Genomic DNA, 58,121 nt, shown 5'->3' with positions numbered 1-58,121 from the left:
ACAATGTAAAATACTGAACAAATGCTTTCTATTGTACCTTTATGAAATCTTAATAATTTTTAAACTCACCTTTTGCAAGCTGTTGGTGGGTTATTTGTCATGTAACATATTGTTATCATGTTTAGTTTTAAAGCTTAATATTAGTGTGACTACTAAGATCTCCTCGGTTAAGTCCGAGTTTGAAATTAGAATGACACATTTTTTCCTGTTTCTGAAATTTGGCTCCTGAAAAATAACCCTCATATATTCTCACTCTGATCCAAATATTTTCACACGTGGTATATATTACAATCCCATTTCCAAAAAAGTTGGGACACTGTGCAAAAGGTAAATACAAACAAAATGCAATGATGTGCAAATCATTTAAGCCCTATATTTAATTCAAAATTGTAGAAAGACAACAAAACCATTTTGAATTTGATACCAACATGTTCCGAAAAACAGGGGCAACAAAGCTCATATAAAATGGAGTGGAAGTGGAAAAGTGTCCTGTGGTCCAACAAATCAACATCTGAAATTCTTTTTGGAAATCATGGACACCGTGTCCTCTGGGCTAAAGACCATTCAGCTTGTTATCAGTGTACAGTTCAAAAGCCAGTATTCATGATGGTATGAGGTGCATCAGTGCACATGGCATGGGTGATGTGCACATCTGTGAAGGCACCATTAATGCTGAACGATATATACATGTTTTGGCAACATATGCTGCCATCCAGACGAAGTCTTTTTCAAGGAAGGCCATGATTATTTCAGCAAGACAACGTAAAACCACTTTCTGCATGTATTACAACAGCGATGCTCCGTAGTAAAAAAGTCTGGGTGCTAAACTGACCTGCCTGCAGTCCAGACCTGTCACCGCTGATAACATTTGGCACATTATGAAATGAAAAATGACAAAGACCACCCTGAACTGTTGAGCAGCTGAAATCCTATCTCAAACTGAATGGGAAAACATTTCACTTTCAAAAGTACAGCAATTGGTCTCCTCAGTCCCCAAACTCTTACAGAGTATTGTTAAAAGAAGCAGTGATGAAACACAGTAGTAAACATGCCCCCGTCCCAACTTTTTGGCAACGTGTTGTTGGCATCAAATTCAAAATGGGCATATATTATTCAAAAACAATACAATTCTTCAGTTTCAACAATTGATATGTTGTCTTTGTAGTATTTTCCTCTAAAATATGGTTTATATGATTTGCACATCACTGCATTCTATTTTTATTTACATTCTGCAGAGCGTCCCAACTTCTTTGGAAATGGGGTTGTATATATTTCCATAAGAAAAGTGTAAGATCTCATCTTTTCTTTTACAGCTCTATTCTATATTATAGAACTCTCTCAGCATTCTTTCAGTGCAAAAGGAGAACTCATGTTTGTCTCATTCATAACTAGAACGTCTTAGTGAAATACAGATGTTAATCTCCTCTTTTCTCCTTTAGGAGAAACAATCCAGAAATCAGTGATCCTTCATTAATATAATGAGATTTGCTTCATTTCTCTGAGACAGTCTTAAGATTTTTTTTCCTCTGGTTATTATTTGCAATAATACAGGCACCACAGACTTCTTAAGAGAGGTTTCTTGAGATTGTTTCAAAGAAATAAAGCAGATCTTAATGTTGTATTACTGAAGGATCACCGATTTCTGAATTCTTTCTCCTAAGCTCCCTCAAAAGAAAAGAGGAGATTAACATCAGCATTTCATTGTAAGATGTTCTGATGATGAATGAGAAAAGCATGAGTTCTCCCTCTACACTGATAGACTGCTGAAAGAGTACTGTGATATGCAATAGAGCTATAGATAATGATGAGATCTTACACTTTTCAAATGGAAATATCATTCAATATCAAGACCAGGGTGAGATGAGTCAGACACAAATGAGTTAATCCATATGTTTGACAATATTTTGATTGAAGCGAGAAAATCATAGGGTTATTTCTTAGGAGCCAAATTTTAGGAGAAAATGGCTTAAATGAGTAATATGTAAGATGATACAACCTGTGGAAGTGGCAACATTTTACTAGAAAATTGTGGCGTCCACCTCTATCGTAAGGAACAAGGTAATACACAGTCCCTCCTCCTCCCTCTTTACGTCTCCCCCTAATTACCAGTCTAGAAGAAACATTGCGAGCTCAGCATCAAACTTTATCCCTTTACTCTCCAAGAGCTGTCTTCAACAGTGGAAACCAATTCCATGGTTAACCCCAGAACAGGCAGTGGTGGTGATAATGGTCACTTGCCAAGAGCTTTAGCCATTGTTGTGTTTACTGTTTCTTTCATTGACCTGTCCTTACATGGCCTAACCAGGGGCAGAACCTTCAACATAATTGACAAGAGGTTGGTGCTACTTCGAGGGCTAATTCCTCTGGGTAACGTGTGCTTGATGTATAATCAAATTCCTTCAGAGTTTATCTCGTCATTGAAGTCGATGATCAGGTAGGCTTACCAAAACTTCATCTAAAACATAGATTCAGGCTACATCTTTGCCATGTTTGTCATGTGTAAACACATTCTAGTATTTTAAGGATGACCTCCACTTCAAAAGCTTTTAAACTTGGAACATGTGTAGGTCTTATTGCCAGTAAGTGTGATCATTTTAAAGGCTTTCCTTAGAGACTCAGCTCTTACAGTCCAAGACAAGCATGAGGCTGTCAGTGTAAGGACATAAAATTGTCAAGAACACCACTTGGTCTCGAGAGGATAAGAGAATTCTTAAGATGTTTTTTTGTTTTTTTGATTAATAATTTACCTTAACTTTTTTTTTAAGAATTAGAGAAAGACATACACTGGGGTCCAAAAGTCTGAGAGCACACAATTAAAATACTATTATTTTGCATTTCTTGCTAGTATAATATAAAGATTTTTGATTATTAGGACAATCACCTGAGTGAAAAATATAATCTTTGAAATATGAACATAAATTTAGAATTTCTTAGTATTTGCTGGTATGTGTGGCTGGGCCTGAGGTGGAGTGAGTGAGGTTCAGTTTCATTTCTCTGACTCAACAATTGCTACATGCAGACAGTACACACCTTTATTTTAATATAATAAGTGTGATAATATGTTTTATCAAGAATATGAGTGAGTGATCTGGCTTTTATACCATGATGGGCTAGTGAAAGATAAAACAAAAAAATAGGTCGTTTAATGGTGGCAAATAGAACGTTTTTCGGGGGTGCTAATGGGGATGCTGAATTCAGGGGGAATTTCAGCACCCTCTAGCAGCCCCTTGGGCTGTTTTTAGGTTTAGTCAGTTGAGTTAAGTGTCTGTCACAAAGCTAAGGTAACCCTTCCTGCTCACGGGTTGCTCTGTATGAGCCTTTTCTGCCGGTGTAAATAAAGAGAACTTTTTGTAGTAGAATCACAGTCGGTCTTCCTTCTCCAAGACGCTCAGTACTAATCATTATTGACAAAAGACACTGAATCCCCCACATGCTGCACCAACAACCAACGTCTTCATTAGGCCTATTAAACTAAGCTCTCACTGTGAGACTCTGTGTTTGGCTTTAGGTCCTGTTGTGCTGTGAATGAAAAGTCAGGATTAACTGTTATTAACACACAGAAATAACCAAAATCGTGACTGTAATCTATTGTCCATATGCCTGAGTGACGCGCATGTACGCCAAGAGTTCGGCGCAACACCGACAGAATACTTCGTAACGTGATGTTACAACCCTAGGGGTCATCATGATGTGTTCTTTGCAGTTGCTTTTTATGTACTGAAGTGTTGTGGTGGCTCCGGTCCAGCAGGGGGCTCTTCCTATAAAGGCTGGATTACAACCAGGTGGAAGCGTGAGGTGAGAGAGTTACACGCTGTTGCTTCCCGGTTCTCTTGACCACCAACTGAGAAACGCTTATGCTTCAATAAAGTAACTAGTAGTTTACAAGGTGTTAAGGTTTTCAATGTGGTATGTAAAACCTATGTTTCAAATGGTGTTGAAACTTTAATATATGCTCCAGCTCATATGGTGTGAATGTTACCTTTGAAGTTTGCATATTCTCCATCAAGTCCGTGAGGCCTAGACACTGCAGTATTTTCCTCAGTTTAGGGAGGGAGAACATTTTTGTTTCTCTGTTTTCTCCTGGTTATTGCTTTAGTTAAGGAGTAAAATGTGATGTATTTTCTTTTCTTTTAAGTTTAAGGTAAAATGTCATGTATTTTCTTTTCTTTTTGTTGGTTAGGTTTAGTTAGTTGTTAAAACTTAGTTAGCTTTATTATATTTATTTCTCCTACCCTCCTTTCTTGTTAGGTTGTTTTGGTTCAGTTTTCTCATCTATGTTTCAACTTCAATAAATCTTGATCAATGTGAAGCTGGATGTTGTATGCGTGGTTGAGGGAATAGGAAGGGCACATGTGACTCTCCCTCTTTCCTTTTATGTTATGGCCTAACCCTAGACTGGGTCATAATTTATAAACCTAACCAACAAAAAGAAAAGAAAATACATCAAATTTAACCTAACTCCTTAACTAAAGCAATAACCAGGAGAAAACAGAGAAACAAAAATGTCCTCCCTCCCTAAACTGAGGAAAATACTGCAGTGTCTAGGCCTCACAGACTTTGATGGAGAATATTCAAACTTCAAAGGTAACATTATGAGCACCATATGAGCTGGAGCATATATTAAAGTTTCAACACCATTTGAAACATAGGTTTCACATACTAGTTACTCTAATGAAGCATAAGCGTTTCTCAAGTTGGTGGTCAGGGAACCGGGAAGCAACAGCGTGTAACCCTCTCTCGCCTCACGCTCCCACCTGGTTGTAATCCAGCCTTTATAGGTTGAGCCCCCTGCTGGACCGGAGCTGCCACGACACTGCAATACATAAAAAGAAACAAAGAAAGAAAGAAAACTGCAAAGAACACAACATCATGACCCCTAGGGTCATAACACCCCCACACCTAAAGAAACAAAGTTTGTTTTCCTATTGCCTAGACAACGCATCAGTGACTACATTTTCACTACCTTTCTTGTGCTGAACATAAAGATTAAAATCTTGTACCATCAGGAACCACCTCATCAATCTTTGGTTAGTATTTCGCATTCTAGATAAAAAACACTAGAGGGTTGTGGTCTGTATAGACCACTACTGGCGAAACACTGGATCCCAAATAAACTTCAAAGTGCTGTAAGGCAAATAAGAGAGCTAATGCTTCTTTTTCAGTGGCGCTATACATGATCTGATGCTTGATAAATTTCTTTGAAAAGTAACAAACTGGATGGTCAACACCTTGAGAATCTTCTTGAAGGAGGACAGCTCCAGCCCTGGATGCACTGGCATCAACTTCCAGCTTGAAAGGCAGTGTGTAGTCAGGAGCCACTAGAACAGGGGTACTACAAAGGAGAGTCTTTACAGCATTAAAATCATCATTACATTCATTAGTCCACAGCATAGTTTTGCCTTTTTTCAAAAGATTTGTCAAAGGGGCAACCACAACTGCAAAATTCTTACAAAACCCTCTATAATAGCCTGCCATTCCTAGAAAACATCGGAGGTCACGTTTAGTGGTAGGCACAGGAAAATTAACTATGGCTTGCACCTTGGCCTCAAGAGGGCGCACTTCACCTTGGCCTACCTTCTTACCAGGATAGGAGACTCTAGCTTTACCAACTCACATTTTGCAAGATTGAGTGTAAGGGAAGCTTTCAGAAAGCGCTCAAACACATTTCGGAGGATGTCAAGTGTTCAGTCCAAGTCTGAGAATACACCACAACATCATCTAAATATGCTTCACAGTTGTCTATGTTAGCTAAAACTTTCCACATAAGACGCTGGAAGGTGGCGGGTGCATTTCGTAATCCAAAAGCCATTACTGAATATTGTAGAAAATGATCAGGCGTAACAAACACAGACCCTTCCGCAGCAGTAGGGGTTAAGGGAACTTGCCAATACCCCTTCAGCAAGTCAAGCTTGGTTACAAATTTTGCAGAACTCACTCGATCAATACAGTCTTACATTCGGAGCAAGGGAAAAGAGTCAGGTCTTGTAACAGAATTCATCTTCGATCTTTGGTATTGGGTACTGTTCCAGCTTTGACACTCGATTCACTGTGAGTTTATAGTCCCCACAGATTCTTACAGGTTTAAGAACAAGGACTATTGGAGCAGCTCACTCTGAGAACTTAACTGTTTCTATCATTTTTTCTCTTCAGCTGCTGGTTAGCTGGTCTTCAAAAGAGTAAGTATTTGTTTTTACAATAAAAAAATCATTCCAGTTTACTGTGATTATTTATTTATATGTTAGTTATTAGTAATATTTATGTATGTATTTATTTAGACAAGGCTCATTGATGTGCAAGGGTGGCGAAGGCTCTCCTGCCTGTCCAGCCAGAATGCTATGTTATTTAATTTTTTTTTTCTAGCAATGTGCCAACCCATTCTAAAAGTTCTAGTTACACTCCTGACACTAGGCCTGTCAGAATTGTAACATAAGTGCCTGATCGCAATCATTTGAGATGATCAGAATTATTCACAATTCATCATATCATTTGTGTACGAACACAATGTGTGCTGGATGAGTTTTCATTAGTTGGCTTGAACCAAATAAATGTCAGTAAAATAAATCACTTTTTTCTTCTAACATTTTTTGTATTGACTTAGAATTCTGTGTGCTGTAACACATTTAGGGGGAATGTTTGCCTGTTAATTTGATAGTACAGCTAATGCAAATTTTTGCAGATCAAGTGTTTTTTGCTCACATTTTTACAGTCTCACAAAAATATGAGCGTTGGTTGGTTCTGCAACTGTTCTGCAACACTTGTTACGCACACTATGGCATAACTTTTTCTGTTATGAAAAAAATGTGTTTTTCATTTTGGCTTTTGATTTCAGTTTAGTTTTAGTTAGATTAAAGAGTGCATTATTAGAACAGGCAGGAGAGTTCTGAACTGACAGTAGGGCTACTGTGGTACAAATCACACAAATGTTTAATGATGCTCCCAGGATGATTGTTTCACAACACATAGCACATCTAGCCCAGCTGCAAATGTGGCTGCAGTCCAGTCCTACTGCAGATCTACCTAAACATGGTTGTGGACCAAGCACACCCCTTCATGGTAATGGTATTTCCTGATGGCAGTGGCCCTTTTTAGCAGCAGAATGCCCTGCCCAGGGTTATTACAGTGCACTAAAACTATTGCTGAAACAAAAACTAGCAGTGAAAAAGTGTTCATTTGCAACAAAGCTGAAAGTGATGACAGCTCAATTCATGCTATAATATCCACTGCAAAACTAACTAAAACTAAAAAGAATTACTCAAAATAAAAGTTTAGTTTTAGTTTTTTCAGTGTGTTAATGAGAGTTTAGAAGTGCAACTCTTCTGAGCTTGGCTGTCTTTCAGGAAAGCTGGTGTTGAGTGTCGAGCTCATGCTACTGTTGTGTTAATTTTATTCTACATTTATCCTGCTATCACAGCACCCATCATAAAACTAAACCTGAAACTAAATAAAAACCAAACTAAAACTAATACTTTTCAGTAAATAAAAACAAAGTTAAAAATAATAATGCACTATTCAAACTAACTAAACCTCAAATCAAAAGCCAAAATGAAAAACACATTTTTTATAACAGAAAAAAACTATGCCATAGTGTGCATAACAATTGCTGCAGAACAGTTGCAGAACTGTAAAACTGTAAAAATGTGAGCAAAAAACACTTGATCTGCAAAAATTTGCATTAGCTGTACTATCAAATTAACAGGCAAACATTCCCCCTAAATGTGTTACAGCACACAGAATTTAAAGTCAATACAAGAAATGTTAGAAGAAAGAAGTGATTTATTTTACTGACATTTATTTGGCTCAAGCCAACTAATGAAAACTCATCCAGCTCACACTGTGCTTATATACAAATGATATGATGAACTGTGAAATCTAACTACTGTGCATAATTCCAATCATCTCAAATAATTGCGATCAGGCACTTATGTTACAATTCTGACAGGCCTAGTGTCAGGAGTGTAGCTAGAACTTTTAGAATGGGTTGGCACATTGCTAGACAAAAAAGAAAAAAAATAAATAACATAGCCTTGCTGTAGCATTTTATTTTCTACACGAATTTAATATTACCTTAATTCAGTTATTGCCGAAAGTGAACCGAAAGATAAAACTGCTTTGATGTAACGTGTTTTAATCATTTATGGGGAAATGTGTTTGAATCAAGTACATTAAAGGCATCACTTTTTTCAGTGCACAACATTAACATTAAGAAAAAACATTTCATATACAGGCCGTAGAAGTTAGTATTTTAGGCTGCTCTCTCTACACGTTACACATGACAGCTTAGATAGCTCAGCACTGTATAAGGGAACCCACAAAACACGCATGTATTCAACTGTAAAAAGGAATTAGCATGATAAACGGTTACAGCTGACTAATTTTTGATAACGCATCTTACCATTGAAGCCTACTTCATAATGTACCTCACAGAGCAGCACTGTTGAAGGATCCAGTGCACATTCAATTATGTGTTTATTGAGTAAATTGGCGTATCACAGCAAGATATCATTGTCATCAGACTTTTAACGACACTGATGTTGGATTTCCACCAAGTGTAACTGATGCTTAATAATTATGGTTGGCTGGCTCACTTACATAACACCTCTGCCTAATGTGGAAGGTTTTTTTCCCCAGTTTTGCCTCCCAATTTGATCATGTCCAACTCCATCCACCTCAATCTCACAATACTGCCAGCACAGGTAGGGTAATGGCTAGCGCAAGCTTCATCTGAGTCACACGAAGGTCTACCACATCTTTTTACACTATCATTGGAGGAGAACACTAACTGCTTAATCTATGTAATCAGCTAATAGTTGCCCATGCTGGCTAGCATCACGCTGAGTGATGGGGAAAAGAGCAAGGACCACCCTGCCCACACACAAAGAGAGAGAGAGAGAGAGAGAGAGAGAGAGAGAGAGAGAGAGAGAGAGAGAGGGGACTGTAGCACCACTGCGGATCAAACTTGCAATTTCCTGATGATAAGCACAATACTTGACTGTATCACTGAGGAGGTCTAAAGATGACTTTTCTTTCTCTCTCTCTCTCACACACACACACACACACACACAGTTTCTCAAGTTATAGTTCTTAGGAAAGTTTCCTTGAAAAACATCAGTCAGAGTTTATGAGGTCAGACAGGAAGTGGAGGATATCTGACATCTGTCATGTGAGTCTGTGTTAGTCTGTGTGCTTCTGTGGGGACAAAAAGAACCTGTGATGCTTAGGGGACATGTGACAGGACTTTTTTATTTACACAGAGGGCAGGTTTATTTGAAAGTCTGAAAGTTTTCTTTTCAGGGAACAAGACTGAGGTGAAGCTCAGGTTTAGGTGTCCTTGTGGTGCTGCTGAGTGATAGTAATACATGATAATAAACCCCTTAAGGACAGTAAAACAAGTGTGTGTGTGTGTGTGTTGCTTTTATCTCTCATCAGAGCACACACACTTCAGCATCTGTGTGTGCATGAGAAAGAGAGAGATATAAAGCATATTCAGTCCACTGAAGTGTGTTCTGAGCCTTCACTGCAGAGGAACACTGCACCGAAAAGGTGAGCAAACACAACTTTTACAGAAACACATATCGCAAACGTTTAATGTGTCATATGTGAGTGGCACATGAAATCAGCATTAAAGTGAACATCTAAAGTTCACTCTGATAACAAACTTTATTTTTGCAAGTTTTGTTCTAAAAATATTAGAGTAAATATGAATTGTAACAACTGATTTATTTAATGTTTTAACTTTAAAAAGTAAGAGTAACACTTTACAGTGTGTTGACTAACTAATATTAAGTAATGCATTTGTTGACAAACAACACATGAAGCACTACATTAATAATGGTTAGCTTTATTATTTATGCGCTACATTAATAATGGTGAGCTAATATTAACTGCAATGTTGTTTTCACATTTTGTTGATGTTAACTAATTAACTAATGTTATTTTAATGAATACTTGTGTTACTTGTTTACTTAAACGTTATAAATAGTGTACCATATGCAGTGTTCACGTTAGAAATGCACTACTTGATGTTAGTCAACACTGTCCTGTTAATAGCTCCTTCAGGTTTAACAATTTCTGCCTTTCCATTAGACAAGACACCACCACAAAATAAAGTTAGCTAACTGTTGTTAATCTCATATTTACAAATACATTAGTTCCTGTTAGACAATACTTAATATGAAAACAATATTAACTGATGCAGTTAATGTGAGCTAACCACTACTAATGTAGAACTTCATGTGTTGTTCATGCTAACCAATGCTTTTACTTAACATTAGTTAATCAACATTCTGTAAAGTGTTTCAAAAGTGAGTTTTGAGTTCACATAGTAAGTAAACAGAACCTGCATTTCATGGATACATTTCAAGCAATTGCTGCTAATTTAATGTTTTAACAATGTTTGAAGGCAACCTGCATGCCTTTGTTATCTTACTACATCCAAAAACTCACAACTGGGTCTTGTATGTGTAAAAAAACAAATCAAGTTGACATCAACTAAATTGGCCGAATTTTAAAATGGTACTTAAAGGAGAATACTATTCTGCTTGCATTTCTGAAGAATTGAATGAGTTGTAAGCAGTGTTATTCAGAGAGATTTGGTGTGAAATGTATGGTTGTAGAGACTCAGACTCAGCGTATTCATAACCATTTCATGCAATAACTTTCTGTGAGGAAGCTTTTAGAGGTGGATGTCTGGTTTCTATCACCATGACTGAACAATTCTGACTTGAAAAGTTTCTCTAGAATGAAGCATTTCACATCACATCACTCTGAATGACTCTGTTTATGTCTCAATGGTTTTAAAATGTGAAAAAATGGTGGTGGAATTCCCCTTTAAAGAATTAGTGCTAAAAGAATGTAAATATTCAAATTAACATTAAGTCAGCCAATCATTAAAACAGTCAATTAATTCAAACAAAAAAGAATGAATTGTGTTTGGTCATGAGACATGTACCCAGAAAGTCACATCTGTTGTATTAAAGTAGGATAAATCCCACATTACTAAACTATTTTGAAAGTTTTTGATTTATTCTATGTTCTATGTCAATGTTGACATTATGTATATTCTATACATAATGTCAACATTGAAATTTCATCTGTTACCAATGGCAGCTGGAGTGATTTGCACAAGAGACAAGATTTTATTGGCTTTTGTAGGCCCTGATCATCAAATTCTAGGCCCCTGGGCACAAATGCGTTGTGGGCTATTTTTAGTGGTGTGGGTATTTTTTTATAAAGTAATAGATATAACACTAGAAAGGGAAAGTTCATGAACATACTTTAAGTTGGCTTGAAAAAGATTGCAGTGCTAGCTTAAATTTACTGCCTCCTTAAAACCACTGTTACCTTACATTCATTGATACCTTTAATACACTGCTACTTTTAATGCACTGGTATCCTAAATCTTCTGTTACCTTAAATCCACTGCTAAGTTAAATTCTCTGGTACCTTATATACACTACTACCTTAAATCTTCCACTACCTTTAATTCAGCAACCTTAAAGCCACTGCTACCTTAAATGTACTGGTACCTTAAATCCACTGATACCTTAAAACATTTGAATGTTACATCTGCTAATACCTAAAGTTAACAGATATCTTGAATTCACTGCTACCTTAAAATTTCTGCTACTTTAAATCACTGATTAACCTTCTGTTATCTTAAATTCACTGTTACCTTAAGTTTCCTGCTACCTTAAATCACTTGAACCTTAAATCCACTGCTACCTAAAATTCACTGTTAACTTAAATACACTGCCACCTTAAATTTGCTTATACCTAAAATATACAGATACCTTGAATCCACAGCTACTTTAAATTTCCTGCTACCTTAAACCACTTGAATTACAACCGCTTGTTATGCTTTGGATTAGGCTGTGTGAGAGATGTGCATTGTGACATCACCTGTGGCAGTTAGTTTGAAGTCTGAATATTCTGCCATTCATTTCCAATGGGAAATTTTTTTTGTCTTTGAATGATCGTTTTATGACAACTGTCTGACCAAAAAGCACAAGTGACCTATTCACGTATATGAGGAACGTTTATGCAAAATTTGGTGATTGTACATCAAAAACTGTAGACCCTGAAAAGTTTACAAAATTTTATTGTAGAATAATAAGAAGATTACAAAGAACATTAAGTTGGCTTTTCCAAATCACTTGATAATAGATAATAAGATTACCCAGAACAGTATTTTGGCTTTTCCAAGCCAACTTTGTTACACGAAAGCTATGTGGAACATTTCATTTCAGTCTGTAAGTCTAACAGTTAGGTGTTCTACCAAATAATCCACACCTCTTACACATCTGCATTGTGCTAATCAGAAAAATTATGACCAAATATGTTACCTTTTTCCTGGCTTTCCTTTTAGCACATTTAGTCACAACGTCATCAATGTCTCTGATAAGCTCAGATTCAATAGCCATTAGTGACAACGTACTGGTGTGTTTGCTTTGTGATTAATTTTGGCATTAGGTTTTATCCTTGTCATCTGTAAGAATGATTGATTTCCTTCACAGTTTGTTACAAAATGTCAGTGTCAAAAAATTTCATAGGGTTAAAAAGACATGAGAACAGTTGACTGCAGTCCATGTTTCAGCAGTAACTGCAGCAGCTGTTGGGGAGACTTATCCTGCTCAGTCTGCACAAAATATCTGAACTGGATTATCCACCAGCAAAGTGCTGATCTAAATCAGACTTATAAGCAGAGTGCCTCAGCTCATTAAGAACATCAGTCATCTTTCATATCCATGTTAAGTAAAACCCAAAACTTATTATTAATATTCTTGTATGTATCCATTTTGTGATCTAAACAGCTGAATAACTTGTCAGTCATAACATTGAATGTCTCTACCTTGAATCTTTAACACCCTTTTAGGGTTACTTTATGCTGTGTTGATTCATCTGGAGTGGCTGGCATACAAAATGTTCAAATGGGTCATGAAGGGATGCAACATATTAACGTAATGATTTAAGAAGAATATATCAGTATTTTGTAGTGAATTGCCTGTCACTTTAAATTGGCTTAAGACACAGTCCCAAAATCAAAAAATAAATGACATCTCCAGAGTGTCCAGTTTTGCACTGGCAAGGCTTTCTCCTGATTCTCAGTCGACTCAAAGCCAATAAAGTGTTTAACTATTTCCGCCTCTTAGCTGACAAATCTAAAAATTAAGGTAAGCTGATCAGTGTGACATATCAGGAGTAGAGACTACTATAACCAAAAATATTTTGCCTTTTGTAACTCTGCAGCTATTACAACCTTCACTTTCTCACCCATCTGTTGAATTAAAGATATGATGTGCTGCCCCTGCATTTTTGTGCTACTTATTTATTTGCTTGGCTAGGAAAGGACTGAAGTGAGAGATAAGTTCCAAAATGCTGAGAAAGTTTTCATTGTGTGATGAACCAAGGACTGTGCAAGCTTACTAGTTGATTTTATCCCATAAAGACAGTATCAAACCATGTAGACTGTGAGCTGCTGGAGGTTGCAGGCTGCAAGAACTGCTGTTAATGGTACTGCTTGCATTGATAATGCTAGCTAGTGGTGTTGTGTTAGCCTGCACATGGATAGTATCTGCTTCATTTGGTTGTTGTGCGAAAAACTTTTTTATTGATGGCAATAGCAGTGTCTCCCTGTCCTCTTTTTCTTTTTTATTTTTTGCTCAGTGCTTTCACCCACGTCTTTTACTCTGTATTTCCAGTTTTGGCTAACAGTTAGCAAGCGCATTTACTCAATGTTTACTCAAAGTTTGTTTTCCAGTTAGCACAAAATATCTGAACTGGATTATCCACCAGCAAAGTGCTGATCTAAATCAGACTTATAAGCAGAGGGCTGTCACCCAAAATTGTAACATGAATAAATATTATTAATCATATTTATGTTGCTTGCATGGGCCCCCTTAGTGGCTTAGGCCCCTAAGCACGCACCCAAAGATCCCATAAAATAATCCAGGCTTGGGCTTTTGGCTCCACTTATTTGCCTGTTAAGTGTGTCTTTCCCTTTTGTTTAACTTACCATTTCTTTTCTATCTTCCCATCGGATGTATGATCATATTTTTTGTTTTGATTTATAGTTTAGTCTTGTTATCATTAGCTGTGCATTCTCTAGTGCTATGTGTGGTTCTCAACAGTGACCACAAGTAAACCAACTCTAGAGAGATAAAGTGGAACCGCATAAGTTAAATTACCACTAGTGAATCAAGTTCAATGAACTTTAGAGATTCCAGATGGAAATGGCCTTATTTTGAAAGAAAGCCGTTTAGTTGTTTGGAAATCATTTTCATAGTTCAGTTCAAGTTCACTAAAAATAAATTATTCTGTGACCTATTCAATTTTGCCACACATTTCTATTCAATCAAATTGAGTAGATTCAGTATGCACAGAGTTTGTAACTTCAACATAAAGTTCAATTGTTGATGGAACAAAATAAAAACATTTCAGTGCAATTTATTTGGAATTGAATTTCATGATTTTTCAATAAAAATGTGCTTTCATTAAATTTTGTCCATTTTATATAAACTAGTTATTTTATACTGGTTTAGATACTCAGACTATGAATAATCAGGGATTAGATACTTAGACCGTGATTAATCAAGGTTTAGATTTTCAGACTGTGATTTATCCAGATCTGCTAAGACTGTGATTAACCCAGGTTTAGATACTTTGTCTGTGACTAATCCAGGTTTAGATATTCAGGCTGTGACTAATCCAGGTTTAGATACTCAGACTGTGATTAATCCAGAATTAGATACTAAGGCAGTGATTAATCCAGGTTTAGATACTCAAACTGTGATTAATCCAGGTTTAGATACTCAGACATTGATTAATTCAGGTTTAAATACTCAAATTTTGATGAATCTAGGTTTAGATACTTAGACTGATTAATCCAGGTTTCAATACTCAGACTGTGATTAATCTAGGTTTAGGTACTCAGACTGCGATTAAACCAGATTTAGATAGTCAGGCTGTAATTAGTCATGTGAAATGTATCGATGAGTCATTTGGCTTCTTTTAAAAAAAGAAAAAACAAGAAAAAATGAGCCAATTACAAACATAGCTTGCATTAGTCATTGTTATTATTTAGCCTCTAATTGTACAGTATGTCAAAACGTTTTTCCTCTTTTTTTCATCTAAATTTAAATTTGATTTGTTATATGTTATGAAAGTTGTTATTGAACATTTGTTTATTATTCTCTCCACTTTTATTTTTAATCCAATTACAATGGGTTAATTACAATCACAATTACAAATTGAGTTTCAGCTGGTAACATCCTGTTTTTGAAAGCAAGTCTTGGTTGAAGGTCATGGAAAGACAGATGCTTAGCATTAACCGGTTACAGTTTCTTTTTGCATCTGCTGTGCTGCTAATTCAGAACCAGAGAACGCTGAAGAAAACTACACACAGCGACGGCTAACAGGCTATATACTACAGCAGGGGTTGTTAACCTTTTCCACCCTAAGGCCCACCTGTGTATAATTACAAAGCATAGCTGCCCACAGGAAAAATAAAATCAGCTTTTTAAAAAATAAAACTTTGTTTTTCTTTTCTTAAATGCTGACACTGAAAACCTGAATATTAGGGCCTGAAAAAACGATCAGACTGGCCATTCTAGTTGCCAGTAGGTTTGCAAAATTTGGAGTTATATTAAAAAACATAAAATATGTTACAAAAAAAACATGGTTGTAGTGGGAAAAAAGGAAAAAAGAAATGTACAAGGTAGATGTGGATTGTAATTTGGAGCTGCAGTCCATCGTGTTTTCACTGAAAATACTCCACTGCCTTTCCCAGAAAAGTAATTGTTTGGTCTCGAGATGTGTCTAGTTTTGAGGGTTTTTGTGATTAATTTGAAATAAACCTCACTCCACTCACCAAGCTTTTGTATTAGCATCATTGCAATTAACAATAATGATAAATCTTACTTGATATCTGCTTTTTTGTCACAGTTTAGCAATTTGAGTTTAACCACTCAGGTCACTGATGCTCGACGAAATATACGTTCCATGATCCATGAGTTGCAATCAAACGCTATTATTTTATGTCTCATCTACTGTTTTTAACAGCAGCTTGTGCTCAGTGTCTAAAGATTCAGTGCTTAACATAGTCGAGATGCTGACTGTACGGCACCAGCACGCTGCTAGAAGAGAAGGAAAGTGAGCTGATAAATTCCCTTGTTTGATCACAGAGCATGTTTCCATCAGCAGTAAACTGAACAGGGTATGGTTCGAAATGGACCGAGACCCACAGGTTTCTACTGGACCGGTTCAGCTGTTTGCTGCAGACCTGAATAGTCACTAAAAAGCCACTACTGCAACGTTTTTATTTGTACATCCCTATTTATATTTATATTGGTTATACTGTGAAAAGGTTTAATTCTTAGATTTTAAGTATTAAGTTAATATTTTTTTGTCCAACACCAGTCATTCTATTTGGTGCTTTTAAAATCTTTAACATTTAAATGAGTGTTTTTGAAGCTCAGTTAGTTGGAACAGAGCCTGTACTGCAGTGGGTGGAACCTTTAGCTTGCTAACTAACATTACTAGGCGTTAGCATAGCCCAGTAGGCTACAGGTCAAAACACCACAGGACAGGTTTGATTTCGGCTTTCTGTCACTTTCAACACCAGTCACTTGACTCTGCTCTCTCAAAAGTGAGTTTTTATTGGCTACACTTGTAACAGCAGAGCAGACAGTATGTACTGTAATGTTTGGATCTGTAGGCCACTAGATATGTTTTTTGGTTTTCTATTCCTCTAACACCAGCTGCTCCACTTTGCTTCCTCAGAATTCAGTCATTACTATCTAAACTTGCATCTGTGTAGATGAACATTTAACATAGCGTTTAATATTTAGCAGTTGTTGCTAGAACAATGGTTTGATATTTATTGAACACTGTGCACTGCTTTCATTTAGTTTACAACCATGTTTTACAGTTTGGGCAAGATGCTGCAGCACAAAATACCAACATAAAAGTAGAACCAATCAGCAAATAGCTATGTGTTCCGGTATCCCACTGAATCGGTTCTGCGGCCCTAAGCATGAGTAGCTGTGTTGAGAAAACTGTGTTGAGCTCATTTGTAAGCATTCCGTGTGGACCATGTCCATGTGCAAATGCCACTAGGACAGCTACTCTCTGTGCTCAGAAGCATTCGGTCCTATGCAGAAACAGTCCTGACTTCCCTGGCACCCTAAGCAAGATTCTACAAACAGGCCTACATGACCTTGAGCAATGTAAACAATTTGCCATTGCCACACAGTCACACCTGACATCCCTGGGCTCCCACTACAATCCTCCTTCATTTAAAACAGTTTGTTCCATCTGTCAGTCTAAGAATAAGTAGACCTGTACAAAACAGAATGATGTACAACCAAACAATATTTATCAATCAATATTTACTCCTTCTGCGATGGACTTGCGACCTGTCTAGGATGTATCCTGCCTTCTGCCCAGTGGCTGCTGGGATAGGCTCCAGCACACCCCCGCGATCCAGAATTATAAGCGGTTTCAGCTTGGCTGAATACTTTTTGGATTTTATTGACTGAGAGATGTGCATCCATATCACCCAGTATGCCAAGCTAATCACCATTAAATTTTAAATTCAATATTTAATCAATAATTAATGTCAATCCATTGCTTTCCATTTTGCATTAGTCCAGAGCGTTAACTAAACCTTGACTGAGAGTTTAGATAATCATTGTAGGTTCTGCACTTGTACATTTGCATCATAACATGTCAGGAGCCAGAAACTGGTCTGCAGAGGAGATAAAGTTTAATTTTAAAATGCTTAAAAAATAGTTAGCAGGACGGATGGCTGGCTGTAGAGTTCTCAGTAACAAGCTGTTCAGACAAATGAAGAAGCAAATGAGCAATAGTGAGTTTACACAAACCATAGGGCAAATCAAAAACAAATCAATTTTGGTGCTTTGTAGAACCTTTTTTAAAAAGGTTCTATATAGAACCATATACAACACATTCTCCATCAATCTGAAGAACCATTTCACTATGCAAAGAAACCTTTAAGCATCAAAATAGTTCTTTTGAGTGTTCATGCTTCTATATATAACCTAAGAGTGTAGGTTGTTTGTTGCCAGTCCTACTTAAAAACTGGAGCTGGGATAAATCATTTTAATCCTGGTCACATCTTCTGTGCTTACACAGTCAAAAATGTACAGTGTTCTTTCACATGGCATTTTAGTTTAAATATCATGACTGATAATGCAGTAGCTGATAACTTTCTAAGAAACGCTTCCTGTTTGTTGCTGTTATCTACTGGCTTTCAACTCTCAATTTCAGCATCTTTCTGAGCGCTGCAACACTCATACTATAGACAGTGAATAGATTTTACAAATGCTTTAAAATGTGAGAAGTTCAGAGCACACAAAACTGAGTTCAAAGCTTACTTTTTATCTCTATTTTGCAGATGACAGAGCTATGTATCATCTTCTTCTTCTTGACTAAACTTGTCATGACCTCTACATACAAAGATTCCACAGGTGAGGTTTGTCTGAGGTATTTGAACTAATTACTTGCATGTTAGGAGTTATGCAACCATATATACACTCACCAAGCACTTTATTAGGAACACCTATACTCATTCATGCACAGAGTTGGCATGTAACTGAATACAAGTATTGGAAATATGTATTCAGAATACAGAAATGAAGTATCTGAATTCTGTCCAAGTTACATTTTGTAAAGGCAGTATGTAGAACACAGTTACTTTTACATTTTTTAGCATACTTTTAGAGTATATACCCAGTGAATAAAAAATGCCATATTTCAGAGCAACACCATCAGTGATTGTTTATTAATTATTTTAAAATAAGCACAAAGCATGTAAAAACTTACTCTAAAGAAGAAGAGTAGACTGATAAATAACTGCGATGAGCCAGGTATTAATCTGAGTGTTTGTAAGCTCTTTTGAGGGATGATTGAACTGAGAGAAGTGGACATATTCTTGAGCGATAAGCTGAAAATCACAGCTACTCACTTCATACACTATTGTTATTGGGATGTGGCAAATTTTGACTAAGGTCATGAAAGGGCAGGGGGATTATGGAAGGAGCAGTGGACTATAGCAGCCAAAATTATGCATTCATATGAATAATTAAATTTTTCATGAAACACATTACCGGAAGAATTACATAAACATAACTGCCAGGAACAACAAGAAATACTCTTTTATTAATATGTATTACCCATCAGGATAACCATAGCATGACTGTTGGTGCCAGACGGGATGGTTTGAGTATTTCTATAACTGCTGATCTCCTGGGATTTTCACACACAACAGTCTCTAGAGTTTACTCAGAATGGTGCAATAAAGGAAAAACATCCAGTGAGCGACAGTACTGCGGACGGTAACACCTCGTTTGATGAGAGAGATCAGTGGAGAATGGCCAGACTGACTCGAGTGGAAAAGCAGAAAGACTATAAGCATGCTGTACAATTATGGTGAGCAGAAAAGCATCTCAAAATAGGCTACAGCAGACCCAACCCATGGACCCAACCTGCCTTGCATCAACAGTCCAGCACACTTTGGGCCAGTTAATACTAATCAATCATTGCTTGCCACAGCCTATTTGAGTATTATTGCTGACCACGTGCATCCCTTCATGGCCACAAAAATGCATCATGTCAAAGACAAAAATGGTTTTCATGAACATGAGTTTTTCAGTGTTTTTTCTTCCTAGTCACCAGATCTGAATCCAGTAATAACAATAGCTATCTAAACTAACACTAGCATTATGTAATGTTGAGCCTGAGCCTGTGCAAGTAAAACCAAAGTTAGCTTTGGGAGTGAAGCAACAAAACTTTTGCCTCCTGCCATATTTTTGTGTTTCTCTGCTGCACTTTGATGACTTTATTAGATTTTCCATCTCAACACCCAGAAAACCACACCAAAGAAGAAACGTAAATTTTCACTTTATTGTCTTTTATGCCAGTCTGTCTTTACCCAGTTTCTAATCACGTAGCCACATGGAATAGCACATTATAACCATGACTGGGGGTGGAGCTGCATTGAAATGACTGATAATAATCACTACAATCAAAATCAACAGCTATTTTAAAATGTATATATATTTGAGAATAGGCTATTTAACATCAACACGTACTATCTTCCTTTGCCTGGTACAAAAACTGCCCTGCAGGTCAGTGGGGGCAGTGCTCAAATACGTGGGGCATTCCAGTAAAGATGTAAGCATTAGATGAAAGAATGGCTACTGAATAAATTAAAATCACTAAATAAATTAAATGGTATGTGTTCTCAGACCTGTCAGAGTTTACATTATCATTGATTTTGTTGCTGACATTCAAATTAGATATTAAACCCTTTTTATATGTGTAGAAATATTTCAGCTTCTACATTACAACTTGGTTTGGCTTGATTCAAGTTTGTCTTTGTGTACATATAAGCTTACACAAAGTCACCGGCAGACCCAAAGGTTTATTCTACACTTCTATAACCTAAGAAGAGCTCAACCAGTTTGCACTGAAGGCCCTCTAGTTACTGAACAATAAGCCTTAGTATGTAATAAACTGGGATTTTAAGGGGTTAATGAGGCCAAATTTGTTTATCCTCAAAGCAAAAAAGATGAAAATTTGCCTCGCTGATAAAAACAAATGTAAACCGTTGTTTAAACTCACTTCTCACTTTTCAGGGTAATTTTGAATTTGCAGTAGACAAAATAGGATTCCCTTGTCTCTAAAAATCCCAGTTTAATTAGTGACTCTTATAATGACAGTAACTGCACAAATCTCTTGACTCATTTTAAGAAATGAGATGCTGTGGGTAGAGCTGCTGTTTTTTTTTTTTTCCAGTTCAGTGTTACAAACATCCAGAAAGAGACAACATCAGTGTCATACAAGGAGAAGCACTGCACTGTCCGTGTGCAAATAATGACTGCAGCCAAGAAACAAATCACACAATGATATCTTGGTTCAAAAATGGAAGTGACGGAATCCAGAAGATCACAACAGACGAGAGTGCACGAGTCCATCATCATGGCCCAGATCTGTATATCCTGCCTCTGACCGTGAATGACACAGGCCTTTACATTACACGCTGGTCATTATTCACAGTTTATATGTGCATACAAAATGTTTAGCCCGCATGTACACACCTGTGGGTCATTCCACGCCAACACACCTGGGCCCTATCCAGTCAAGTTTATTTTGATTGATGAAACCATGTAAACTTTCAAATTTGTGCTCCAATTACATTTTAAGTTATACATTGTTAAAGTTTGTCCCTTCAGATTCTAAACTGCAGCCTAAATATTAAGTTTAGCTTTTACCGAATGACTGAACCAAGCAGAGATTTTTACCTGGAAACAAACACTAAAATTATATTTTATTTTGTAGTAATACATGCCTTTAGAGGAGGGTGCCTTTTTTTTGGTCTAATTGTGCAACATTTTATCTTTGAATTTTTTGCCAAATTTAGATATTGTGAAATATTCCTACATTTCTATCAAATCTGTGATTTATTCATTTCTGAATGCAACAATGAAAGGTAGACCATAAGTCTAAATGGATTCACAACTTAAATCCATTGTGTAGGCCCTTTTTGGCCAGTTTACAGTATTTCTTTGTAGTTTTTTTTAATGAGTGACTAAGACGTCCAATATAAAGGAGTGGTTAAATTGTAAAAAGAAAGCTGTGTCTCCGCAGTGCTGTATGTTGTAAGTGTGGTGTGTCTTGCAGGTGGGAGACAGAGGAGAACTGTAATGAATTTGAAACATACATTGAGGTTTCTGAGGAGTTCCACACTGATCAGCTATATTCAAACTCATCAGAGGAGCCAGCCAATGTGTGGATTTCATGCCCAGTGTGTGAAAACCAAGACAAAACTCTTATCTGGTACAAGGTAGATTAAAGAGAAAAGCTGTTTCTGCCTCACTTTAACATTTGGTTCTATTTATTGCTTTGGAACTATGTTTTCTGATATTCTGTCACAAACATAACTTTGTAATGTCTATACTGATCAGTTTATAGACTGTATCACATACAGTGGGATCCAAAAGTCTAAGAGCACTGGGGAAAATGCTTCTATTTTGCATTTATTTTAAATATATAACCTTGTTTTCATTGCAAATGACATCATCAACATGACAATCTGAGTGAACAGTAGAATCTTTAAATTTTAATATAAATTTCAGCATTTTTGTTTGTCCCTTCTTTGCTTTAATGACAGTGTGCACTTAAGCTGGCACAACTCTGATTGCTAACAATGACAAAATCCTCTGATCAGTAGATGAAATTCACTTGACTTGAATCAGCTTTGGTTCACAGGAACAAAAAAGCCTTAACACGGTCAAAGCTTGCACTAGAGGGTGTGTTGTAGGGTACTGCATCTCATTTTCTGCTCTGGGATTTTTTTTCTCCATTGCAGGGGCACTTCATCATGTTTTTCACTTGGAAGGGCATCTAAGAGGGCACTTCATGATTTTTTTTTTTGTAACAGAAAGGCACATGTAGGGAATGTCAAGTTTATCCTGCTATGAGGGCACCTATATGACCCCATATCACATGTTCTCCCCTGGAGGGGCATAATCATGAATGTGCACTTATTGAAGGGCAGAGTTTATTACAGTGTATGCTAGGTTGGTATGCTAAGCATGTGTTTGAGCACACTGTAGTATGAGTATGCAGAAAAATAGTTCTGCAAAAATACTTGATTGTACTATATTTGAGAATATATTAATTATATATGAGGAATATACTAGGAATATATAAATTGATATACTGATTATGTGAAATAAGAGCACATGGATAGTACTACAAAACAATTTTAGAACACTTTTAACATACATTTAGATAATTTAGATATAACATAACTTATATAACTGTTTAAGCACTACTTAAGTATACCTTTCCAAATAGGAGTCATGTTATAATTTTCAGGTAGTGTAAAATGTATTACATTGAATAACAACACATTACACAGGAATTCTCTTTGATGTAAGTGCACCCTGACATCCCATTGATATGACGTGATGTTTTTTTTATACTGTTAGATCTACATTTGATGTAAAAATTGTCTCATACAATTACCATTAAATTAGCACAAGGAAGATCATTTTTAAGCTGCTTTGAAGTGTACTTGTATTTTATATTTATAAATTCAACATGGCCAGACTTTATATTTATCACTAATAATATCATATTGCTAGTACAGAATATTTCATTGTGAGGATTGCTTAAAGCACACTTAGTTGAAGTATAGATTTAACACATAAATAATACATATTGTTTAGAAATACTTTGTGAAAGTGTAGTTTTAGCATAAGATAAGCATAGTTCATTGTAAGCAAAATTTGTCTTTTTCAAGTATACTTTATTAAAGCGTTTTTGTGAATGTATAGTTTAAGCACAAAAACACAGTTCTCCGTAAGCATAATTTGATGAAGCACTGTTTCAAAACAAAAATGATAAAACGGGAAAACACACACGGAACGACAACTTATAAGCTATTGGGTCCGTTTATTCTCTATCAGGATTTCAAAGATTTGATGTAGTGAGAGGAATTCAGCTCACCGTCACAAAAGTATAACGGCCAACTGAAACAAACAAAGAAATAAAAAAAAAAAATAAAAATACAAATTTCAGTGGACCGGGCTTAAATACTTTTCCGGTCCACCACAGCCTCATACGTATACAGCACAAAGAAAACAATTATGCAAAATAACAAAAGTATGTACAGTACAAATAATACGGTAGTGGGTGTTGTAAAAATAAGCACAACATTAAAACCGCACCACTTTTGTTTTGTACAAAATCATCAATATACCACATTTACTTTAATTCTTCTTTTTTCTCAGAAAAAGCAATACTCACTTTGCTTGTGTGCGCAACACCAAAACACATATAGCTTAGACCACCTAGACCAGTTTAGCTTTTCTCATTCACGGTAACTATATAAACAGAATGGAAATATTCACCACCATAACTGACAATAGTACAATATTTTGCATTCCTATTACATTACCAATAAACTGAACATAAAACTCTATTAAGGAGCTGCCTTATAGCTTTTAACAGCTAACACGGTTTATATAGGCAAACTGACCTGCTCAACTGCTGAGAAAGTCTCCATGCACACGAATAACTTGAACTAATGAAGCATATTTTATTGTTTACAGGAATATAATTAGAATATTTTCACCTTTCCTCCCACAGCTAGCGTACCGCAGCTCTAACCAGCTTCTTCTGGTTTCTTCACTCGCTCTGTCTGTGCTCTGTGAAATAGTGCCCCTGTGAGGTCTTGAAGGCACAGGAACCTATTTTTCTTGCTTCTAGATTAATGTAGGTGAAACTGATAGGATCTAATTATCACCTGGCTACAGGTAGCTGTATCTAGGACTGACTTGGGCTCATGGTGCAAATTCGAGTGCTGTCCCGCATTCACTCTCCTACTTTTATGGGGTGCAGCTACAGGAGCATCCAGAACAGGTTTTGGAGTATTTACCACTGGCATCGGCATCTCCTTCTCCTCTTCAGAGGCCCCTACCGTTTCTGAAGTCCTACTAACAGGAGCAGGGGCAAAATTTTGCACTCCTTGTCCATTATCAGTTTCAAACTTCCTCATCTGGGTATGCATTTTTAAGTGGCTGGGTCTTGACATGGCATCAACCCCTGGGGCCTGCTGTCCATAAATATAACACCAACTTCTGAGTCCTCTGAATCTGATTCTGATCCCAGGGAATAGACCAAACGGTGTTGCAAAGGCAGTCTTGTGTCTGTCACTTTCCTCTACTGCTACCTGATGGTAGCCACTGGCGAAGTCTAGGGTTGAAAAGTACTGCGCTCCACGCAGGGCATCAAAACTTTCATCGATGTGTGGTAGAGGGAAAGCATCCTTTTTGGTCTTATGATTTAATTTCCGGTAATCAACACACAACCTTATACTGCCGTCTCATTTCTGGACCAGCACTATGGGGTATGCATAGGCACTGCTGCTCACCTTTCCTTAACAGCTTGGAAATGTGTTCTTGCACTTCCCGGTACTGATTCGGCGGAACCCAGCGGTAAGGCTGTGTAACTGGCTTGTCATCGACTAGATGTACTTCATGCTTAACTTTGTCAGTGTAGCCAAAGTCTTCATCCTCTACTGCAAAGATATCAGAGTACTTAGACAGTAATGCTCGCAAGTGGGTCTGCTAAACAGCACTGCCACCAATGTCAAGTTTGTCCAGAATAGATTGCAGTTCACAGTTACTAGGCCCTTCACCCACATCAAGCATGATCTGTTCAATGTCAGCTAAAATCCTTTGAAACTTCACTGCACACTGTGGTTCATTATCCACGCATTCTACTCTTGACAAGATACCCAGCCGAGTACGAGGGGAGAGCCAAACATCCTCCAGTGAGAAATTTAATATCTGTACTGGAAATGTGCAGTCACTAGAACCAACGAGCGTGGGAACAACTATAAGACCTCCTGGTAGTTGCACACTAAGCGGTTCGAGCTGCATTCGTTGACTGTTACCTGCACTCTTTGATGCTCTCTTCACTAGGAGGGTCACCAACGATCCTGTGTGAATGTGTTCCATGTTTTTTCCTGCTACTCGGTCAACCTCTTTCCGATCAATCTCACACTTCTGCATTTTATGGAAAACACTTCTCCAGTCTGAATCCAACTTTCCTCCTAAGGTAGTATCAAATTCTGCATGCACCAGTTGTCTGCATTGGCTGATAATGTTCATACCAATGATACATGGAACCGACTGTTCAGTGTCACGAGGATCCTTGACTATCAAGAAACCACAATCAGGCATCCTCAGACCCATGGCCTTAACCTCCAGCTCTAGATATCCGAGGTAGGCCGTTAGCGGCTGTCAACTTAAGCCAACCAGCTGTGAGAAACATATCATCATCTTCTCCAGACAGGTGCTTTCTGAAGAACTGCTCAGTAATAGTGCTCACTTGGTTACCTGTATCCAGTAAGCAAGGGGTCTATACACCACCAATCTCAAGCTCAACTATTGGACATGTTCCTATGGCACACTGTAGCAAGTGGTCACGAGAAGACTGTACATTATCTGAGTCTATAGGGCTCCCCCAAATTGCCCGACTCACAACAACCAGGGGGTCTCGTTTCCCTGTGAGCTAGTAGAGGTTGGTGGTACCTTTCTGGAACCTGGTTTTTGTGGACAGTGTTTGGCTATATGCCCTGGAGTCTCACACCTGAAACAGATTGGCTGTCCATCTTCTGTGTACTTTGGTTTTACTTTAGGCTTGGTGACAGTACTACTTTCACCCTCTGTAAACCTCTGTACTGTAAGATCCTTTACTGCTTGAGTTAATTCACTTACGGCATGGCTTTGCTCTACAACCACTTTTACCACATCTTCTAGGGTGACAGGCAGTGGTTCATGCACCTTGAGAGCTGAGCACTGTGCTAGGCCACTGCTACTACCTTTCAGTTTAACTGTTTTGGCTTTTGCAGAAGATTCTTCTAGAAACCACAACTGAGCTTCTTCCCTCACATCAATCAAAGATGATTCAGGTGATTTCTAACATATTTGCAGAGCTCTCTCCTAAGAGAAGGATCTCTAACCCCTTCTACGAACTGGTCCCTCAGCACTAATTTCTCATCAATTAAGAAATCAGGAGAACATTTCAATAACAAGCTAAGGGCCTGTGCCAAAGCGTGTGAAAACTCCCTCATGCCCTCCCCCTCTTGTTGCCTACAGTTGTAGACGCTATGCAACAACTGAGGTGTACTGCGTTTGTTGTGAAAAGCATCTCTGAGGTATGCAAACAAGTCACTAACATTACTTTCATCAGAATGACCACGCATCCGTGCTTCTTCTAAAGCTGGGCCTCTTAAAAGTGACATAACAAAATCGTATTGGTCTTGATCAGACAGATTTCTAGCACGAAGTACACGTTCAACTTCTTCAATAAAGTCATCAATATGCCTGCCATCTTTTTCAAACTCACCACTGAAAGGAGCAATGTGTCTTTCTCATGGAACATAAACATAGGATCTGTTACTGAGTGTAGCTATAGTTGCCACAGCTTCCTCATGCTTAGCAGGCAACTCTCTGATTTGTTCTTGGAGGTTTGGTTCTGGTTGTGCATCACCTGACTGAGATACAGTAGTACAGTCTTTTCAGTCCCTACCACAAACTTGTCAAAGGATAAAAAGTCCACCAGCAGCAGCTGACACAATGATCACAGTGGAACAAGGTCTCTAGGTCTCAGTATCTCAGCGTCGCCCTCTGGAGTACTGACGTGGTCCTGTAGCGCCACCACGACAACTGCTGGGCATCTGACTCGTCTTCCGTGTCTCAGGGCTCTACAACCTGCTCTTTACCACTACTGTATTATGTACCGAATTTAATATTTGCATAAACCAAAAACTGAAAATTCCTCTTTAATAATTGAAGGGACCCCACTCCTGGTACCAAAAATTGTAGCCCGGGGAACTTATAAGCTATTGGGTCCGTGTATTTTCTATCAGGATTTCAAAGATTTGATGTAGTGAGGGGAATTCAGCTCACCATCACAAAAGTATAATGGCCAACTGAAACAAACAAAGAAATTTTATTGTTTAAAATTATTTTATTGTTTACAGGAATATAATTCAAATATTTTCACCTTTCCTCCCACAGCTAGCGTACCGCAGCTCTAACCAGCTTCTTCTGGTTTCTTTGAATGCACTCGCTCTGTCTGTGCTCTGTGAAATAGCACCCCCATGAGGTCTTAAAGGCACAGGAACCTATTTTTCTTGCTTCTAGATTAATGTAGGTGAAACTGATAGGATCTAATTATCACCTGGCTACATATGCTTTTCATGCATACTTCATTGAAGTACATTTTTAATACCGCAATAACACGTTTCTCCACACTCTGCAAAAGTATAGTTTAATCATAAAAATTTGCCTACTGCAAACAATTCAGATGAATTTTTGATGTCTCTTTTGCTAATGCAGTGACTGCTAAATATGACAAACAGGACACATTCAACCCGCATGTTTTAAACAAGCCTAAGTGTGCAGAAAAAAGCACAAAAAGTGCCAAATTTGTACACCAAAGTGAAGTATACTTTTTGGGTCATTCTATAGAAACGTCCACTTTTCTATCTATCCATAGGTGTCACTGGTGTTACCAATCCTCATTGGTGTTACATATAAGCTTCATATGATATCATGAGCTAAATGAGAAAATTTCTGATAACTGCAAAACACAGTGGATTTACCATGTGCTTTTTTCATAGATCTTCAGAAAATAGGTAAAAGGAAGTCAAGTGATGTCATCAGTGTGATTTTTATTTCAAAATAAGAGATTTTTTGCTATGCGGTAACACCAGTGACACAACTCCTGGGGACATCAACTTTCTTTATATATTTTAAAATATTTATTTGCCATTTGCTTTCTTTATGTCATTTAATTTATATATTCCATAGTCATGTATAGATTAATGTAGTTAAATTGCAAATATTATATAAATATAATTTTTAATAATTGATTAAAAAAACAAGATTGCTAAATTCATGGCTGAAGAAGGTGTAATTGTTAAAATAACTTACTGCTTTATTTTAAAATATAAATAAATTGTAACCCTAATATGTTTTTTAAGTGTAATATATCTCTAAACACTAGGGACACAAAATGGACGTTTCTGTAGAATGACCCTTTTGAAAGTACACTAAAATATAGATTCAGTAGGTAAAAAGTGAAGTAGAAAATAACAAAATCTACTTGGAGCATCCTGTATATAGTTTAAGTACACTAATATTGTGTCAAAGTATATTGCTTTTTCATAAGGGATGACAAACAAGATATACAACTAAACAAGGAGACTGGCACAGCAACAGATGCATGGGAAAGTGTAAGACTTTGCAAAAGAGTCTCAAAATAGGTAGTCCAGGAATGAGCAGAGAAACAAGCTGCAAGTGCAAACAATGATTAGGAGCAGCTCCCAGGGTGGCGCATGGACTATTTATGCACCTTGTCACAAAGTCATCTCAAACTTTTTGTGCTTTTTTCACAAAGAAATCTGCACACTTAGCCTTGTTTAAAACATGCGGGTTGAATGTGTCCTGTTTGTCGTATTTAGCAGTCACTGCATTAGCAAAAGAGACATCAAAAATTCATCTGAATTGTTTGCAGTAGGCAAATTAAACTAGAGATAGGCACTGTGTATGGATAATGTCACAATAGAAGGCTAACTAAAGGAACACTATCTAGGACTCAAGTTTAAAGGTGATTAATGAATGTAGCCATAGTCAATGATGGTGCCTTGGTGGAGCATATGGAGATCTTCTTCACCACTTATCCAGAACATTCCTAAATGTCCACTACATTACTAATCTGTTGTCATTGACTGTCTTCAGTATACTGCAGTAGTATACTGTAATCTGTTGTCATTAACTATCTTCAGTAGACTGTATTCAGTATAGGAAGGAAACAGGGTGGCGAGAGGGTGTTCAGGCATGGTCTTTCTCCCAAACTTCACTTATTTTACAGTATTTTTCCCACAGGAAATATCACTGATTGTAGGATAAGTAATGCCTGTTTGTTGTTTCTTTAATATGTTGTTTTCTTTTGGAGGACCTCCATCTGATCCCTGGGAGATCTGAGGAACATTTGCGTATTTCTAATTTTTCAAAAAAAGATGAGGGCATCTACACCTGTTTGTGTACTTGGGAGCATAATGGCATAAAATACAACACCAGTGGATCCCGCCAACTGCACATCACAGGTATTCTATGCACCCAAACTAAAGCACCACAGACTGTATATCTGATTGCACTGTCTGTGAATTTTAACCTTCTGCATTTTAAACTTGTTTACAGAACCTTCAACAAATTTTCCTACAACGATTCTGTATCCAAATAACATGTCTGTAGAGTTCGTAGATCTGGGTGAGACTCTGAGTCAAAATGAACATATGAAACAAGTTAAATAAAAATATGAAGTTGTAGTAAGACACAACTCAAGCTCATTCTGCTTCTTACAGGTTCTAAGGTGGAACTGAATTGCTCTGCATTCTTTGGCTTCAACGTGAGAGATCAGTGCTCGGTTTTATGGCTCAGGAACAACACCCAGCTGGATGGAGCGGAGGGGTATACAGTTTATGAAAGGTAAAACAATGGGTAGTGAATCATATTATATGTAGTCATGCCTAAAAGGTCAGGGTTTTCCATTCTTTATAAGATGCCTCTTGAGCTCTTGGTTGCTCTTTAGCAGATCTTTCTTGATTGGTTCTTCTTTACTAGCTGATCAGTTTTACTGTTGAATTCCAATACAAAACAGATTTAAAAATAACCATTAGCAAAGGCTACAGTCCCCCTAACAGTCTCTTCAAAAGAAACACCACCAGTGATTCTACAACTCCATTTCCAAAAAAGTTGGGACGATGTGCGGAATGTAAACAAATATAGGGATGCAATGATATGCAAATCATGAAAACCATATTTTAAAGGAAAATACTACAAAGACAACATATCAAATGTTGAAATGTCACCTCTTCTTTTAACAGTACTCTGTAAGCGTTTGGGGACTGAGGAGACCAATCGCTGTACTTTCGAAAGTGAAATGTTTTCCCATTCAGTTTGATATAGGATTTCAGCTGCTCAACAGTTCAGGGTCTTCTTTGTCATATTTTTCATTTCATAACCCTCCAAATGTTTTCAATGGTGACAGGACTGCAGGCAGGTCAGTTTAGCACCCAGACTCTTTATATACAGAGCACTGTTATTATAAAACATGCAGAATATGGTTTGACATTGTCTTGCTCAAATAATCAAGGCCTTCCCTGAAAAAGACATCATCTGGATGGCAGCATATGTTGCCAAAACATGTATATATCGTTCAGCATTAATGGTGCCTTCACAGATGTGCACATCATCCTTGTCGTGCACTAAAGCACTCCTATATCATTAATACTAGCTTTTGAACTGTGTAATGATAACAAGCTGAGTGGTCTTTAGCCTGGAGGACACAGTGTCCATGATTTCCAAAAAGAATTTCAGATGTTGATTTGTCGGACCACAGAACCACTTCCCCTCGGTCCATTTTAAATGAGCTCAGGCCCATAGAAGGTGATGGCGTTTCTGGATCCTGTTTATATGTGATTTTTTTATTTGCGTTTTAAAGTTTTAACTTCCATTTGTGGGTGCAGTGACAAACTGTTTTCACAGACAGTGGTTTTCAGAAGTGGTCCATGCAGTGATTTCCACTACAGAATTATGTCTGTTTTTAGTGCAGTGCTGCGTGATGGCCCAAAGATCACAGCCAGCAAATACTGTTTTTCAGCATTGTCCCTTGCATACAGAATTCTCCAGATTCTCTGAATCTTTTAATGATTAAGCACTGTAGATGATGAAAAGCAGAACTTTGCTATTTTATGCTGAGAAACCTTATTCTTGAATTGTTGCACTATTTGCTCGTGCAGTCTTTCACAGACTGGTAAACTCTCCCCATCTTGACTACTGAAAGACTCAGCCTCTCTGAGATGCTCTTTTTATACCCAATCATGTCACTGACCTGTTGCCAATTAAACATCAGGTGTTTTTTTTTTTTAGCATTACACAACTTTACCAGGCTTTTGTTGCTCCCATCCCAACCTTTTTGGAACAGATTGATGGCATCAAATTCAAAATAGGCAAATATTTTTCAAAAAATACAATTTCTCAGATGTTTCTTTGATATGTTGTCTTAGTACTATCTTCAATGAAACATAGGGTTTAAATGATTTGCACATCATTGCATTTTATTTTTATTTACATTTTGCATAGCGTCCCAACTTGGAAATGGGGTTGTATTTTAGAATCACTGCATGCAGCAAGCATATTAGTTAGACAAACTTTAAGTAAAGTGGACTTTACTTAACAGCTTTTTTACAAACACTGAAGTTTCTGTTAAAGCCTGATTAGACTGATAGATCAATGTGATTAGAAATTAATATCAGTATTGCTGAGCTTCGCTAAAGCCTGAGCAGACTAATAAATCAATTGGATGATCAGTTATTAATCTCAGTGTTGCTGAGCTCTGCTAAAGCCTGAGCAGACTAATAAATCAATTGGATGATCAGTTATTAATCTCAGTGTTGCTGAGCTCTGCTAAAGCCTGAGCAGACTGATAAAACAATGTGTTGATAAGTTACTAATCTCAGTGTTCATAAACTCTTTTGAGGGATTATTAAACTAATAATGTCCTCAGTAGTGGACATGTTTGCATGTGATACGTTTTGCATCAATAAGTGTGTTTACATGCACTTGATAATCTGATAATTGCAGAAAATCTGATTTTGTCACTAATCTGATCAACGCCTTTACATGCACTTGAGTAATCAGATAATGGAAAACTCCAGGTCCACATGAGTCAGGCAATAATCAGATTTCTGCTTTGCAACCAGCCAATAAACTCAGAAGAAGACGTGATGTAAACATAATGTAAAACTCAAACTTCATGCCACAGCGTTTTTTTCAAAACACATCGCGCCACTTTACCTGAAACTATGAAGATACATCATCTAGAAGATGCAGAGAATTTAAATTCTTCATTTCATCAACCATGTAGTTGGTTTCAGCGACGCTCCAAAAGTGTTTTACTGCCATCTCGTGGCAACGCTGCTTGCTTATATCCGGTATCGCTGTCTGTTTCGCACGTGTGCAGACTGAGACATCCGAAATCCGGGTAAGAGTTTACATGCCCTGAGAAATCTGATTACTGAGCTAAAATCCAGCTCTTTTTAATGGATTTCTTAAGCGGATTTGTAGACCTTACTCCAATCTCAGAATTTGGAGTATGCTGTTAGCATGAACATTTGAATAATCAGATAACTGCAAAAATCGAATCATGATCAGATTATTGAGTGCATGTATATGCACTCACTGTTACACAGTGGACTAAAGCAGATGGTGAGAGAAAAAAAGTTTTCAGAACTTAAATGATAAGTGAATTTTTATCTCTGTTCCTTGCTCTTAGTGGTTGGCATGGCCAGATCTTCATGTAATGAAACACTAAGGTGCCAACCAGTAACAGCAAGGAACAGTATGAATTAAAAAAAAATTCCCACATGCCTTACCAAAATGTGCTGTAAATGGATTCTAAATGTATTCTGAATGTGTTACCTTTTTATTTATTGTAATGGAATACATTACTGAACATAATTAGGACAGTGTATTCAGTATTCAGCCATCACTACTTTTACAAAGTACACTTGACTGGTGTTTTCTACTAAAGCAGGCCTGTTAACGATGAACCTGTTTATATAATTCTGGCCACAAATTCTCCAATTGGTCATGTCTAACTTTGGTCATGTCCAATTCCACCCATTGGTTAGGTCTCCCTAATAACAAAAAAAGTGCTGGGAAGGTGAAGGCTAGCACAAGATTCCTCTAAGTCATGTAAAGCCAGCCACTGCATCTTTGCCACTAATGCAAAGTAATCGGACAGCTGAACTGTTACTCTTTAAGGTCAAAGTCACTGTCCCTGGTTTCAACCAATATTCTACAGCAGATTATTCTTGCTATCATAACCCCATAGCAGCTGCTAGTTACAATACTTTGCTTTTATTTTTCAGGAAGGAAACAGAAACATTTCATTCATTCCTCACTATCCATAAGGTTTCTGAGATGGACCTTCAGTCTGAGTTTCACTGCAAAGCTATAAGCCCATATAAATGGATGTATGTAATCATTACTCTCAAATCCAGGGGTAGGTTTGTTACTTCTGATCATTTTTAGGATTGAAATGAATTTGCCATACAGTGTTATAAGTGATAATAAACTTTTATTAATCTTCATTTTTCAGAATCAGTGCTCCCATTGGTTGTGATGTTTTTGTGCATCTTTTTGATTATTTTGCTGGCTGCTGGTACAACAAAGTGGTATGCCATGGATCTGGCCTTGTTTTTCAGAGGCTTAGGACTTGTACAGAACAAAAGAAATGGTAAAGAAATTTTAGGTCTATTTAGATTATTATAGAGAATGGGGTCATTTAAGTCAAAGGTTCTACACATACAGTTCAGTATTTTCAGGTAGTCCATATGTTTGCTCCCCAGAACACCTGAACTAAGCAGTGGGAATTAGGGATGCATCAATACAATTTTTCTTTACGATACAATTTTTGCAATTTTTTTCAGACCGAGTACATATTTTTCAGTATTAGACAGTCTTCTGGTTGTACCGTTGTGCACGGACAAAGCATACAATTTATATACTCTTGCTGTACAAAAATGCTATGTGCAATCTCTAGTCAACAGACAATTTCAAATTAAGAAATAACACACTGCTCACCGAGTACTGAGTAAACATGCTGAGAAACTGATCATTGCTGCTAACACTGAGCACTGATGCTATAACCAGATGGTGATGTATATGGTAGGACAATACAGTCTCTCTGCAGCCTTACAAATAAAATCACTGCAACAATGGTTATACCTCGCTATTCTATTCAGTCAAAGAGAGTAAAGTCAGCAAAGACAGACTTTTGACTTTTTTTGCCTTCGCTTGTGAAGCCATGTGTATCCATGTGAATCCACCTGTGTTAGAGAAGTGGTTGTGAATTACAGAGTGTATTGCTGGTGGGAATTTGCCATGGTTGAACTTATAAAGTGACTTTGTGTCTGACTGTCATAGAGTCAGTAACGCTTCTCTGTGTGATCAGACCCTTGTTCACTGTCAGCCTGAGTCATTCATTAGTGCAGCAGCATACACTCACATTGTATCAGCTGTGATAGAATGCTTGAATAATTGAAATAAAAGGCTGATGTGTCTTTGCCTGGCTTAACAACAGTTTAGGAATCATTGCAAAGTGCCAGTGGACAAATGGAGTTCTTTGTTGTTGGGGTGCCAAGTTAACAGTTCAGAGTAAACTCCTGAATTTTATAAGGCCCTTTAAGTGACATCTATGTTTCCGCAATTCAGATGGAAAAATATACGATGCATATGTGATCTACCAGAAGGACAATGTCGATGAGAAAATGAAAAAGAAGTTAGCTCATTTCATCAACAGTGTTCTCCCAGCCATCCTGGAAAACCACTGTGGCTTTAAACTCTACATCCACGGCAGAGACGACCTGCCTGGAGAAGGTGGAGTATAAATCCATATATATGTGTGTGTGTACATATATATAAATATATAAGGTATAACATCAATTGCGTAAATGCATATCTAACTAACAATGACTTACACAGCCCAACAGGAGAATCTGTTAAATGGTCCAATGATCAACACTGTAAATAAACGGTACTTGCATCTACTGTCTTGTGCTAATGCTGTGAGTGCACATACAGAAATTTGAAGTTACTTTTAAAGCCAAAAGACAGCTTAGAATGTTTTATGTGCACTAGAGGTTTGAACTCAAAAAACATATGAGCCAAAATGACTGGCTCCAGTACAAATTCTTGTGAATAAAATGTAATTTACATAATCTCCATCATACTTCACCTTTTTTATGCATACATATTTTTACACAAGTGAAAAGTTAGGGTTTAAGGGGTACAGACAACTCCCAATAGAAAGTACCCTATAAATAATGATCTTATATTTAGCTTATTTCTATCTCCAATAATAGTTTTTCTTTCTTTCTTTCATTTTCTTTACTGTGGGGCTGCAGTTTAAACTAATTCAGTAGAATGGTCCATATATACTCAGTTTGGTTAATAAAACAGCAGAACAGTGAAACTGTGCTCATTGACTTTCATTTGTGTTCTGTCAGCAGACTGCATTGAGCTCACTGAAATGAGAATGCAGCTCAGCCGAAGGCTGATAGTGGTGCTAACTCCAGGGTTCAGCCAAGAACAAGATCTTATGACCCCAGCACAGGGTTACGACTGGCAGGTGGGGTTACATCGGGTGCTGGTTCAGCAAGAAACAAGCATGATTCTGATCCAGCTCGGAGAAATTAAGGATTACTCTCACTTGCCCCTGGGTCTGCAGCATCTCCTGCAGAAGAGCCCGCCGCTAAAATGGAACGAGGGGAGTCGCCAAGCAGCTTCCCCCAGCTCTCACTTCTGGAAGCAGGTCCGCTACATGATGCCTGTCATCCCTGCACAGCAGTGCGGTCCAAATCTGGGTTCTCTCTAATTCCACTTTCAACAATATTCTGATACATGGTGCTGAAGATGCATTCACCTTAGTCATGGATTTAATTCTCATTCACAATCTTTTCTGTCTGATGATTAGGCTCACTTTATTTCTTTGTTCATTATTACACGTATGGCTCTTGTTTGTGTCACTGTTCTGCTATCTGGTGTTGACCAGAGGAGGATGGGTTCCTCTCTCTTAAGAGATTTTAAGCAGCATTCATGTAACATACACAGTAACATACACAGCAAATGAAGAATACAGGTTTATCTGTGCATTTTACATACGTGAAGCCTTTTCCACTGTACACTGTAAACATAAATTAGTTGACTTCAAAAATCATCTAAACTTACTGCCTTAAAAAAAAGTAAAGCTACTTAACAGATTCAAGCTTTTAATAACTTAACATTTAATTATAAATATGTTCTAATTTTCAGGGATTGACACTTCTGCAGCAAGCAAGGTAAACTCAAAAACCCCAATCATTATAAATGGTATCCACTGAGCTGGCAGTACTCTACTTTTAAAAGTTCTGCTTACTTTTTAGTTTGTTAGGTTAACAGACAATTCTGTTGCACAACCCAGTTTCCAAAACAGATGGGACACTGTGCAAAATCTTTGGGAACTGAGGAGACCAATTGCTGCAGGTTTGAAACTGAAATGTTTTCCCATTCATGGTTGGCACAGAATTTCAGCTGTTCAACAGTTTGGGGTCACCTTTCGTTTCATAATTTGCCAAATGTTTTTAATGAGTCACAGGTCTAGACTGCAGGCAGGTTAATTTAGCACCCAGACTCTTTTACTGCAGAGTCATGTTGATGTAATACATGCAGAATATAGTTTGGCATCATTTTGCTTAAATCAGCAAGGCCTTCCCTGAAAAAAATGTGTTAGGTGGCAGCAAATGTTGCTCCAAAACCTGTATATATCGTTCAGCATTAATGGTGCCTTCACAGATGTGCAAGTCACCCATGCCATGCCCCACACCATCACGGATGCTGGCTTTTGAACGGTGTATTGATGAGCTAGATGGTCCCTCTCCTCTTTTGCCCGGAGGACACAGTGTCCATGATTTCCAGAAAGAATTTTAAATTTTCATTCGTCATTCCACAAGGCAATTTTCCACTGCTTGAATTATTACACAATTTTACTTTTCTTGCCCATGTCCCAAATTTTTTTAAACATGCTGCTGGCATCAAATTCAAAATAAGTATATATTTCTCAAAGCTTCAACATTTGATATGTTGTCTTTGCACTATTTTCAATTAAATATAGGGTTAAATGATTTGCACATTGCATTGTTTTTGTTTACATTTTTTTTAGAGTTTACATCTCAACTTTTTTTGGAAAGGGGGTTGTAAATAGTTCTATATAGCAGCAAAAAGGTTTTTCCATTGTTATAATGTCAAGCTTGTAACAATAGAAGAACCCTTTTTTGGTGCTATATAGATCATATACAAACACATTCTTCGACAATCTGAAAAAAGCATAAAATGGTTCTGTGTAGAATGTATGTTAAATAGAACCTTTACTTTTACTTAATAGAACCATTACTTTACTTAATCTTTACTTAATCCCTAAAGAACCATCTTTTTCAAAGTGTAGGTTAAACACACTACACAAAAGCTGAATTAAAGCATCTTTCCTCTACTCATCATTGATTTCTTTCAAAGAGCACTGGAAAGTACATTAAACTGGAAAAAAAGGAAAAATAGATCGCCTATTTAATTCTATAGTTGTAATGGTTTTATGGTGTTGCTGTATTTTGCTTAATTCATTCTTTAATATATCTTTATTCAATGCTTTTATCCGTTGTCTAAACAGCTGATTACTCTACATATCTTGTTATCCCTTCTTTTCCTTTAATCTGTAAACCAAATTTCAGTAATCTTTGTTTTAGCTTTACGCCCTCTTTTTTGTTTTATGTGAAGCAATCTGACATGCATTTAATGTACGAAAAGTGATACATAAAAAAGTTTTAATATTACTATATTAAAGATTAATAACTTGGGTCAAAATAATGCCGTCCAGTCACTTATTATGAATCATGTTGGATGCAAAGCACCTTCCCTCACTTTGCATGCTTAAGAGGGATTACTCCATGTTGACTCCTCTAGAATCTGTAACCTGTAAGAACAAGTTACAAAGTTAAATGCGTTACTGTTATTCCACTACTTTGGCACTAACAAGTCACGTATCTAATTACCTTTTCAAATGGCACAATTACAATAATAATGTAATTACTAAAATTTAAATGCGCTAATTACTTGTTACTTATGTCTTGTGTGAAAGCATTATTGGATAACTGCAGGATATAGCAGAGTAAAAATTTTTGGTAAAATGGTATGCTGGTTTCATATTAATGAAAATGGTTTCCTTGATATAAGGAGTAGGTTTTGCCTAAATAATGATTTAACAGTTCTCGACTGTATATTTCTATTGTTAACAGTTTAATTATTGCTGGAAGCATACTGAAACTGGAAAAAGTGGTTTAATGACATGGAGGTTTCATGAGAGGAGTATTTAGTTAATAATTAATCATTTCACCAATAACACTGATAAGTAAAGGAACTATTACTGTACTTTACTGGACTTTAGACCAGTCATGACTGCTGTGACAAAGAATCTGTACTTTAGTATTTCCGTTTTTGGCAATGTTACATACAAGAAAAGACATTTATACTGCAATTTGGTCTAAACTGTGGCAAAATGATGTATCTTCTATAAAAACTCACATCATTTTTATTTAGCTCTGTCTTGATACTGGTAGCGGTAAAATACTGGTAGCGGAATTGTATAGTAGACCATTACAAGTCAATTTTATTCAAGTAATATTTCTGGTAACAAATTGTATGACAGCACATAAAAAATTACAAGACTCATCATTTACTGTACAACACAAATTAAAGCATTTTGTTCTACATAAACTCTGAATTAGATCATGATTAATTACATTAGTTGAACTCACAAATATAAGCTAATCATTACCAAACATTACATCATTACATTTAACATTATCATTAACATTAATTTGTATAACAGACTGAACCCCAGGGCCAAGAAGCACTTTCTCTTAAACACTATGAAGACATGTACCAGCATCCATTACAGTTATACAAGTAACTGTATATACAAATCCAATCTACAATTTAATTTTAATTATGATTCTTGTAAACAAACATTTGTTGAAGTCATTAGATGCAAATTACTACACACATATTACCTCAAAGGTATGTTCATATTGTTGATCTATTTGCTTTTCATACATGAAATTAAAAGAACAGGCTTGGCCATTTTGTGAAAACATGTAAGGCTCTATGGCTCCAGCTGAAAATTCAGTAAATTCAAATAAAAACACTGCACTCTACATAAACTGTTCACAGATAAAGCTCTCCAGGAAACCTTGTACTGTTCCTCTAGTACTTTCAGTAGTCCACGACACACTTCATTAAGGCTGTATTGGTAAAACAATTAATACGCTGTGAGAGGCAACTAATGATTTTAGTAGTCTTCATTAGAACAACTGCCAAAGGCTCAAGAAGATCTGTACTTTCTCAGACACTCATCAGTTAAGCTCTCAAACATACTGAAAGGGGTTTTCAGTACTCACTTACTGGTTTGAAAATAATGGTGCAGACCTTATCCTTGTTCTTTAGTGTTTAAAGCATCAAAATAGCTAGTTGTTAAAGGAAGCATTGCATGAAATGTATCCAATGCATTAAATCGTATTAAAAGAAACCAAAAGAAGGTAAGAAACATTAGCAAATGCAAACTGTTTAGACGAGTCCACATCCTTGGTTTACTATGTAAGGCGTTTTTCCACTGGACAATGTGATATACGGCACAGTATGTTTGCTTATCCAAATCCAGTTACACTGTACAAAATTTTTCTAGGTTTCTAGGTCCACACATACATTCCAGCTGGGTACGCTAAGTACTGTAAGATGAGTAACCAAATTCATACTCTGGTACAGCACAATTTACTTGGCAGTGAAAACAGCTTTAAAATAAATACTCATGGATTTGTAACTATACCACACCCCCGCGGAAAACCGCCATCAGACACCTGTGAGTGCTAAATTGATTGCTTGGAAAAACCACATTCTACACATGCAATTGAACAATAACATAATCCATACAAAATGGGAGAGGAGAGACAGGAGTTAAAACAGAAATTTAGCTCTTGTAGCCATCCTGTCACAAGCTACTACAGCAGAAACAAAGATTTCTTCTTTTAAAAGACACAACTCTCAAAGAAAAACTACCATCTTACAATGAAGGTGTTTTAGGTCATTTAGCCCAGTCAGGTCCACTTTGCCACTTTTGTATATCTCCAATTTACCTATTTTCCTGCCAAATATATTTTTACTTTTTTTACAAATGTTTCACTAAAAGAACAGCAGACAGACACCACTTTAAATTCTAGGAAGAAAACAGTAACACCCACCTTTTAACATAATTCTGCCACGCTTTTCAAAAACAGTAGCTTGTAACAAACAAGTAATTTACCTAGTGTAAAACTACGAATGTCAGAGCGTTCCATTTTTAACTCCTAAAATCACTTTTGTTTTTCTCATGCTCCAAATAAAAATAACATTTTACACACAACCCAACTCGGTTAAGTGGGATTATTTCCTTAAAACACAGTCACAAGCCTTCAAACCAGAATTTGGAGGCTGGCTGACAAACATATGTAAAGAGGTGGTTTGTTCCAAAGCATCCAAGCTAACAGTCTTATATTTAACTGATAAAATGAAACGAATAACAATTAATCATCAACTATTCAGGGCTACAGATAAAAAAAGTTAATTAACTGGTAAATTAGCCAAAAGTGCAAAAATACAATAGTGAAACAAAATACTGTACTAAAATATAAAGTATTAAAAACGTGTGACGATAAAGAACTGAAATGTTGTTCTGGAAAAACATACACTCTATGTAGCGGTGTCAGGAGAGATGGAATTTTCCCTTACATCACTTCTGCCCTCTTCCTCTTCTCTGATCTGTTCTGGTACTAAAGTAATAAGGTCATTCGTTCCTAGTTCTTCGCTGCCGATACAAACAAGTTCGTGGTGAGAGAACTCTCCAGAAAAAAACTGCAGAAATAAAAAATGGATGCAATTTGTTATAATCCTGTACGTACATTATCAATTTAAAAAAAAGAACCTTAAAACAGTTCAATGAATGAGTAATACGTTTTCTACAGAAGAAATTGTACATTATATCAGAACACATTCTCAGGTCGCATTCCAAAAGCTAGGCTACAGCCCAAAAAGATGGGGCCTCGCTAGAAATGTCCAATGACACACACTCAGACATGGTAGCGTCCTCTAAAACTGTCTGACGTAGGCTGACACAGCAGCCTAGAAATCCAGCCCACCTGGACCTAGGGCTGCTTGATTATGGCAAAAATCATTATCACGATTATTTTAGTCAATATTAAGATCTCGATTATTTAACTTGATTACTCATTGACTTTAGAAACATCATGCATTTATTAAACTTTTAAAAAACATAAAAATAAAGGAAAAGGGATTTATAACAAGACAAAATGAGATCATTATTGCAAAATGGAATACAATGACCATTTTACCTCAATTATCTTGTCTTCATGATCTTTGGAAGCCAAAATCTTAATTGAAAATAAAATTTAATCAATTGCCCTACCTAAACCACAGCCTAGCTTTTGGAAGGCGGCTAATGTTACCACTGTCAGGCTCACAGCTCTTTTCATATGTGTGACTAATGCCATTTGGATCATTCCCAAGTTGTTAACTTGCTCACTAGCCTTCTAAAGCTAAATTATAAAACATCTAGGAATTATAGGTTTTCTGTAAAAAAAACAAAGCACTAAAACGCACAGATGTTAAGCAGTGAACTTGAGATATACACAGTTACTCAGTATACCTTCGTAGGCATACAATGTTTGTCTAATTTCTCCCTAGGCCCATCACGATTATTACATAATAGCCTGATCAACTGTTTGAACTGAGTGCAATTATTTGAACTGATCGCAATTATTTTACACAGTTGTTAGCTTTTATAATTATACATTTACACTGAAATGAAAGCACAAACTGCATTTCGTCATTGAACAATGTCATGGGTCTACGAAGAGTTCAAAATTTTCAGGAGTTAGGTTAAAGCAAATGCACTTAATAAAAGGAAGCACAAACCACATTTCGTCATTGAACCATGTTGTGCGTCTATAAAGAGTTCTAAATTCTGACTGGTGCTACAACACCTTTAATGTTTGTTAATTTCAACTCCTGCTGAGTCTGTCGACAGTTATAAGTTTGGTAACAGGATAGTTAATCAGCTAATCTGACCACTTTAGGTTTGTGCTGTAATACAATTCAATATTCAAATAAAAAAAAAAAAAAATGACACTGTTAAATGAAATCAAACTACTTCAATTGCAATTGATCGTCAACCACTATTAAATGATCAGGACAGACCTATATCATCCACCCAAGAACAATAAAAACACTAATCTAAAGGTGACATCTCACCTCTTCAATGTGCTCAGGAATATCCAGAGGTGGCTGAAGAAATGTCTTTATTCTCTTATAATTCTTGTAAACAAAGTATAAGCAACATCCAAAAACCATCAACCCCGCAATTATTAGCACGCCCGATATGATGATCCGAAGGTTTTGCACCGTAGCTGAACAAAGAAGAAAAAAAAAAAGTCAGAATTTCCTGTTAGTTTTGAACAAACAGCAGTATCTAATTCATGAGCTATCAATTTGCTATCACATATAAGTTCTTGAAGCCTCTTGACTGTCAGTCAGTCAGTCAAAATATTACTCTAAAAATATATATGCTTTAGCAATGCTTGACATCATATGCTAATCACTGATCAAAACAGTACTAGCATGTTCAACCTGACTAAGTTTGAACATAAATCATTTGACATAGCAGATGTTTAATTTACTTTTTTAATTTTGTTTGTTTACTAAAAGCCAGGCATGGTCATAACATCATGAAGATTTGCCAGCTTTAAGGTCATTAAGCCTGAATTGGTTCAAAGGAGTGATCTGTTTTTAACCAGAACCACTATTTCAAGTTTTTCAACTTCTATTTTTTTCACTATTTCAAATTTTTCATTAAATGTAATGACATGCAAACTTCTTGTTGTCAAGTACAAACTATTGCCAAGTAGATTAAAATGTCTACTGCAAATCTTTTTAAAAAGTCCATATTTCATTAACTTACCATAAGGAACAATGGTATACAATCATATTTCTTTTCCCTTTTCTTTTTGTACTACAAAGGGCTTTTTGTTTGAGGTGGCAAGAGCTGCCTAACCCTACTTGTATCACTCTCAGACATTACATTTTTAGCAGACACTCATTCAGAGGAACTTAGAAAAGGTGGTATGCAATATTAGAAGTCTTGTCTCTAGCAGTAGCATTCCTGCCTGAACGATGAATTGACACCTTATTGCCTGTGTGTAGGGCAATATTGTTATTCATTGTGCTATCCAACCTTTTTTACATGTTGTATTATCACTTGACATTTACATTCCGCTAATGAGGTTTAACACCAGGGATTAAAATGAGCCGGAACACCTCTCCACCACTGGATCGTATGAACTTCAAATGTAACTTGATGAAAATGTTAATCATTTTGAAAGCAATCTTCAAGGAACTGAATCAACTATTCAACACTGATGAAAAAAACACCATGAATTTTATATCAGAATTCTTTCAAAAACCCTGCGTTGGTGAATATTATTATTATTATTATTATTATATATAATTATAATTATAATAATATATATTATTATAATAATAATTTTTCCTACATTTTTTTATAAAATATAAAAAAATAAGCACCCCTGTACAATACAGAGGTTTTGCTTTAACATAATTATGAACTTGGGCAAAAACCATCAGAGTTTAATAGTAATCATAGTGCAATAAAAGCAAAAAAAATATTACAAAACCCAAAACTTACATGTTTCAGGGATGACTTCGCATAGCACACGGCTGGGACTTCCATAAGGCTTATTATAAGCCACATAGACAACATTAAAGCAGTATTTCTGTCCTGCCTCAAGGCCCTCTATGCGCAGGGTCTTGCCACTTGCATCACGCTTCTGGATATGTTTCTATAAAAAAAAAAAATTAGTTTATTTCTGACATGTTTCATGAGGAACAAATTGGTACAGAACCCTTCAAAAGTAGTTGGACAGTGATGTTTAGTCTAGCTGTTTTGGCTAAAGACTGAAAAACAATGGCAAAACTATTAAATGTCACATTTATGTCAAGCACTTACAGAAATGTTTTTGGACATTTTCAATCATGAAAGTGCTATTTATTAGTTTATTTTTTTTATATTCACATTTCAAAATTATACTTTTGTCTCTCACAAATTCTCTCAGAATTTTAATTGCTTTGTTTTCTTTTACTATCTTCTTTTCTCATTTTAATTCAACTTTCCTCATAGCAAAAACAACAATTTTAACTCCACTGCCCGGTTACTTATGGAGGTCAATGTATGAGGCATCCATCAGACCTGTTTATCAGAGGCGCTGGTTTCTTTCCAGTATGAAACTCTGAAGGTGATGTGGCCCCCAAACTCTTTCTTTAAGGTCTTGTCTTTATCGTCCATCCACAGAAGCACCGTGTAGTTTTTTACTGTCAGGTTGAGTAGGGGAGCACAGGCATCAGCTGTTAAACAGCGCAAATTGTTAGTCAGCATGAATAGAGATGAATGTGTATATATACACATGATTTCAAAGAAATAAAACCCATGATGAAAAAGGAGGCTTACTGTGTTGGCACTGGATCTTATCTGACTCCTGCCAAACTGTTGTCTGGTTGCCTCTCTCTGCTCGAACGCGAAATATCTTCCCGTAGAAATCTCCATCTGCGAAGCTGAACTGTGGCTGATTACAGCCACACAAGTAGTGCCACTCTTGCCCAGGATCCCTACAGTTTAAAAGGTATGTGACTATGTGAGCCTAGAACAACTATATTTCCAGTGATGGCAACAGACAGTTTTACTACATTCTAGACTACAAATCAGTCATCTTTGTAAATGCACAAAATATCTATTCTGGATATTCTGTTGTTGACAAAAGGCTGCACTTGTGACATACAAAGAGTTTTGTTAAATCTCTTTGACTCCACTCAATCATAACACTGATAACCATGTAAATAAAAGAACACAATGGCACCAAACACAAAAAGGCTAATACACTGCAGAGGGCTTATTCTGCACACCTAAGTCCTGTTTCAATTTTTCTTTTACTTACTTTCGTCCACTTCCACTCACCACTCGGATGTGCTACTTTTGTGCTACACAAGTGTCCACTCAACGCAGAAGTGGGGTAGGGCACAGTGAAAGCAGATTATTCAAATAGAACACACTCATCCTCTGCAGGTTAGACTCAGTGAGCTAATTGGCTAGCCATGCAAACTTTGCAATGCAAACAGTTTTTACGTAGTGTATATAAAGTTGGCTAGTAAAGAGGAATAGAGCTCTGTTAAGCCTTTCGTTTAGTTCTTGTCAGCCATGTAGTCTTTAGCATGCTAACGAGCCAGCAAGCAGAGAAAAGTAATGAAACTATATCAGCAGTCGTGTACAACAGATGGAGTAGTTTGTGATTCAAAGCCCAGCAAATCGAATGTTATGGTTTTGAAATGTTAGGCATTTGAAAATAGTTTATTGCTGTAGCTTATGAACTGCTCTGTTTGTCATTATTTTGCGGTTTGAAATGCACCAGGTCGCAATGATTTCTGAGTAAGTTCTGCCCCTAAAATCAACACTGGTGTTCACTTGATCCCTCATCCCTCTGTGGGCTCATCTAACACCCTTCACTTCAGCTAATAAAGTAACAGAACAGCCTTTAAGATAGCATTGGGCATTTCCCTGAGAGGAAATGATGAAGCAAAGTGGATGAGGGCTTGTTACAACTAGTAACTAATTACCTGATGATGCACTGAACTAGTATTACATCAGAATGTTTTTATATGTGATCATGCAACAACCTGGAAAAGCCCCATTCACCCCCAACCCCACGATGGCACATGTTTAAACTTCCACATCCCTACAAATGGCTCTAGCATGAAACATGAAGATTGATTTAGTTTTTTTATATATTTACACAAGCACAAGATAAAAATCCTAATTCTGCCTTCTTTCAAAACATTTTTTTTTGTCTTTAACCTATATTCATACTTACTCATACTGTTGTTTGCCTCCACCAGCAGTGTCAGTGCACATTTATTTTATTTGCCAGCGTACTTCAGCCTTGCGTACTTGTTTCTGTCTTGCTTTCTTAAACATTCGGGGGGTCCAGTCAAACACCTAAGAGTTATTATTACTCAATAAAAATTATGTGAGTGTTATTATTACTCACATAAAAATGTTCTTTTTAACACTTTACTTCTTGCTGCTCTACTTTACTTCTTGTTTTGTGTCCATTACAGACAGCTGATAATAAATCGGAGCAGTCAAATCTCACAAATAGTTCTGGGCGATATGGCCTCAAATCAATATCAAAATATCATTAATTGAATGTTTTACTTTGATTACGATTAATGAGCGATTATTTTGTATTTTTGGGGTTTTTTGCATATAGGTCACATTTAAAAGATATAGGTCACATATAGGTCACATTTAAAATATATTGTGAACAGCCAAACAATCTGTTTTGGTGAGAAAATCAGATTTGGGCCACTTTTACCTGCTGTGTGAACATAGTCTTATCTTCCATGTCGCAGAGTGGACGTGGCAGAGTGGATGTGGCAGAGTTACGTGACTATATACGCAGTGGTGAGTTTTTAAGGGGACAGTACATAATCACACAGAGTAGGGAAAGGATTAAAAAAAAACTAAATAACCGACATGGGCAAGATTACGTTTGTGAGAGGTCATTTTATTTGTGTTTTATGCATTAAATATGTTTGCTGTGAAAGTTACCATTACTGCCATGCACACTTAAAACACAATACTAGGTGTGAGAACAATCCTAACACTTGAGTTTTTACGAGAGTGTAGTTCAAAATGGAGGAGTGTTTGAGCTTCACACGTGTTTTGTTACTGCCTGTTTAGCTGAATCGTTAAGTATTACTCGTCCCCCAAGAGGGAGAGCAGCGTTCCTTTCCAGCACAAAGAAGCCCTCATTAGGTTTCTAATGGTTTGTGCTGTAATGTAACAATGTCTCTCTGGTGCGGCGTGTGTGAGGTAAGTTGATCTGTTCTGTCATCGCAGCTCTGATGATGCAGAAACTCACATGGCCATAATGACAAAATGATTTATCATACAGACCTAACTTAAACAGATAACCCAGTGATGATGACACAAACAATGCAGCCAAAAGACTTACTCTCTGTACTGAACAGTATACGTCACGTTGTTGACTTTTGAAGGTTCCCATGACAACACCGATGACCTGACTTCTTTAAGTATTGGTGCTGACAGATTAGTCGACCATGCTGAAATAAAGAGAACAGAGTTTAAAAAAACAAGTGATATTTTCAAACTTGTTCAGCCAAAGCTGACACTTTCATTTGGAGTTCTATTTCATATCATTCTAAAAATCTAAAAAAGAATGATTTATCCTTTTGTTTTTTTTATCAAAATTGCAATTTGAAAGAATGGCTTTTTTTTTCAAGTCGCAAGAGCTGCAATTTTAATTTTATCCTACATTATTCAACACTGTCTTAAGTTTTAATGGGGAAATTAAACCTAATAAAGCAGAGCTTGTGAACTGGCAGTCACACTACAATTCAGCGTTCAAGCCCAAGAAAAGATGTGCTGGGGCGGGAGCCTGGGAGCACGATTAAAAAAATAATAATAATCATATTTAAATTGCAATCGCAATACTAGACAGAAAAATCGTCCCCAAAACAGTTAGCCCCAGCTGACACTATGACAGCTATTCAATAATAAACATCTGCTTACATTTCCTGGCGTTTACCTTCAGTGAGGGGAGTTTTGGCTTGCAAGTATCAACTGTTATGCTTTCTAATTAGAAAGGTGATCTTTTGTGGAAGTAGCTACAGAGCCAAAAACAATCCAGCTACTGCATCACCTATGGCTGGGCAATTGACAATATATACAGTCATCGTGATAAATTATGTCACAAAACAAAGTTCTGTCCACTGGAACGTGTGCATATCACAAATTGCTTTGTGGTATGCCATCGCCGATACCGCTATGTACGATCACAATATTCACAATCCGTTTTCATGGTATGTCACAATGTCACAATACATATATTTTTTCTGATATCTGATGAATTGGAAAAGACAAATTAGTGCCGCATTTAAAAGACTATGTATAGAATGATTTGTGTCCAACATTTCACACATTGTGCTGCACTAAATCCAGTTAAACATGACTAATAATGCTCTCTTTGTAATCAAACATTGAGAAGGGAAGGGTCTTAAATATTGACAATATCCATGATATGCTCAGAAAAGCATACTGTGTCACAGTGTTGAAGGAGTTTTTACGATTACGATAAATATTGTCATACTACCAATGCTGCCATTATGTTCAGGTATCAGTGCAATCCTAGTTCAAACACATTCTGATCATAAATGTCGTCACAGTCGTCTTTTAAATGCATATATGGGCAGCATTCAGCATCCAGATACGTGTTCCATTTTAAAGTCAACTGTAAACAGGGCCACTGAGACGTCTAAGCAAATGTCAATCTTCAGCCAGCAATAACCTCATTATTACCAGCAAAAAAAAACTTTGTCTAAAAGGCCTGTTTTTCCTGTCTGGACTGCAGAGCAGATCAGCCAATAGAAGTTGCCTAAAGCAATATTTCTTAACCCTTGTTCGGGCGACCCACTGCCCTGCACTTCACTATTTTCCCCGCTCCCAACACCCTTGATTCAACTAATCAGCCTATTATTGCAATAAAGTGGCAGGAAAAGCACTAAAATGAGCAGGACAGTGGGACTCCAGGATCAGGGTTGAGAAACACTTGCCTTAAAATTGTTTCTTTAGTTTTCCACTGGACATACGAGTCACCGAAAAATGGCTTTACTTCTAAGCTAAATTAACCTTGCGCAGCTGCACTGCAAAACTAAGAAGCAAACTTTGGCTTTAACCAACTGAGAAAATTTAGGGTAAATTAGAAGTTTAAATTTTGGTTTCTTTTAGCTAGGGGTCTGCAATATGACAATATTGCATCGTTATCATGATAAATTACATCATAGTATGCTTTTCTGAGCATACAGTGGATACTGTCAGACTAACTACATTTTGTTTACTGTCAGACTAACTACATTGTTTTATTACAATGTGAGCATAATTACTTAGGCTCACTTAATTGGATTTAGTGCAGTGTGTAAAAACAGTGTGTGAAAGTCACTGTAGTTGCAGATTTTTTTATTGTCATTATTACCATATTTTTTCCATATTGCCCACCCCTAATTTTAGCTCCTGTTTCTTAACCCTGGTTCTGGAGTGCCTGGAGAAACCATACACTACACATTTTAGTGTTTTCCCTCCTCAACTCATCAGGACCCAGTTTCCAATAAGCTTTCGCCTATTATGATCATCTCAACTTGGAGAGAGACTCTTTAATACTATTAAATGTTATTTTTAGCTAAAATGTTCAGCCCAGCTTATTACCCAGCCTTTTATTGATTTTACTGAGGTTAAAATAAAGACCTTAAACCTGCACTGCAGTAGTTGCACTTGAGGGTCATTCTTCTTCAAAGATCAAAGTTTAGGAATTAAAGTAAATTCAGCCAAATGACTAAAGAAGTCAGCAATCACATTATTTGCAGGAAAGTCTATCAACACTTCTATATGCACTACACATTTAAAAAAGTCAGTTCTTCTAGGGTTCTTTAGTAAATGCAATGGCTTTATTTAGAACCATGAGTTCTATATACACTTGTAGAAAAGATGGTTCTTCAATCGTTCTTTACTAAAGACAACAGTTCTATATAGAACCTTGAACACTCAAAGCACAATTTGCATGCTTAAAGGGTTCTTTCCATCATGAAATGGTTCTTCAGACTGACGAAGAATGTGTTGCAAATTGAATACATAGCACCAAAAATGGTTCTTCTGTTGTTACAATGTCAAGCTTTTTGGCGCTATATAGAACCCTTTTTAAAAAGGTTTTAAAGAGTGTAGAATCATTTCATGCTTAAATGGTTCTGTGCATGGTCAAATGGTTCTTCAGATCAATGGAGAATTTATTGTATATAGTTCTATATAGCACCAAAAACAGTTCTGCTATTGGTACAAGCTTGACATTGAAACAATAAAACAACCCTTTTGATGCTACACAGAACTGTTTTCCAAAAAGTTCTATATACAACAATTTGCATGCTTACATGGTTCTCTGCATGATTAAATGGTTCTTCAGATTAATGGAGAATGTGTTGTACATGGTTCTATATAGGACTCATTCTGTGAAGAGTTCATTTTAGGTCTTGAAACTCCCCAAAAATCATTTTTTCTTATGCATCAATGCAGTAAAATAAAAAAAGCAAATAAAGTATACAACATACAACATAGAGCGGAAGGAAAAAACAAAAAAAAAAAATCAATTTTTTTTCAGCCCTGCGTCGGACTGGCGACCTGTCCAGGGTGTATCCTGCCTTCCGCCCAATGACAGCTGGGATAGGCTCCAGCACCCCACCGCGACCCAGAAGGATAAGCGGTTTAGATGATGGATGGATGGAAATTTTTTTCATTAAAATCCTTTCTTCAAGCCATTTTCATTTCATTTTTATTTAGAAAAACTAAAGGTTAAAAGAATGGTTAACAGCGTTGTGAATTTAGCCTAAATCAAGCACCATTCAAGAATGTTTAGCTTGAAAGGGTGCATATGATGCATACTAACCGCTAATAACCTATGGTTTCTATAAATTAAACATATATAAATATACACCTATCCGGCATAACATTATGACCACCTCCTTGTTTTTACGCTCATTGTCCATTTTAACAGCTCCACTTACTATATTAGTGCACTTTCTGTAGTCCATCTGTTTCTCTGCATACTTTGTTAACCTCCTTTTACCCTGTTCTTCAGTGGTCAGGACCCCCATGGACCCTCACAGAGCAGGTACTATTTGGGTGGTGGACCCAGCACTGCAGTAACACTGACGTGGTGGTGGTGTGTTACTGTGTGTTGTGCTGGTATGAGTGGATCAGACACAGCAGTGCTGCTGGAATTTTTAAACACCTCAGTGTCGCTGCTGGACTGAGAATAGTCCACCAACCAAAAACATCCAGCCAACAGCGTCCTGTGGTCAGCATCCTGTGACCACTGATGAAGGACTAGAGGAGGCCAACAGAAACTATGCAGCCTGTGACTTTACATCTACAAGGTGGACTGACAAGGTAGGAGTGTCTAATAGGGTGGACAGTGAGTGGACACAGTGGACTGCCCAAAATCACCAGGTTAAATGTGGATACAGACATTTTACGTGTTTTTGTAATTGCTAGCTAATTTTAATCTTCATATTTTAAGGTAAAGTACAGACCCCATCACTTTCACAACTTTGTTTCACAAAAAACAACAGTCACTTTACTGCTTTTAAAATGGTAATGGGGTATACGTTTAACTCCTTTCTTCAAAGTGCCAGAGAACCTTTTTGAAAATAGTTCTGTAAGCTATAAAAAACAAAAAAAAAAAAAGGGTTCTCCTATTGTTACAAGCTTGACATCGTATTGTTGCAGGCTTCACAAACTTTTTGGTGCTATACAGAACCACAAATATTTTATGTAGAACCATACACTACACACTCTTTATTAATCTAAACAATTTCATCATGCAAAAGAACAATTTAGAAATGAAATGATTGTATATATAACACATGGTTCTAAATTTACGAAAGAATCATTCAAGAACCATCTTTTTTAACAGTGTGTACTAATAAAACGTTTTGAGACGTCTAACTAGGCGAGTTATATCAGCGACTGCACCGTTTATAAGTCTAAAGGAAACGCAACTTTGTCTGTTTAAATGTGTTCTTTTAGGCCTCAATTCGATCCTAACTTGCTCAATTCCGAGTTAAAGCAAAATTAGCAAACAGCTAACCGTTAACGTTAGCTCGAAAGCGATAAACGTTTAATGTTAGCTGGCCTGAAATTACAAGCTTTCTCGGCGATTTAAAAAAGCACTTACTCAAACACACACTATTTTACACTTACGGTTACGTCCCTACGGTATTTGTCGTCTTAACCTACACTTTTTATAGTTTTTAAACGAGGCTTAAGTTAGCTTCTTATTCGAACTTTCCGGTTCCACCTTAAATGAGGCGCCAGAATGTAACTGCTGCACCATTTAAGGTGGAACGGAAAGTTCGAATAAAAAGCTAAATTCTGCCTCGTGAATTTGTGCTAATCAGTGGCAAACTTACCGCTGCGGAAAATCAGTACGAACAAAAATGAGATTAACGGGGTTTTCCAATATCCAAAATCCATAACGAAGAGAGAATTGATCACATAAAATCCATTGTTTGGCTCGATGGAGATCTCCTCTTCCTCCTCCTTCTTCTTCTTCTTCTTCTTCTTCTTCTTCTGTGTGTCCCTGACTGACTGACCGCCCCCTCACTCACTCACTCATCTGGCTAGCTGGTTCCGCTTTAAACAAAAAGTGAAAATACAGCAAGTCTCCTTTACAACCCCCCCCGTTTTTAAAGCCTTTCCTGGTCGTGATAAAGAATAACTATCTTTATAAGAACCATCGGGCTTTGGCTGTTGTTGACTTAATGTGTGAGGGGGACGTGTTTTCGGTGTTTTTGTGTTTACAATGGGTAGAGTTGAACTAGCCTTCCAATCTCAGTGTGTGTGAGTAAACTACAGTTCACACTCTGCGGTTTCTGTGGACAGAAGTGTTAACCGTGATGGTGCAGTATGAGTTGGAAACCCCAGACTTCTCGGAAGTCTCGTGTAATCCTCCATGCCTCGTTTTTTTTGGACCATAAGTAGTAGATACAGGCTGATTTATTTGTAGGCCAACTACGAAGCCCCTAAGGTGACATGGGGATTATTTTTTTCATAAGGCCTGCTCACGAATTAATAAGGCCCAGGTTAAGTTTTTCGTGGCAACGTGGCCTCAATACATTAATTTGTGGCCTCAATATATTAATTGTGGCCTTAACATATTAATTCATTTCCTTTATATATTAGTTTGTGGCTACAGTATATTAATTTATGACCTCAGTATTTTACTTCGTGGCCCCAATATATTAATTAATGGCCTCTGTATATTAGGTTGTGGCCTTAATGTATTCATTCTTGGCCTCAATATATCAATTTGTGGCCTACTCTTAAACAGAGGCCGCTAGTAGTCCAGAATGGACAAAGCAAACACTGGCTCTAAAGAGCGCCTTTCGTGTTTTTAGGTTAAAGCAGCAGCTTGAATTTGGCGGCGCTATAGCACTGGTTGGAAGACACGAATAGAAGAAGAATCTGTAGCTGTGTCCCAATTCAGGGGCTGCATCCTTCAAAGGACACGGTCCACGAATGCGCAATGGAGTGTCCTTCGAAGGCTGTGTAGACCCACGAAGGCTGAACTGAGAAGTTCTGCTCTACGTCGGATGTCAAGTTCTTTTAAAGTTCTTTAAAGATGGAACGAAATACTGATTTTATTTTGTTTTTATTTTTTTCATTTCATCTAAAACAAAACGAAACATTAGTGTAAGTTTTGCTCTAGACCACGTTGTTTTTTTAAAACATTTGTATCGATAGCTATTCAACTCAGTTTACATTAAAAAGTGTACTTCTCAGTCGCCATTCGCTCCTCTGCTGATGCTGCCATGTTCTCGAATCCACGCCGACACACAACCTGGGGATATGTTGGCTAGCGAAGGATTCACCTGTTGGATCCCTCCTTACCATGGAAAAGGTCACATTTCTCGGCCGTATATGAAGGAGCCTTCGAAATGGGACAGCCTAGTTTCGTAGCGCTGTGTCGCAAGCCTCTGAAAGACGCAGCCTCTGAATTGGGACACAGCTAGCTACTGGTTGCTGGCTAACCATTTTGGTTTGCTGAGAAGTTTTACAAATTTTAACAAATGGAGGATCATACTTATTTTTTATCAGAAGAAAAAACAAGTGATTGCTACTATAATTTAACATACATAATATTTAAAAATATAATAATTTTTTATATTTGTGAGGCATAAAAATGAACACATAAACAGTGTTGTACTACCAAAACATTTTATTTTTATTAAGATGTGATTTTATTTTGCTGTTTTGCTGGTGGCACATGTGATGATTAAGGTTGCATGCCTGCTCTTGTAAAACAACAAACAAACAAGCAAATTTATTAACAATATTTTTTGTTTTGTGGCCTCTGGTGAATAAAGACAGCTACATTTACATGTTGGCGTTAAACAGCATAGCGCACATCAGAGCAGAATGAGACCGATGGTGGCATGAAGTTAGCAAATTTTGGCATAGTGATGGAAGGTTATTAGAGGGATTTATCAGTGTATATTGTTTATTTAAAAAGTAACTACATCCTAAGACCCTTTTTTATTAAAAGCTGAAATGCATTGCTCTGTAATAATAAAATAGGCCAATCTTGCTTAAAATCTTTCATCTTTCCAAACTGTAAAAATAACATTTGTATTGTGGTCAGTTCCGCCTCTGCCGCGCCCCTCTGGTTCAACTCTAGAGGGGAGTGCCCATAGATATACATACCTAGATGCCGCGTGGCCTGTTGTTCTCAATTGGAGGCTACGCGTCTGCGCGTCCGCTATGTTGGAGCGGTCAAGATCCGCTTGTGAACTAATTCACTTGTATTGAGAGATGATGAGTCTCAGGATTAAATTTCCACAGTTTCCTTATTACTCAACCCATTTTCACCAAATTTGTTTTGTTATAATCCTCAGACATAGATTAATCTAGGTTGCACTGCTCTCGGTAGCTTTTATTTCTTTAATAACTCATTGTGCTAATTAGCCGTCCTGGCCAGCAGAAAGTATTCAGTCTGCACCTTACGTTAAAAATCGTGTTTAGCGCGAGCTCCGGTAGAAACATCAGCAAATCCATAAATATGTGAATCACTTATAATCTTAATACACATAAAAATAAAATAAACCCCCAAAACACAGTAAGAAGGACGAAGCTGAAGTTGACTTCCTATCAGCCAACTTCTTCTTCGAGTTTTCCCGTTCCACCTTAATTGGTGCAGCAGTCACTTTCTGGTGCCTGAAGCTGCACCATTTAAGGTGGAACCGGAAAATTCGAACAAGAAGCTGGTTGATGCACCGTTTAAAGTAAAACGGGAAAATGCAAACAAGATGCTGGCTGGTGACACACAGACATGAGCGTATATCTATGTACATACCTAGATGCCGCATTGGGTCCAGCCAGGCACGTCAACAGCGCCGCCATTTTAGGGCGGTCAACATCGTTGCTGGACTGCATTCAGTACCATTACAGAGCAGTAGTTCAAGTAAGATACTGTCCAAATTTATGCTATTTCAACAATATTGCACTCAGAAAGTGGGATAAGATTATATAATAGAGGAAACGAAGCGATCCACGCTCATGTCTGTGTGATGCACATTGTTTGTGTGATGTTTACGTGTAGATATGGCCGTGTGGTTGGTGATGCACAGAGAACCTGTTGATGTGATTGTTTTTCCTCTGGTTTCATATTAAGCTTATTTCATTTAATAGTCTATTCAGGGGATCTTAACTTGATGTATTAGTTATTTATTCACAATGATAGTTATTGCTTTGTAGCTAGGTAAATTATAGCATTCCTTAAAACAGTGTAGATATTCATAATAGATTAACTTTAGCGCCTTCTTACACAAAGCTGAAGTTAGCTTCGTATTTGCAAGCCTCTTGTTCTAATTTCAACCTTAACTGATGCATCACCAGCATCATGTTTAAATTTTCTCGTTCCACCCTCAAATGGTGCATAAGCCAGCATCTTGTTTGCATTTTCCCATTCCAATTTAATTGGTGCAGCTTCAGGCACCAGAAAGTGACTGCTGCACCAGTTAAGGTGGAACAGGAACCTCGAAGAAGAAGCTAGCTGACAGGAAGTCAGCTTCAGCTTTGTCCTTCTTACTGTGTTTTGGGGGTTCATTTTATTTTTATGTGTATTAAGATTAGAAGTGATTCACAAACTAATGGATTTGCTGATGTTTCTACTGGAGCTCGCGCTAAACACGTTTTTTTAACGTTAGGCGTTAAGCTACTGAAAGCAGTGCAACCTAGATTAATCTATGTCTGAGGATTATAACAAATCAAATTAGGTGAAAATGGGTTGAGTAATAAGGAAATTGTGGCCGATTTAATCCTGAGACTCATCTCTCAATACAAGTAAGTTAGTTCACAAGCGGATCTTGACCGCCCCAACATGGTGGACGCGCAGACGCATAGCCTCCAATTGAGAACAACAGGCCACGCAGCATCTAGGTATGCATATCAATAGGTATGTATATCTATGGGAGTGCCCTCTCGTGTTTGAGAAACCCGGAATACATTACAGATGACACATCACAGTATGCAAATCAGTCAACTGACGTTACTGCCCCCTGATGATGCCCTGCTCACCAGCTTTATGAAGGTGAAACTGGTTTATCTGCTTGAACGAAATCATCCATCTAAATTCTGGTGCTGTTTCTTCACCTGCAGAGCACCTAAAATTAAGTTCACGTTCACCATCACAGTAAGTTTACAGAAAGTGAGTGCCAAGTAATATTTTAAGGGATGGGCATTTCAAGTAATTTTGTGGTCGAGTACTCAAATGAAACTCTGAAAACGAAGAAGAACACGAACTAATGTTAGCTAGCTATAGCCTGCATTTGTAACACACTGGCCTGCTATGGTAAATTCAGTTCCCCCTTTTTTCCCCTCATTGCACATTTAGAAATCATGACTTCTTCACCTGACGCTGCACTGCAGGGCTTAAATAGGCTTAACTCGTTTGTGTTTGTATCGTTATTTCGTTCTATTCCTCGTAGTAAGCGACTTTTCATGTTGTTTGTAAAATGGTTTGTAGTTTAAAACGTTTTAAAGTACAAAATGTGTTGTTGGCAGAGGTTTTACTGCTCAAACACAAGGCGGGTAAACTTGCTAATGCTAGCTTTTGTTCCGTTTTCACTTAACGTTACTCTGAGTAACACAGATTTAATGCACCACTTTTAATTTAATTACTGTACATATAGACACATGCTATTGTTCAGACTTCAGTGATTTTTTTAAGGTATGTTGTGTATGTCCCATAGCCTCATCAGTCTCGCTAAGTTGTGTAAATAGACTTGAAACATTTGAAAGTTTTGTTGTTGAAATAAATAAACAGCATTATACAGCACAGTAATTAGTCTGTGTTATTATTTTTAGACTGCTTATCTAAGGGTACCTAAGAAATTGGTTTCCCTATTGAAGCTGAAGTCTTACTGTTATGGTAGTAATGTGTCTTTTCTTTGTAGTTTTTATCAATACAGTTGTTTTACACTAGAACACAGAGGGAACAATAGTGATCGTGAGCATTTGTTTTACCTTTGAACACAGCAAGGTTTATCCTTATCCTTTAATAATAACACAACAGGAAAGATGTTTTACTGGCAGCCTTGGAAAGTAGTTTGCCCTTGGAAAGATACAACTGGAGTGTATTTAAAGTACAATAATGATGCTGAAAATCTATATCTGTGCATGATCATTTCACTCAATAACTTTTAGTCATATTATACCACGTTTACAATGAGAGGGGGGACATCTTTAACCAGAGCCCTGAGAAGCTGGTTTTCCCTTGTATATTACAGCTGGAGTGTGTTTAAAGTACAATAATGATGCAGATAATCTGTATCTGTATTATCATGTTACACAGTTTTAGTTTTAGTTAATGTTACGACCCCTGGTCATAGTACATCTTTTGTGTGCCTTTTGCTGGCATTCTGTGTGTTTTCCCTGTTGTGTCCCCTTACATGCAGGTACAAGACTGGCCACATGGGTGCACACTAATGTATAAGAGGTCGCCAAGCCACCGTCTTGGGAGATGTTCAGGGCTCTTTCCCCTTTGACATGACCTGGAAGAACACCTGTTCAGACCAGCCTGGCACTCTTCACAACACACTTTGCTTTGCTTCATTTGTAAAGTCAATGGA

General features: G+C 37.1%; 2 protein-coding genes across 2 annotated transcripts; one reads left to right on the top strand and one right to left on the bottom strand.

Annotated features, from left to right (window-relative positions):
- The first annotated feature begins 9,137 nt into the window (after nucleotides 1-9,137).
- il1rl1 (interleukin 1 receptor-like 1) lies at nucleotides 9,138-36,042 on the top strand. The gene is made up of 11 exons (XM_036561848.1): nucleotides 9,138-9,540; nucleotides 18,413-18,485; nucleotides 20,815-21,061; nucleotides 21,700-21,862; nucleotides 29,557-29,707; nucleotides 29,802-29,870; nucleotides 29,966-30,089; nucleotides 33,536-33,669; nucleotides 33,766-33,903; nucleotides 34,881-35,045; nucleotides 35,678-36,042. Exons 2-11 carry the CDS (start codon nucleotides 18,413-18,415, stop codon nucleotides 36,040-36,042), a joined length of 1,629 nt encoding a protein of 542 aa, XP_036417741.1. The 5' UTR covers nucleotides 9,138-9,540.
- Nucleotides 36,043-38,834: 2,792 nt separating this feature from the next.
- On the bottom strand, nucleotides 38,835-52,664 carry ifngr2 (interferon gamma receptor 2). The gene is made up of 7 exons (XM_036561915.1): nucleotides 52,404-52,664; nucleotides 47,384-47,492; nucleotides 44,824-44,981; nucleotides 44,566-44,720; nucleotides 44,005-44,158; nucleotides 42,555-42,709; nucleotides 38,835-41,138 (listed from the first exon to the last, which is right to left on the bottom strand). The coding sequence occupies exons 1-7, from the start codon at nucleotides 52,465-52,467 to the stop codon at nucleotides 40,977-40,979; spliced, it is 957 nt and encodes a 318-aa protein (XP_036417808.1). The 5' UTR covers nucleotides 52,468-52,664; the 3' UTR covers nucleotides 38,835-40,976.
- Nucleotides 52,665-58,121: the final 5,457 nt, after the last annotated feature.

Source organism: Colossoma macropomum, unplaced genomic scaffold (assembly GCF_904425465.1).
Source record: "Colossoma macropomum unplaced genomic scaffold, Colossoma_macropomum, whole genome shotgun sequence".
In the NCBI taxonomy this organism is placed as follows: Eukaryota; Metazoa; Chordata; class Actinopteri; order Characiformes; family Serrasalmidae; genus Colossoma; species Colossoma macropomum.
This window is presented reverse-complemented; position numbering and strand designations above follow the sequence as displayed.

Coding starts and splice junctions, on each gene's coding strand:
- il1rl1 (XM_036561848.1), top strand. CDS start 18,413: ATGACAGAGCTATGTATCATCTTCTTCTTCTTGACTAAACTTGTCATG. Junction 18,486..20,814: donor TACATACAAAGATTCCACAG/GTGAGGTTTGTC, acceptor TTTTTTTTCCAG/TTCAGTGTTACAAACATCCA. Junction 29,871..29,965: donor TGTAGAGTTCGTAGATCTGG/GTGAGACTCTGA, acceptor TGCTTCTTACAG/GTTCTAAGGTGGAACTGAAT.
- ifngr2 (XM_036561915.1), bottom strand. CDS start 52,467: ATGGATTTTGGATATTGGAAAACCCCGTTAATCTCATTTTTGTTCGTA. Junction 44,721..44,823: donor TAAGATCCAGTGCCAACACA/GTAAGCCTCCTT, acceptor GCTGTTTAACAG/CTGATGCCTGTGCTCCCCTA. Junction 44,159..44,565: donor CCAGCGCCTCTGATAAACAG/GTCTGATGGATG, acceptor TTTTTTTTATAG/AAACATATCCAGAAGCGTGA.